We start from the raw sequence: 72,089 nt of genomic DNA, 5'->3' as shown, positions 1-72,089 counted from the left end.
TACATGCATAAGCAAGGGTCATAAAATCCACAATGCAGGTGGATCTGGAGGGTACATAACCAGCTGGGTTAGTTAGGCAGAGGTCATACAAAGTTACAATATGTTTTCTTTTCCACAGTATGGCTTCCCTTGTGTGGAGATGGTATCATTACCCGCCCCCCCCCCCCGCCACGTCACCCCATGGGAGCTGGGTCCTGACCTTATATGAAATAAGGAGGTCTAGCTGGACAAGACATCCAGCTCAGACATTCTCCAAGCCCATGTTTCCGGATCTCTTCTTGACAACCAGGCGAAGATGACAACAGTATAACCTAAGCCACCTACTCTAAGGAGAGATGGGCTCCATTCAAAAGCTACGCGGTAGAGAAAACGGGGTTTAGCAATCCCTCCCTCTTTTGGGGGAAGGAGGAAATAGCATTTGTTAAATTCTGCTATGGGCCAGAGACGGTGCTAGGCACTGCATGTGCATTATTTTACTTAAGTCTTCACAGCAACAAGGGAGGTAAGTATTGTTACCCCATCGTATGGATAGGAAAACTGAGGCTGAGAGCAGCTAAGCAATGTGTTCAAGTTCATTTCGCTAGTAGGAGACAGGTAGAGAAAATGAAGCCAGGGCTGTCAGACTACAAAGTCAAAGCTTTTCTGCAAGGCCATCCTTCCCCATCTGCCAGCCTGGGCCCACACTGCCCTGGCTCAGGAGCCTACCCCAGGGTTGGGGGCGGGGGTGGGGGGGAATAAAGGGATTGGTGGGTGAGGGTGAGGGAGGAGGGAGGAGGTCTTCCTCTGCCATCCTCCCCACCCCTCGCCCCCCCATGACGCATGCAGGCACCGGACCTTGCCCAGTGCCCTCCCGGAAGCTTAGCTGTTCTGTAATAGAAACCACGTGCTGCCAGTGTTTTGTCCTTGCTTTCTTTGAACTTCAGGGTGTCTCTACTGTGGAAGTTTCAGGCGAGGCGGGCTGGGGGAGGGCGAGGGTAGCTGGGATCCGAAGCTGGATCTCTCCAAGGAGGGCTGGCTTTCGGTGCCCCAGGCCCCGCGCCACCACCCTGGGTGGGCCTGGGTGGACAGGATGAGGCGGCATTCGGTGTAGGAAAATGCCTGGAGTGAAGCCACGTTGGCCCGGAGATTTCTTCCCAGACCGCTGGGTGGAGGGATGTGTGAGCCAGGGGAACCGAACTCTCCCAGGGTGCGGCCCCGCCCCGCCCCGCCCCGCGGCCCTGTCGCCCGACCGCAGAGGGGGAGAGGCGGCACCTGCGAGCTTTAGGAGGGAGGGAGGGGACCCTGGACGACTGCTTTCGGTTTCAGCTGCCGGCTGGCGGGAACCCTGGGGCCTGAGGGGAGTTCACTCTGGCTTTGGGAGAGGGCGAGGAAAGACCAACGGGACCCAGGGATCTGGTGTGTGGCTAGGACTGGAAAACAAGGATAGAGGGCGAGGCTGCTGTTGCTGTTGCGCTCGCAGGCACAGCAGCGCAATACCCGCTTTCTTAAGGGCACGGCTCTTGATTTCCATTCAGAGAGAACCGCAGAGTAGAAGCTGGGGAGGGTCTGGAGGGCAGGCACTGAGAGCCACGATGGTATATCCTTATAGAAGCACTGAATTTATATTGACTGCGTGTGACCTGCAATTAGTGATTGACTTAGGGAGAAGCCTGGTGAAGCTAACATTTTAGGCGTATGCACCAGTATGGCCCCACTGGTTGTGTTAGGCTAGCTTTCATTCTGATTGGCCAGTGCCCAGGATATTTTCACTTGCACCGTGCGGCCTGCCCTTCTGGCAAATCAGCTCTGTGACCCCCTCCCACCTCCTAGGAGGCACCCTGTCGTCGGTCAGTGCAGCCTCGCTGAGGACAGCAGCCCAGGGTTGAATTCCAAGGGGAGAGCCCTGTGCCTCTCTCAGGCCAGATGCTGGGGAGGCAGAAGTCCCTCAAAGCCCGTCCAAGAGGACCAGGATGGAGGCAAGGGTCGCGAGGACTCAGATCCTGAAAGGACAAGAATTGGGACAAGGGTTCTGGGCTTAGGCAAGGAGAGGGGGGCCTTGGCATGGCAGGAAGACCCTCTAGGGTGCACCAGAAGGCCCTAGTCTGAGAATGCGCTGGCTGGGGGCTGAGCAAAACTCTGCCCCGGAATGTCTCCCCTGAGTGGCCAGAAATTCCCGAAAGATCTCTTGGGAGTGTTTGATGAGTCACATATGTCAGCAAAGCTGAGAGGCAGCACGCGGTTAGACACCTGAGCTCTGCGGGGGACTGCCTGGGCATGACCTTCATTCTGCCGCTTTCTAATTGGAGCATCTTAAATACGGGGCTCCAGCACTCCATGCCTGATTTCCTCATCTGAAAGGGTAACCACTCCACAGGATTGTTTTGAGGATTAAGATTGTGATAAATGTTAGCTTCTGTTATTGCTTTAAATTAGTCAGATTGTTCTCTTCCTAATGCATGGTTAAGTCCACAGAAAGTGGGAGATGAAGCCTTTTATGGGAAGGTGGTAAAGAAAAGAAGTGGAAGGTGGAAGAGGTAGGCATTGACTGATTAATTAGTGCAGGGTCCCGGGGGAAGGGGATGGACGTGGGGCCCGCTATGGGGGTGTCTTTGGACAGCCAGGGGCAGCATAAGGGAATGCCCTGAGGGAGGGGGAAGTGTGCTTACAAATGAGGGGCTCTAAGGGAGCTGTGAGTCAGGTCTCACAGGCCTCCCCCTCCTCCCTGACGTCGGAAGGCGTCTGGGAGCTGCTGCTGGTGTTGCTCCCTCGCTTGGCTCGTCACTGCCCAGCCTCACCTGGCTGTCACCCTGCCTTGCAGAGTCCTCTGGGTGAGAGTGAGAGAGAAAAGAGTAGAGTGGGCTTCTCAATTGCCCCTTCCTCCCACCAGTTCCCTGGGCTGTACAACAGCCCAGCCACTTCTCCCCTCTAGCCCCTTTAGCATTCTGCTGGCTCTGTTTGAGAAGCCGCTTGCCCTTCTTGAGGGCAACAAATTGTCAAACACACAAGATACATTTCTCTTTGTGCTCTGGTTCCAGACCCTCCACCGTGGCTGCCTCTCTGAAGCAAATGGCATCTTTGCCATACATCCTTCAAAGAAACTATGTGAAGAAAGTCCTTCACACAATGTGTTTCTTTCTCCTCTGTCTCCTCTGCTTTGGTCATGATCTTTCTGGGGGCAAAAGGAAACGCCACTGCCCCAATGCCCCAGACATCCACTGCCAGAGCAGGAGGAACTATGTACAGTCGTTAGAGTTGTGAGCCAGAAGTTTCTGGTTTTCCTCCCTTTTATCACATGGCATGGCTGTTCTGTTTGACTCCTTATGGGGCCACATGATCAGTTTTGGCCATTGAGTTCTGAGAAGTGACACACAGGAATATCTGATAGTTTGAGATCCTCTAGAATTCTTTTGGTCTCTCTAGCACAGCATCAGCAACGTTTGAGGTGATGGCTCCTCCACTGGCCTGGTTCCTCTAGTGCCCCTGCCTACCCGTGATAGACATATAGCCTGAAGAATAAATGACTCTTTGTTATGTTAAGCCACTGAAATTTGGGGGTTTATTTGTTACCACAGTGTAACCAAGCCAATCCTGACTGATACAATCGTACATTATTTTTTCCACACCTTTGTGAAGCTGCTCATGAGGACTTCTGCCAGTGCTGTTGGAATGGGAAAGGAAGTGAAACATGTGGTAGGACCTTGAAGATCTGTGATAATTTCCTCCATGGCTCACTTTTTTCGTAAACTCAGATTTTACTGCCTTGTGGAAAGGCACCAGGCTTGGAAGGAGCTGATCAGCTTTGAAGTCCAGGTTGTGCCTCTGATTCACTAAGAAACTTTTCCGAAGCCATATCACTTCCCAGAGCCTTACAAAAGAGAGAGAACATCAGCCTGGCCTACTGCTTCATGAGCTATTTGTAATCCAGTGAAATAGGGATGTGAAAGTGCTTTGTAAAGTATAAAATATTGTGTATATTAGCCATGAATATATTGGCTCTATAATCTCTGAAGAATTTTCCAGCTCAAAAAGTCTCTGTGGCTGCATAAGAGTTTATTCAAGAGAACAAATCCAACCTTTACACTGGACACCCGTATCATAGATGGAGAAAGGGTTGCCTGACCTGAGAAATAGTTCTGACTACAGGCTGGAAACCACACCAGACATACAACTTGAGGAGTCTGGGGACCTTCTGCCTAATTCAAACGGATGCAGTTTTGAGGCTTCTCTTGGGTGCCACCTCTGCTGGGGTGCTCATGTGTCCCATCTTTTAGACTTGGGGACTTAACTGCCAGAGTTAAGAAACCCCTGCTGAACAAGTTGGGCACTTAGTTGAGAGTCCAGAAAGCCCAGGCCTTAGGACTAGGGCTAGTATCACTTGAGAATGAGGGCTACTCTAGACCCTCCCTACGAAACCTGACCTCAGCTGCATCAAGCTGAGCCACTAACTAAGAACGAAACTCACCTCTATTTAAAGGAAGACGATGTAATCAGCAATGTCCAGCATGGAGTAAAAAATGGCTAGACATACAAAAGTATAAGTGAATATGACCTATAACCAGGGGGAAAAAGCAGTCAATACAAAAAGACACAAAAGTGATACAAATGTTGGAATTAGCTGTCAAAGATTGCAATATAGCTGTTAGAGGATTTAGGGCATACATGGCATAGTGAGTGAATAGATGAGGAAACTCAGAAAAATAGAAAATAAAAGAAGAAAGAAAATTCTAGATTTGTAAAAGTTGTATGTTGGAGTCCTAACCCCCAATACTTCAGAATATGACTGTATTTGGAAATGGGGTTGGGAGACACCTTTCAAGAGGTAATTAAAGCAAAATGCGGTCAAATGGGGGGGCTGTAACTTCATATGACTGATGTCCTCATAAGAAGAGGAAATTTGGACAGAGACTCAGAGGGAAGAGGACGTGAAGAGATACATGGAGAAGATGGCCATCTCCAAGCCAAGGAGAGTGGCTCTCAGAAGTAACCAGCCCTACTGGCCCCTTGATCTCGGATTGCTAGCCTCTAAGATTGTGAGACAATAAATTTCTGTTGTTTAAGCCACCCAGTCTGTGGGATTTTGTTATGGCAGCACAAGAAACGAATTCAGATCTCAAGAGTCACAGTGATTTCTTCTGGGTTTTTAAATGCAAATAAAGTGCCTAAACATCAGAGGCATCTCTTTATCTGCATCATGTAAGTGTTCTGAGTCAAGTTGATATTTTTAATAAGTTAAGACATTTTGCCTTCCTCTTTTGATCATCTGCTTGTGATCATCTGGTTTCAATTACACTGGCTTTTTTTAATCATGAAAACAAAGTGGGGGCAGAAGTCTGCCTCATTTGTCTGCACAGGTCCAGGAGCACCATTCACATTGAGTGTGACAGGCGTGTCATCCCTGGAGGTGGGTAGCGCTGTGGCCCTCTTGCTGAGAACTGAAGCATTGTTGAGATCTGCTAGGAACTGTGAGAAACAAGAAGGTAGGCAAAACATGGTTCTCTTCTTCAAGGAGTTTATAGTATTATTGTAACCACAGGACCAGGAACAGAATTTGCCACCCCAAAATATGCCTCTCTGGCATAAGGATTATTTTGAGCTGATGATTAAGAAACAGCAGACACAGGAAAAGCTCTGAAAACCTAGTGGATGTTACCTTTTTGTAAGGGAAATTATACATTTATAAAGAAATCTCCACAGGACGTCTCCCAGGAAAAGGGGATGATCTTACCTCTAGAAACTTTTATCAGTGCAGAAGGCAGTGATTTAAATCTGCATAACTATATCCTCATTTACTGTGTTTTTGCTGGTAATCTCCCATAACTGACCCCTTCTTAAGAAGAGAATGTTAAAGCTGGTTTTCAGGGGCAGCAAGCCAGCCGGGAGCATGTGCAGAAGAGAAAATTTTGGCCTACCAATTGAAACCCATCCTGTCAGTGCTTCTGCATACCAGCTGCCTCCCTGATCCCTTAAACTTTACCCTAAACCTTGGATGGGTGAGACTGATTTGAGAGCCTTGCCTCTGTTTCCTTGCCAGTCAATCTTGCAATAAGGCCTTTTCTTTTCTCAAAAGAGGTGCCATAATCATTGGGTTCTTATGCACATCAGGCCGTGAACCTTTAGCCAGTAACAGTATATGAAAGAAAAATGAGTCCACATTTAATATGAGAGAGAACATAATAAGAAAATATACGTGCAGAATACTTTTACAATTTAGAAAGCACTTTGGATCCATTTCTGTATTTGATTTCTGTAACACAGGCAAAGCAGGGACTGTTATCTTCATTTTACAAATAAGAAATTCAGGACAAAAATGTTTAGTAACTTGCCTAATGTTGTAAGTGGCAGAACTGGGGCTAAAATTTAGGTGCTTGATACAAAGACAAACCAGAGAGGAGGGTGGAGGTTAAACTCTAAAACTCAACAGAAAGGCTGGTGAGCTGAGCATCAGATAGGGTGTTCTGAGCCTGTGGATCTGATCCACATGGACAAAAGTGTGGAGGGAGAAAACCCATAAAATGGTCACAGAAGGGATGGACAGAGAAGAAATGGGGACTGTAAGGGCTGAGTCATGTTTATTTTGTACTTAATTCCAGGCTGTTGTTCATGATGAGTGGAATAACATAATCTTGAAGGCTGGAACACTGTTTAATTCTTGTCTTCCCAGAACTTAACCTGATTCCTGGCACTTTAATCAAAAATGCACTAGAAATGTTTATTGTAAAAACAACGAAGGCCTGGTTCCAGGATGATCTGGCAGCTGCACGGAGGCTGGTTTGGGTGTTGAGGACCAGGTGGGGAGGGGCCCTGGGAAAGGGGTCTCCAGTCAGAGAATTGGTTTTTGTTTGCACTGTAAGAAGACAGTATATTTTGACCAGGGAGCTGCCTGCAGTCAGCTGGAGAAAATGAAATGAAACCAAACTATTTTTTGCAGACCTTGGGTCAGAGCTGTCTCATTTTAAAGTTGCATGATAAAAGAAAGGAAGGAAGGGAGGGAGGAGGCAGGGTGTGATACTGGCACTGATATCAGATCTCCTGTTATTGGTTAAAACCGAAGCACTCATCCCCTTTCCCTGCTCACTCCTCAGCTTCCTGGCGCCAGAATCCACCATCCACCACGGAAGCAGACAACCAAGGACATCCACCTGTAGCGAGGAGGATCTGGCCATCCTCCTCGCTACAAGCAGCCTCACAAGGCCAAACACAGGCTGGTGGGAAAGCACCCAGCAGCGAGGCTGCAGGCTCCCCTTCACTACAAGCAGCTGCATTCCTTGCTACCTTTCAAACCCCTTGCCTCCCATCTTTTGGGGAGATGAGACAAACATGTCTTCTGGTTGATGTCACCCAAAATAAAAACTCTTTCCTTGCCATAAGCCTGGCGTTCCAGTTTTTATTTAGCCCCTCTTGTGTAGGGGGTAAAGAACCTGTCTATGTGCCCAGTAACAGGAGGGAGGGAGGCAAGAAGGCAGAGACAGAGGGAGGAAGAATGGGAGGGAGGGAAAGGTCAGTAGAAATTCTTACGGCCTTTTATCTGTCATCCTTGCCTTGTTGACTGTAAACACAGCTGAGCCCTAACTAAAGGGGAATTTCTCATGTTTCTTCCTCCCTCCTCAGCAGTAATCTCTCCTCCCACATCAGGAATTTCATTCCAGGCTATTTTCACTCTACCCCTCATGAAAACAGAAAAATAGTTTATAGCCACTTGTTTATATTTGTTGTTCCATGTCTCAACTTAAATACCCTTTCCTCAGGAAAGCCCACCACATTTGGCTGGTTGGGCTCTGACCCCATGTTCCCATCACCCCGCCCACTCAATATCGCAGTGCTCTGTTCTACCGATGGTGCATTTAAATTCCTATTCACTTGGTCTGCTCTGTGAGAGCCCATCTTGTCCACCACTGTGGAGGGCTTGGCACAGAAGGTTTTTATCCATAGTTGGTGAGTTAACGCTTCCTCTCTTACCTAAAATGGTGTCTTAGCCAGGTGTTTACATCTTCCGTCTCCTACTCCTCGTTGTATAAGGAGAGGTACTTTACTATACGTAAGCACATTTCTGATAATCAGGCCACAAATGTGGCCTGCCACAAAATGTGGTGGGAGAGCTTTCCATTAGTGAGTGGGCCCTGGGGACAGTGGCTTAGGCACCACAGGTCACACGTCAGTCACTTCACGTTGTTGCACATCCGGCCTTGCCCTTTGCAGATGACTCCGGTGGGAAAGGTCAGAAGCAACGACACAAAGTGCTGCTGCCCTTCCACCCATCCTCCACACTACACAGAATTTTTTAGGAAAGGGAAGAAGGGGATACTTCAGCTGGTAATCTTGGGAACCCTTTTATTTTCTCCTTTACTAATCTTTTATTTTATTTTCTAATTTTTTTGCTGTGGTAAAATACAGATAACATAAAATTTACCATCTTAACCATTTTACGTGTACAGTTCAGTGGCATTAAGTACATTCACGTTGTTGTACAACCATCACCACCAACCATCCACAGAACTATGTTTCACCTTGCAAAACTGAAACTCTGTCCTCGTTGAACACTAACTCCCCATTCTCCCCTCCCCTCAGCCCCTGGCAACCCTCATTCTGCTTTCATACTTATGTTCTATGTGCCTATGAATTTGATTGCTCTGGGAACCTCATATAAATGAAATCACACAGTATTTGTCCTTTTGTGACTGGCTTAGTTCACTTAGCATAATGCCCTCAAGGTCCATCCATGTTGTAGCATGTGTCAGAATTTTCTTCCTTTTTAAGTCTGAATATTATTCCATTGTATGTATAGACCGCATTTTGTCCATTCATCCTTTGAAGGACACTTGGAGTGCTTCCACCTTTTGGTTACAGTGAATAACGCTGCTATGAGCATGGGTGTACACGTATCTTTTTTTTTTTGAAAAAATAATTTTACTTTTTAACAAAAGCTATGTGTGTTCATGTGTACACATATCTTTTTGAGACCTTATTTGCAGTTCTTTTGGGTATATATCTGGAAATTGGATTGCTGGATCATATGATAATTCTATATTTAATTTTTTGAGGAACGACCATATTGTTTCCCACAGCGGCTGCACCATTTTCCATTCCCACCAATGGTGCACAAGAGTTCCAATTTCTCCACATTCTCACTTGGGAACCTTTTTGAAAAGGCTTTGTGCTTTGTTCATTTTTTCAGTGATCAGGAGTCCTTCCAGACTGGCTCAGGCTGCCTATCAGCAACTCTCCCTCCACGTTACCTCTCACCCTCTCTTCTACTTCCAGCAAGGCAGTTCCTCTCTGCTGCCACCCCAAACCTACCCCAGAGCCTGCAATCCTCTCCCTTTGGCCAAAACGCCGAGACAACGAGGCCAGTGCTATTTTCTTTATCTGACATCTTGGAGCACCGCTGTAAGTTTCCTCTAGCCTGTCTTCCAACGACCCCAGGCTCTGTCAGTTCTGAGAGGTGCCTCTGTGTGCCAAGGGGGATTTCGTGTTCTGTGTCACAGGCTGGCAGACACTGTTCAAAAACATCCCACTGTTTGTTTTATCCAAAACAACTGACCTCCCTCGGAAGAGTGTCTGTAAGTAAAGTGAAAGTAGGGCTTCCTGCCCCTGCCTTCCATGCAAATGCCTGTGGGTTTAAGGCATAAAAGTTAGTTGCTCTTTTTCTGAAAATCCATTAGTGCACAGGCAGCTCCCTCCTTGTATAAACGGTTTGGCCATTTTATTATAGCACAAAATTTTTGGACCAAGTTTCATTTTCTCTTTGAGATGGAAGAAAACATACCAAGAAGAAATCCTCTTAGCTCTTCAAAATTACTCAAATGTCAGATGTGAAACTGCTGACAGGTTCAAAGATGTAGGCTAAATTCTTTGCCAATGAAAGGGGAAACTCTTCGCTGTCAACTATATAGCAGTTCGTGAATAGATTCAGGGTAACCAATAATATATAAAAATACAACCAATTACTAATTGGTTACTAATTTATTATTTGAAATCAACTTGACTGTCATTTTAAACCAGCTATGGGATATGGGAAACAAATATTCTTGAACTTCAACTCCTTTTTGACCTGTGGTTTACAACCCAATAAACACCTCCCTGAAGGTCCAGGTAATCAGTGGGAGCTAATCTCAGGGTACCTGGGGACCTGATATGCTTCCAGGACTTGCGATGCCAGCAGCAGAGCCTGTGGGTAGGGGCCACTTATCTTGGGCCTAAAAGTTAAACTGTTGAAATTATTTCCTTATGAGTTTATATGTAGAGTCACATGGATAGATACACTGAAAAGATGGACAGAAAATACTTTAATTATAAAATTTAAGGTCATGTCTCATAAAAGAAACTACATAATGATGTTTTATAAATCTTATGGTTAATCCTTGGGGATAGCACAACTATACTGCATTGTAGTTCTAAAAGTATTCATTTGTTAGATAAAAAAAATTTTAAAACTATAGTGGTTGGCATTTCTTTTTCTTCTTCTTTCTTTTAGTGAAGGGGAACATGGGGTAAAGGGAGATTTTTTTCTCTTTCTTTTTTTTTAAAGATTGGCACCTGAGCTAACATCTGTTGCCGATACTTTTTTCTTCTTCTCCCCAAACTCCCCGAGTACATAGTTGTATATTCTAGTTGTAGGTCCCTCTGGTTGTGCTATGTGGGACTCCACCTCAGCATGGCCTGATGAGTGGTGCCCTGTCCGTGTCCAGGATGCAAACTGGTGAAACCCTGGGCCACCCAAGCAGAGCATGTGAACTTAACCACTTGGCCACAGGGACGGCCCCTCTTCATTTTTTTTTATTATACCAGGGAACTCAGAAGATGATATTGGCCTGGGCTTGTCTGAACCTCTGTGAGGCCCCACCTCTTGGACAAAGGGCTTTGATGCCGCTATCGTAGGTATTACGTGGGGAAGCAGCACAGGCCTGAGTGGCTGGCCTACTATCTGGACCCCGGGCTCTCTCCTTTTTTGTTCCAGATGGAAAATGAACTTACATATGAAAAGTTCAGTGAGTGGACAAAGTCAGGTGCATGGACAACAAAGAAAACTTCAGTATGGGGTCTGTTCTTGGCAATTTGGGAACTATTGATACCTTTGACAAAGACAAGGCTGACTTTTCTGGAATGTCATCCAAGAGAGAGCTGTCTCTGCCCAAGTTCGTGCACAGGTCCTTCGTGGAGGTCACTCAGGAAGGCACAGAGGCGGCTTCTGTGATGCTGGTGGTCAAGGTGGAAAATGCACAAGCCCCCTTAGTAGGGTTTAACACAGATCACTCATTCCTTTTCTTTATTTAGCCACTTCCTCCAGCTGCTTTGCCCTATTCTTCTCTTTCCTATCACAATATGCATGTAGTTGACCTCAGCCAAACAGCAGGGAGACCCCCCCAGTAAAGGAGCTCATTCGAAATCATGGGCTCAGAACTTAATGATATGTGCACTTTCACTTTACGTTGAAATTTCCAAACAATTCTAGGATGCTCTGCGGTACATTAGAAACTAGAATAGGAGTGGAATGTTAATTTGAGTTTAGAAAGAAAATGGCTATTCTAGATTTGGAGGAGCAAATGGCTGTTTACAGACTGTTCTCAAATTTTCCCTCCATAGGGTCCATCTCCAATCCCCTGGGTGTCCCTCTGTCAGCACTCACACCTTGATCCTTATGAAGTCCTCCAGTGTGCTTCCAGCCACTGACCCTTTCATCTCTGTAGTAACAACTCCTGGTCCTCTGCTCTCAGGATAAAGACCCCAGATAAAGATGACTCTGTTGTTTAATCCTTTTAAACAGCTTGAAAATGCATTCAAAGCATATTGGCAGCAGAAGGAAAAGAGAGAGAGATGATGTGGGAAAACAAAAGGGCCAATGTAGGTGTTTTTGAGAATGCCCTTACATAACAGAACAGTAAGAGCTAAGCTTCCTGACACGTTGGTTCACTTGGCTGGTCTGTGGTTCTCTCCTCAGGAGCATCCGTTATCATCTGTTCCATGTGTATGTCCTTATTGAACAGGCTGGCACACAGTGTGGTCATGGCGTGGTGAGTTCTTCAGAAGGAAGCCCTTGGTCAAGACATCTGGTTGGTGTCCGTTATCTGTTCTGGTTCCCTTTAAGGCACAGCATCTTCAAACACAAAATAAGAAATTTTAGACTATTTGGACTCCCACATAAGCACAATAGACTGCAGGTTCTAAGAAGAAATTACAAAGTAGTTTTATCCAGGGAGGGGAACTGTTTGATTTCTGTAGAGTAAGGTTCAGATTCACTTTTACAACCGAACAGGAAATTTTGTGAGTTTTTGGGAAATGTAAAAAAATTTGAATGTTTGCCTCTCACACAAACTTTCCAAGTTCAACATTAGCTCCAAGTGTAGTCACTCACAAGGTTACTAAGCAGCCTCTGTAATCAGGCAGACTGAAGATGAAGAAATGAAACTGTGGGGCATTTGAGGGGGTTTCACTTGGGGAATTGTGACTAGACATTTCTTGCCTGGTATCAGGATCAAAGAGTTTCTGGGGCTCTGCACACCTCTCTCGATTAAAAGTAATGTTACTAATTGAACAATTAAGCAAATGGGGTGGATGGTGGGAGTGGGTTTCTCACTGTTGGAGTGGGAGAGTTACAGTGGAGAGACCTGACAGACACAACCTCAGCCAGGTGACCAAGGCCAACATTAGCAGTGATAAATCATGTTATAGTATGTACCCTAGATGTGAAACGATGACTATGGCACTTTACCTCTATGATCTTCCTCCCAAATGTCCATTACCACAGTCTAACCAAGAGAAAAATACCAGACATCCCAATTGAGAAGTTGTTCTACAAAATAGCTGACTAGCACTACTCCAAACTGTCAAGGTCATCAAAAACAAGGAAAGTCAGAGAAACCGTCACAACCAAGAGGAACCTAAAGAGACATGAGGACTAAATGTAATGTGGTGTCCTGCTGGGGTCCTGCAGCAGAAAAAGGACCTTGGGGAAAAACTAAGAAAATCCAAATAAATTATGAACTTTAGTTAATGATGTATCAATATTGATTCATTAGTTGTGACAAATATACCATATTAATGTAAGATATTAACGATAGGGGAAACTGTATTATCTTTGCAACTTTTCTGTATATCTAGATCTATTCTGAAGTAAAAAGTTAATTAAAAAAGGAGAGACTTAGGAGACATATCAACTAAAAACAGAGTGATATTAGTTCTAGCCAGTTCAATAAGGCAAGGAAAAAGAAATAAAAGACAAACAGACTGGAGACAAAGAAATAAAATTCTTATTTGCAGATGACATGATTGTCCATTAAAAATTCTGAAGGAATCTCCAAAAGAAAAGCTTTCCTTGAACTAATAGGTGAATTCAGTAATGTCACAAGATACAAAGTCAACATGCAGAAATCAGTTACATTTTTATGTGGCAACAATAAATTTGTGGAGACCAAAATTAAAAATATAATATGATTTATAATTACTCTAAAGAAAATGAAGTGTTTAGGCATACATGTAATAAAACACATATAGAATCTGTATGTTGAAAATTGGAAAATGCTGATGAAAGAAATTAAAGAAGATCTAAATAAGTGGAGAGACATACCATGTTCATGAATTGGAAAACTGATCATAGTGAAGAGTCAGTTCTTCCCAATTATCTATAGATTTAGCACAATTCCTATCAAAGTCTCAGCAAAGTTTTTTTGTAGACATGGAAAAGCTTACTTTAACATTTATATGGAAAGGCAGAGGACATACAATAGCTAATACAATTTTGAAAAAGAGGAATAAAGTGGGAAGAATTACTCTACTCATTGTTAAGGCTTACGGTCTAGCTACAGTAATCAAGACAGTGTGGTATTGGTGGAGGGATAGATACGTGGATCAATGACATCGAATAGAGAACTCAGAAATAGACCCATATAATTATGCCAACCGATCTTTGACTTACACGCAGAAGCAATTTAATGGAGGAAGATAGCCTTTTCAACAGATGGTGCTGAGCAGGTGGACAGACACAGGCACAACAAATGAACCTGGACTAACCTCTCACATCTTATACAGATAGAAACTCAGAATGGATCATGGACTTACATATAAAATGTAAAAGTATAAAACTTTTAGAACAATAAAGGAAAATTCTTCAGGACCTAGAATTAGATGAAGAGTTCTTAGACGACACTAATCTCTAAAAGGAAAAATTGGCAAATTGGACTTCATCAAAATTAAAAACTTTTTCTTTGCAAAAGAATCTATGAAGAGAATGAAAAGACAAGCTACAGAATAGGATAAAATATTTGCAAACTATATATCTGACAAAGGACTTGTACCTAGGATGTATAAAGAACTCTCAAAACCCAATAGCAAAACAAAAAATCCAATTAGAAAATGGGCGAAAGTCATGATCCAGCATTACCCTGGGAAGATTTACAGATGGCAAATAAATCAGAGAAATGCAAATTAAAACTGCTAAGTGATATCACTCCTGTGATGAGAAAGACAACTTTTTGAAAAATAACCTGTTTCTCTGAGTTGCTGCCAGGGCATTTTACAGAGTGATAACCCTGCTCACATACAAAGTCTGGGCATTTAGATAAAGATTTGAGGTAGTGATTCTATTTATATAACGTTCTTGAAAGGACAAAATTATAGGTATGGAGACCAGATTGGTCGTTGCCAAGGGTTAGAAGTGGGGAGGCAGTTTGGTGTGGCCATAAAGGGAGAGCAAGAGAGGGCTTTGTGGTGAAGGAATAGTTCTGTATCTTGATTGTGACGAGTACACACTCTACACATGTGATACAATTGCCTAGAACCAGACACTGTTGGGGAAATAGAATTAAAGACAAAATCTTCTGCTAACTCCAAAACCTCTCCACAAAGGTAGAAGAGAAAGAAAAAACAGGTTTTTTTAAATCAGATGTGCATCGCAGGCAATCTGCTAGGAGTATGCAGAGACAGAAAAGACTCTCAGTGTTTCATAGAACCAGCAGCTATAGCCCATTACACACATGTCCTCAAGATAACAATAACTCAAGTAGGAGGAGCTGACAACACACATTTATTATTGCTGTTTTAGTGCTGTTGAGTTGATTCCAACTCCCAGCGACCCTGTGTCCAGCAAAGCGGAACCTGCCTCGTGTTTTTGCGCCATCTGCTCACCTTCCTGTGCTGTATCCGACAATGCTCTGCTGCTTTTCACAGGCTTTTCATGGCTGATTTTTTTGGAAGTGGGTGGCCAGGTCCTTCCTCCTAGTCTGTCTTAGTCTGGAAGCTCTGCTGAAACCTGTCCACTATGGGAGACCCTGCTGGTATTTGAAATGCTGGTGGCATAGCTTTCAGTCTCACAGCAATACACAGCCACCACAGTAGGGCAACCAACATATGGGTGGTATGGTTCCCTGACCAGAAATGAACCTGGGCCTTGGTGGCGTGAGGGCCAAATCTTAACTACTAGACCAGCAGGGCTGGCTTTATTACACGTAGCTCATTCCAAACTCACCTGGTGGTTGACATGACTATCTGTGTTAGCTAATCAGCTTTATCTCTTCTCTTTATAACAGAAGGTAGTTTTGCAACTTAGGAGGAAGCACCCACTGAAGTTAGGTTCCTACCTTCCTACAGAAACTGAGAGACAAGGTGCTGTCTTCCTCAATTTTTATTTCAAAGAGATGGTTCTCAGGTCCTTGAGAAAGACAGTCTTTGGTTGTAAAGCTGTCAAGAGATTATTTAGGTTTTAAAAAGGTTTACAGACATCTCAAAGGGACAGTGAAAGAATTTACAACTATAAATTTTCTAGAGAAAATGCTCTCAAAGAAAAGCAGAGGTGAGGGGTGGGAGAAGTCTCTTTCCATCTGTCAATGCAAATAATCCATAACCAATCTATAAATCAAAATTGGGGTGAGTTTATTATGAACTAGATCTGAGGACTAGCCCAGGGCCTTCTTTCCCAAGGAAGGAAGGGCACCAAAGAAGTGGGGTGTACAGGGTGGTTATATACCATCAAAGAGCACTATCACGTATTATTGGAATGTCCCTTTTACCACAGTCATGAGATTGCTCTGCCGGCACAGTGATTGATGGACGCAGCAGGTAGCAGGTCTGTGGTCTCGAGCTGGGTGGTCACAGCAGGTCAGCAATCAATACCTAGCCTAGGGAGAGATGCTTATCCTTAAGGAAATGCCACTGTGGGGGAAGCTGCATGCTTATCTTAAGGGTATTTGTCCTTGTCTGTGGGACATAGTAAATGCTTAAAACAGATACACAATGCGTGCTCAACAGCCACGTCAGACCCTTTTGGAAAAACAAGGTCAGGCCAAATTAGGTTTACACCAGATGGATTTCTCAGGTACTCCAATATATCGTACTGTTTGCCATTTATTTATCACATTTTTGCACCATGCAAAACTAACATTTTTTTCTATCTGTATTTATCCTTACAACAACAGCAACAACAACACACACATACACATGTACAAACACACACACACTGTAATGTGAGCCGTGACAGTTGTCTTTTTTCATTTTTGTGATGCTGGTACCGGACTTAAGTTTTGATTGCTGAGGCATCCAGGTCAAAGAGGCATGCACTTCGAAGATGGCTATCTCAAATAAATACATCGCCAGCCAGAGAACTAGAGAAAGAGCTAGGCCACTCCCCCAGGTGAGGCTCCTTTGTTTTAGATATCGTGGTTGATTTCAATAACTGACCATTTGGGCTACTTGTTTTTTCTCTTCCCACAGTTTAAATTCCCACTTTTATGTTTTAAATTCAGCAATTAAGAGTAAGCCCATGAAACCCTAGGCCCCCACCCTAGACCCCAATAAAAGCAGAACCCTGGGCCTGTGTATGCTCTCGTTCTCTCTCCCCCAACAACTTTGCTGTGTGGCCCCAGGTGTGCTGTGTAATTTCCAGGTCCTGAAAGTTATTATTTTTTCAAAGTTTCCTGAGATTATTGCTGAAGAGTGTCTTGCAGTCATAATCAGAACCATGAGGGCTGGTCCAGCCACAACATTGGTTATTGATAGGCTGAGACCAACACAAAACACACACACACATATGAGTGTGTATAAAACTGGTGAGACCTGAATAAATCCCGTGGATTGTACCAATATCAATTTCCTGGCTTTTCTATTATACTTGAGTTATGCAAGATGGTAGCAGGGTACCAAGGGAAAGCCTGGTGAAGAGTGAGTAGGACATTCCTGTGCAATTTTTTTTATAACTTCTTATGAGTCTGTAATCCCTTCAAAATAAAAAGCTTTTAAACACATGGTTTTAGGGGGTGCAAGATCTTTGAAAACTAGTACTAGGTACTTGAACGTGCCTAATATACACATAGAGAGACTAAATATTATTAATAGATAATATAACCTTAATTTATTAATGTAATCATATATTATTACATATGAATTATTAATTATATATAAGTACTTATGCTATATAAAGTCTAACTTAAATATCAATCTTCAACATAGGAAATATAAGAACTCAAGAAATATGATTATTGGGGCTAAGAAAATAAGTGCTGATAACTTCTCACATTTTAAATCCTACAGTGTACTTTGCTAATAGGGTGTCTGACTCAGAACTTATTTTAGAACTAATTCTAATAAACTCAAAAAATCAAAATGCCAAGTGTACTTAATCCCCAGGTCCTTCATCCACATATGCTATTTCTGTTTTCATCCCACAACAACCTAGAGACAGAACTCAGTACCATAACAGATTACCTTAAAAGAATGCATTCATATGTACCCATCATAGGAGCACCTAAATACATACAACAAATATTAATAGAACTAAGGGGAGAAATAGACAACAATATAATAATAGTATGGGACTTTAATACCTCACTTTCATCAATGGATAGATCATACAAACAGAAAATCAATAAGGAAACATTGGCCTTAAGTGACACATTAAACTAGATGGATTCAACAGATATACACAGGACATTCCACACAAAACAACAGAATACACATTTTTCTCAAGTGCACATGGAACATTCTCTAGAATAGACCATATGTTATGCCACAAAAAAAGTCTTAATAAGTTCAAGAAGATTGAAATTGTATCAAGCATCTTTTCCAACCACAATGGTATGAAACTAGAAATCAATTATGAACAGAAAATTGGAGTGGCTGAGTGGTTAAGTTCTCATGTTCCACTTCAGCGGCCTGCAGTTTTGCTGGTTTGGATCCCAGATGCAGACATGGCACTCCTCATCAGGCCATGCTGAGGTGATGTCCCACATAGCACAACCAGAAGGACCTACAACTAGAATGTACAACTATGTACTGGGGGGCTTTGGTGGAGAGGTGGGGGCCTCTACAGTGGGGCACTTGGGTATGCTCCAGGGGGTTGAGAAGTGTGCATGGACCAAGTCTGTGTTGACAGTGTGTGTGGTCCTGTGGTGGGGGGGTGAGGCTTCTCAGTGGTAGAAGACCTGTGCTTCACAAATAGCCATTAAAAGGATCAGCCCCACCTTCCAAAGCCTGAAACAATTGAGTGCTCCCATGTCTAGGGCCAGGCCCACTCAGCTGCACTCCTAAGAGAACTGACAACAGCCTTGTAGGCCTGAGGCCTATTAGCAACTGTAAGCCTCAGAGCCTAGCAACCAGCTACACTGGGTACCAACCCAATTAACAGGAAAACTGCAACAAGAGTGTGCTGCTAGACCTTGTAGCCAATGGTGCTGAGGCTGCCCAAACTGGATTTACAAACACCTGGCCAGGGAAGGAAAGACTAGATTCCCTGGATATCTGCATTGAAAGAAACCCTGCCACAGCAGAAGGACACAAGTAGCCCACAAAAGGGTTGCTCCTGGATATTTTGGACTGGTAATGAGAGAGAAGGACACTGCTGGGCCTGAAAAGTCATCTCTTGCATAAGGCCACTTCTCCAAGATCAGGAGACATGGTTGATTCACCTAATACATAGAAATAAGCAGAGAGAAAGAGGCATAATGAGGAGACAAAGGAATACATTCCAAGCAAGGGAACAGGACAAAACCCCAGAAAAAGGGCTAAGTGAAACAGAAATAAGCAATCTATCTGATAAAGCATTCAAACAAAATCTCAAAAGGATGCTCACAGATATTAGGAGAAGACTGGATGAACACAGTGAGCTCATCAACAAAGAACTGGAAAATATAGAAAAGAACCAATCAGAAATGAAGAATACAATACTGGAAATGAAAAATTCACTAGAGGGACTCGATAGCAGAGTAGAGGATACAGAACGGATCAGTGAACTAGATGAAAGACTAGAGGAAATCACCCAAGCAGAATAGAAAAGAGACAAAAGAACTAGACAGAATAAGAACAATCTAAGGGAACTCTGGGACAATATCAAGCACACTAACATTCATATTATAGGTGTCCCAGAAGGAGAAGAGAGAGACAAAGGGGAAGAAAATTTATTTGAAGAAATAATAGATGAAAATTTTCCTAATCTAAGGAAGGAAACAGACATTCAAGTACAAGAAGCACAGAGAGCTCCAAAAAAGATAAGCCCAAAGAGGCCACACCAAGACTCATTATAATTAAAATGTCGAAAATTAAAGATAAAGAGAGAATCCTAAAAGCAGTAAGAGAAAGGCAACAAGTGACACACAAATGAAAGCCCATAAGGCTATCAGCAGAATTCTCAGCCAAAACCCTACAGGTGAGAAGAGAATGGCATGATGTATTTAAAGTGCTAAAAGGAAAAAACCTACAGCCAAGAATACTCTATCCATCAAAGTTGTCATTGAGAATGGAAGAAGAGATAAAGAGCTTCTCAGACAAGTAAAAATTAAAGGAGTTTACCACCAAGAAACCAGTTCTGTGAGAAATGCAGAAGGGATTTATTTAAGCAGAAAAGCGATGACCACAAATAGGGATTAAAAATTATCAAAAAAAATAACCCCCCCAGGGGCTGGCCCCGTGGCCGAGTGGTTAAGTTCGCCTGCTCCACTGCAGGCGGCCCAGTGTTTCGTTGGTTTGAATCCTGGGTGCAGACATGGCACTGCTCATCAAACCACGCTGAAGCAGCATCCCACATGCCACAACTAGAAGGACCCACAATGAAGAATATACACCTATGTACTGGGGGGCTTTGGGGAGAAAAAGGAAAAAATAAAATCTTAAAAAAAAATAACCGCCCCCCAAAAAACAGGCAATAAAATCACTGGTAAAGTTAAAAATTTAGTAAATGTAGTAGATCAACCACCGGTGAAGATAAGATGAAGGTTAAAAAACAAAAGTACTAAAATTACCTATTTCAATGATAAGATGGTAATGGATAGACACACACAAAACAAGAGATCGGATATGATTTCAAAAACATAAAATGTGGGAGGAGGGGAGTGAAAAAGTAGAGCTTTTAGAAAGAGGTTAAGCTAAAGAGTCTATCAACTTGATATAGACTGTTATATACATAGAATACTATATAGGATCCTCATGGTAATTACAAACCAGAAACCTATAATAAGTAAGCATATAAGTAAGACAAAAGAAACATATTACTAAAGAAAGTCATCAAACCACAAGGGAAGAGAGCAAGAGAAAAAGAAAGGAACAGAGAGGAACTACTAAAACACCCAGAAAAAAATGTAAAAAAATGGCAATAAATACATATTTATCAATAGCTACTTTAAACGTCAATGGACTAAATGTTCCAATCAAAAGGCATAGAGTGGCCAATTGGATAAAAAAAAAAAAAGCCATACATATGCTGCATAAAAGAGACACACTTTAGACCTAAAGACTCATAAACTGAAAGTGAAAGGATGGAAAAAGATATTCCATGCAAATGGCAAAGAAAAGAAAGCAGGGGTAGCAATACTTATATCAGACAAATTAGACTTTAAAACAAAAACTGTAACAAGAGACAGAGAAGGACACTACATAATGATAAAGGGAACAATCCAATAAGAAGGTATAACACTTGTAAATATCTATGCAACCAACATAGAAGCACTTAAATATATAAAGCAGTTATTAACAGAGATAAAAGGAGAAGTAGACAGTAACAGAATAATAGTAGGGGACTTTAACACTCCACTTACACCAATGGATAAAAAATCCAAACAGAAGATCAATAAGGAAACATTGGCCTTAAATGGCACATTTGACCAGATGGACTTAGTGGAGATATATAGAATATCCCATCCAAAAACCACAGAATATACATTCTTTTCAAATGCACATGGAACATTCTCCATGATTGATTACATATTAGGCCACAAAACAAGTCTCAATAAGTTTAAGAAGATTCAAATAAAACCATGCATCTTTTCTGACCACAGAGGTATGAAACTAGAAATCAACTACAGGAGGAAAACCAGAAAAGCCACACAAATGTGGAGATTAAATAAAATGCTACTGAACAAAGATTGGGTCAATGAAGAAATCAAAGGAGAAATAAAAAAATACCTGGAGACAAATGAAAATGAAAATATGACATACCAAAATCTATGGGATACAGCAAAGGTGGTTTTAAAAGGGAAACTTATAGCAATTCAGGCCTACCTCAACAAAGAAGAAAAATCCAAAATAAACAACCTAACAGCACATCTAAGGGTACTGGAAAAAGAAGAACAAACAAATCCCAAAATCAGCAGAAGGAAGGTAATAATAAAAATCAGAGCAGAAATAGACAAAATAGAGACTGAAAAAAAAAGAAAAAATTAATAAACCAAGAGCTGGTTCTTTGAAAAGATAAGCAAAATTACCAAACCCTTAGCTACACTCATGAAGGAAAAAGAGAGAAGGCTCAAATAAATAAAATCAGAAATGAAAGAGGAGAAATTACAATGGACACCTCAGAAATACAAAAAATAAGAGAATACTATGAAAAGCTATATGCCAACAAATTGTATAATCTAGAAGAAATGGATAAATTCTTAGAAACATACAACCTTCCACAAGTGGACCAAGAAGAAGTAGAGAATTTGAATAGACCAATAACCAGTAAGGAGATTGAAACAGCAATCAAAAACCTCCCAAAAAATAAAAGTCCAGGACCAGATGGGGTCCCTGGTGAATTCTACCAAACATTCAAAGAAGACTTAACACCTATCCTTCTCAAACTCTTCCAAAATATTGAAGAGGTGGGGAGGCTTCCTAACTCGTTCTATGAAGCCAACATTATCCTGATACCAAAACCAGACAAGGACAACACAAAAAAAGAAAATTACAGGCCAATGTCACAGGTGAACATTGATGCAAAAATCCTCAACAAAATACTAGCAAATTGAATACAACAATACATTAAAAAGATCATACATCATGATCAAGTGGGTTTCATTCCAGAGATGCAGGGATGGTTCAACATCCCCAAATCTATCCACGTGATACACCACATTAACAAAATGAAGAATAAAAATCACATGATCATCTGAATAGATGCAGAGAAAGCATTTGAAAAGATATAGCGTCCATTTATGATAAAACCTCTAAATAAAATGGGTACAGAAGGAAAATCGCTCAACATAATAAAGGCCATATATGACAAACCCACAGCAAACATCATTCTCAATGGAGAAAAACTGAAAGCTGTCCCTCTAAGAACAGGAACCAGAGAAGGAGGCCCACTGTCACCACTCTTATTTAACATAGTATTGGAAGTCCTAGCCAGAGCAATCAGACAGAAAAACGAAACAAAAGGGATCCATATTCGAAAAGAAGAAGTGAAACTGTCACTCTTTGCAGATGACATGATTTTATATATAGAAAATCCTAAAGAATCCACTAAAAAACTTTTAGAAATAATAAATGAATACAGTCAAGTCACAGGATACAAAATCAACATACAAAAATCAGTTGCCTTTCTATACACTAACAATGAAGTAGCAGAAAGAGAAATTAAGAATACAATCCCAGTTACAATTGCAACAAAAAGAATAAAATACCCAGGAATAAACTTAACCAAAGAGGTGAAAGACCTGTATACCAAAAACTATAAAACATTGCTGAAAGAAATTGAAGAAGACACAAAGAAATGGAAAGATATTCCGTGCTCTTGGATTGGAAGAATTAGCAGAGTTAAAATGTCCACACTTCCTAAAGCAATCTACAGATGCAATGCAACCCCTATCAAAGTTCCAACAACATTTTTCACAGAAATAGAACAAAGAATCCTAAAATTTATATGGAACAAGAAAAGACCCTGAATAGCCAAAGGATTCCTGAGAAACAAGAACAAATCTGGATGTATCACATTCCCTGATTTCAAAATATACTACAAAGCCATAGTAACCAAAACAGCATGGTACTGGCACAAAAACAGACACACAGATCAATGGAACAGAATCAAGAGCCCAGAAATAAACCCACACATTTATGAACAGCTAATATTTGACAACAGAGCCAAGAACATACAATGGAGAAAGGAGAGTCTCTTCAATAAATGATGTTGGGAAAATTGGACAGCCACATGCAAAAGAATGAAAGTAGACCATTACCTTACATCATGCACAGAAGTCTTTAATCCAAATGGATTAAAGACTTGAATGTAAGACCCTAAACCATGAAACTTCTAGAAGAAAACATAGGCAGTACGCTCCTTGACATCAATCTGAACAGCATATTTTCAAGTAGCATATCTGACCAGGCAAGGGAAAGAAAAGAGAAAATGAACAAATGGGACTACATCAAAGGAAACCATCAACAAAACAAAAAAACTACCTAACAATTGGGAAAAATTATTTGCAAACCATATATCAGATAAGGGGTTAATATCCAAAACATTCAAAGAACTCATACATCTCAACAACAAAAAACCCCCAACAACCCAATTAAAAAGTGGGCAAAAGATCTGAACAGAGATTTCTCCAAAGAAGATATACGGATGGCCAATAGGCATATGAAATGATGCTCAACATCATTAGCTATCAGGGAAATGCAAATCAAGACTACAATGAGGTATCACCTCACCCCGGTCAGAATGGCTGTAATTAACAAGACAGGAAATAACAAGTGTTGGAGAGGATGTGGAGAGAAGGGAACCCTCCTACACTGCTGGTGGGAGTGCCAACTGGTGCAGCCACTATGGAAAGCAGTATGGAGTATCCTCAGAAACTTAAGGATAGATCTACCATATGATCCAGCTATCCCACTGCTGGGTATTTATCCAAAGAACTTGAAAACACAAAGGCATAAAGATACATGCACCCTTATGTTCATTGCAGTATTATTCACAATAGCCAAGACCTGGAAGCAACCCAGGTGCCCATCAAGGACGAATGGATAAAGAAGATGTGGTATATATACACAATGGGATACTACTCAGCCATAAGAAATGATGAAATCTGGCCATTTGTGACAACATGGATAGATCTTGAGGGTATTATGTGAAGTGAAATAAGTCAGAGGGAGAAAGTCAAATACTATATGATCTCACTCATAAGTAGAAGATGAAAACAATGACAAAGAAACACATAGTAACAGTGATTGGATTGGTTACCATAGGGGAAAGGGGGAGGGGCGAGGGTAAAAGGGGTGATTAGGCTCACATGTGAGGGGATGGACTAAAATTAGTTTTTGGGTCGTGAACATGATGTAATCTACACAGAATTCGAAATATATTACAATGTGTATCTGGAAAAAAAGAAAACAGATTGGCAACAGATGTTAGCCCAGGTGCCAATCTTAAAAAAAAAAATAAAGTTTATTTTTTAAAAAAAGAAAATTGGAAAATTAACAAATATGCGAAGATTAAATAACATGGTATTGAACAACCAATAGGTCAAAGAAGAAATCTAAAGAGAATAAAAAAACACCTTGAGGCAAATGAAAATGGAAATACAACATACCAAAAATTATGGAATGCAGCAAAAGCAGTTCTAAGAGGGAAGTTCATAACAATAAATGCCTACTTCAGGAAAGAAGAAAAATCTCAAATAAACAACCTAACAACACCTCAAGGAACTAGGAAGAGAAGAACAAATGAAGTGCAAATTTAGAAGGAAGGAAATAACAAAGATCAGAGCAAAAATAGAGACTAAAAAGACAATAGAAAAGATCAATGAAACTAACAGCTAGTTCTTTGAAAAGATAAACAAAATTGGCAAGCCTTTAGCTAGATTCGCCAAGAAAAAAGAGAACTCAAATAAATAAAATTAGAAATGGAAAAGGAGACATTATAACTAATACCACGGAAATCAAAAGATGATAATAGACTACTATGAACAACTATATGCCAACAAATTTGACAACTTGGGAGAAATGGATAAATTCCTAGAAACATACAACTTACCAAGACTGAATCATAAAGAAATAGAAAATCTGAACAGATCAATTACTAGTAAGGAGATTGAATCAGTAATAAAAATCTCCCAACAAACAAAATCCAGGACCAGATGGCTTCACTGGTGCATTCTACCAAAAACATTTAAAGAAGAATGATTATCAATCCTTCTTAAACTCTTTCAAAAAAGAGAAGAGGAGAGAACACTTCCAAACTCATTTTACAAGGCCAGCACTACCCTCATACCAAAACCAGATGAGGATACCACAAGAAAAGTAAATTAAAGGCCAATATGCCTGATGACCATACGTGCAAAAATCCTCAACAAAATATTAACAGACCGAATTCAACAGTACATTAAAAGGATTGTACATCATAATCAAGTGGGATTTATTCCAGGGATGCAAGAATGGTTCAATATCTATGTATAAATCAATATGACATACCACATTAACAAAATGAAGGATAAAAATCATATGATTCTCTCAATAGATGCAGGAAAAGCATTTGACAAAATTTAACATCGCTTTATGATGAAAACTCTCAAAAAAGTGGATATAGAGGAAACATACCTCACCATAATAAAACCATATAGGACAACTCCACGGCTACCATCATATTCAATGGAGAAAAGTGGAAAGCTTTTCCTCTAAGATCAGGAACAAGACAAGGATGCCCACTCTCACCACTTCTATTTAACACAGTATTGGAAGTCCTAGCTAGAGCAATTAAGCAAGAAAAAGAAATAAAAGATATCCAAACAGAAAGGAAAAACTGTCAGTATTATCAGAAGATATGATTTCACATATAGTGAACCCTAAAGATTCTACTGAAAAAGTGTTAGAACTAATAAATTCAGTAAATTTGCAAGATACAATATCGATATGCAAGAATCTGTTGCATTTCTATACACTAATAATGAGCTATGAGAAGGAGGAATTAAGAAAAAAATCCCATTGCATCAAAAAAAAAATAAAATACTGGGGCCAGCCTGGTGGCGCAGCAGTTAAGTTTGCACATTTCGTTTCGGATGCCTGGGGTTTGCTGATTCAGATCCCGGGTGCGGACCTGCACACTGCTTGTCAAGCCATGCTGTGGCAGGTGTCCCACATATAAAGTAGAGGAAGATAGGCACAGATGTTAGCTCAGGGTCAGTCTTCCTCAGAAAAAAGAGGAGGATTGGTGTCAGTTGTTAGCACAGGGCTAATCTTCCTCAAAATAAAATAAAATAAAATAAAATAAAATAATTAATTAATTAATTTAATTAATTACCTAGGAAGAAATTTAACCATGGAGGTAAAAGACTTGTATACTGATAACTATATGACATTGATAAAGAAATTGAAGAAGACACAAATAAATGGAAAGATACTCCATGCTCAAGGATTGGAAGGATTAATATTGCTAAATTGTCTATAATACCCAAAGCAATATGCAGATTCAATAAAATCCCTATCAAAATTCCAATGGCATTTTTCACAGAAATGGAACAAGTAATCCTAAAATATGTATGGAATCACAAAAGATCTTGAATCACCAAAGCAATCTTGAGAAAGAACAAAGCTGGAGGGATCATGCTCCCTGATTTCAAACTACATTACAAAGCTATAGTAATCAAAAAAGTGTGGTATTGGCATAAAAACAGACACACCTATCAATGGAATAGAATAGAAAGCCAAGAAATAAACCCACACATATATGGTCAATTAATTTCTAACAAAGGAGCCAAGAATATACAACGTGGAAAGGAGAGTCTATTCAATAAATGGTATTGGGAAAACTGAATCATGAAGCCACATGGAAAACAGCCACATGCAAAAGAATGAAATGGGACAACTATCTTACACCATACACAAAAATCAACTAAAAATGGACGAAAGACTTGAACATACAACTTGAAACCATAAAACTCCCAGAAGAAAATGTAGGTGGTAAGCTCCTTGACATTGGTCTTGGTGATACTTTTTGAATATGACATCAAAAGTTAAGGCAACAAAAGCAGAAATAAATGAGTGGGACTACATCAAACTAAAAAGCTTCTGCACAGCAAAGGAAACCATCAACAGAATGAGAAGACAACCTATGAAATGAGAGAAAATATTTGCAAATCATCTATCTGATAAAGATTAATATCAAAAATATACGAAGAACTTACACAACTTAATACCAAAAACACAACCAATTCAATTAAAAAATACGCAGAGGACTTGAATAGACATTTTTCCAAAGAAAGCATACAGATGGCCAACAGGTAAATGAAAAGGTGCTCAATATCAGTCATCATCAGGGAAATGCAAATCAAAACTACAATGAGATAGCACCTCATGCCTGTTAGAATGGCTATTATCAGAAAGACTGGAAACAGTAAGTGTTGGTGAAGATGTAGAGAAAAGGGAAACTCTGTGCACTGTAGATGGGGATGTAAATTGCTGCAGCCACTATGGAAAACAGTGTGGAGGGTCCTCAAACAATTAAAAATAAAACTACCACATGATCCAGCAATCCCACTTCTGGATATTTATCTGAAGAAAACAAAACGCTAACTCGAAAAGATATATGCAGCCCTATGTTCACTGCAGCATTATTTACAATAGTCAAGACTTGGAAATAACCTAGGTGTTCATGGATGGATGAACAGAGAAAATGTGCATATATATATATGCACAATGGAATATTATTCAGCCATAAAAAGAAGGAAATTCTGCCATTTGTGACAACATGGATTGATATTGAGGGCATCATGCTGAGTGAAATAAGTCACAGAGGAAGACAGATGCTGTATGATCTCACTAATATGTGGAATCTAAAAACACAAACAAACAAAAACCAGGTTCATAGACACAGAGAACAGATTGGTTGTTACCAGAGTTGAGGGTTGGGGGTGGGGTGAGCATAATGCATCAAGGTGGCCAAAAGATGCAAAGTTCCAGTTATAAAATAAACAAACCGTGATATGTAGTGTACAGCATGGGGAATATAGTTACCAATTCTGTATCGCATATTTGAATGTTGCCAAGAGAATAGATCTTAAAAGTTCTCATTACAAGAAAAAAATTTCTAACTTGTCAAAATCAGTGCCCATTTAAGATATATTACAATTAATATTCAAACCACATCACGTATCTGTGTTCATGTCTACTCACTCAACATAACTTAATGCCATTCACAAATATCTTTTGAGAAGATTATTCTTGGTTAAATATGATATGCCATAATTTTTCTGTGTAAAAAAAGTGATTGGAAATAAATTACAGGGTTATATATTTTAAATAATTATTTAGTTTTTGCACCTTAATAATGATATATACAAAAAACTATGCCAAACCCACTGAACTATGCTGAGATGCTACAGAGCTATAGCAATTCTAACTTAATAAACCCACAACTCTGTGTTAAAATGAAAGCGCCAGCATGAAAATCCTCAGCGCAGAACTTCTTTTTCTACCTGATCTGTGGAAAATAAAAGGAACAATTTTATTCCAGAAAATGTGCTTACGTTCCAATATGTAGGAGTTGATAGGTAATTCTAAATTCTTTGCAATCTGATTTCATTTGTAAAATAATTTAAAAGTCAATGGCATTATAGTTACAGAGAACATACTATCACAAACATATTCTTCATATGGATAATACTTTTATTTATTTTTTGTTTGTAACTTATTTGAGGATATTTTTCCTCCATGTATTTTCACATAGGTATCATTTATTTTCTATATCTTTGAACTTCTTATTAAAGTATAAATTACATGCAGAAAATAATACAATTCATAAATATAGAGTCCAGTGAATTTTCACTAATTGAGTCATATAAAAAATACCCAGATCAAGAAATGAAACATTAGCTATACCACAGAACTTCCCTTTCCATAATCATCACTTCTCTCTTCAGGGTCATACCGATTTTCAACATTGTAAATTAGCTTAATGTGTTTTTGAACTTTATGTACATCTAATCCTACTCTTTACACAAATTTATGTTTGGCTTTTCCTCTAACATGTTATGCAAGAGATTCCTCTATATTTTTGAGTTCAGTTGTAGTTGATTCTCATTGCAGCATACTACGCCATTGTGTGAATACACCACAGCATATTTATCCATTCCACTCTTGCTAGACATCGGCATCATTTCCATTTTGGGTATATTATGAACAGGGATGTTATCAACACTTTCTGAGTGAAGCCATGAGAGTGTTTCTATTGGAGACATCATCGTGATTTAAAACATCCTGTAATTACAAAGAATTTATGGTATTCCTTCTTTGTGAGAGGTGAGGATTTGCATTATCTTCACTGGTAGATTCAGAACTTGAGAATCAAGAATATGAACTAACTTGCCAGGACACATGGAGAGTACATAAAAAAGGAGTAGAGACATTACGTATTCAAAAAGTCCCCAGGAACTACAGATGTTAAGGTCTCTGGGCACTTTGAGAGGACTGATTGAAAATAGGAAGTGATAGTTGAGCTGATGTGGTGGGCAGAATTCTACGATGGCCCCCCAGATTTCAGCCCCTATATCATCCCCTCCCTTTGAGTGATGGTAGGACCTGTGACTCTGAGGGACAGGATTCCCGTGATTATGCTATTTTATCCGGCAGAGGAGAAGGAATACTTTAGAGATGCTAGTAAGAGCCCTAATAACTTTATGCTGAATTAGTCAAAAGGAAGCGTCTCCTCAACAGGGCTAATCTAATGAGCCGAGCCCTGTACAACAGGGTCTGGAGGCGGGAGACACTGCTGCTGTTGGGAGCCGTAAAACCGTCCCACTCACACAGAAGGTAAGTCCAGTACAGCTTTACTGAAAAACGGGCAGGACGGGCTGCAAGGGGGGTCAGGGGGTAGAGAGGGGGCTGAAGGAGAGGGTCAGAGGACACACCCTCAGCCAACACCTAAAATTCCATCTTAGTCTCCCCTGACTTTTAAATCCCTCATTGTCCCGACCAGCAGAAGTGTTTGTGGTTTTTTGACTTTTTCCCCCTCTCTTCTCTGGCCAGGAGCCAGCCTCTTGTCTCCTCTTCTCTCTTCTTTATTCTCTGGCTGCCTTTCCAACTTCAGATTCCGCTCTGCTCTCTTAGGCAGACTATCCAGCCTGCCCCACATGTGACATCCACACATCACAGGCTCACCTCAGCACAGCCAGAGTCCTTTCCTGACACGACCCGCCTCCTCTGAAATCACCTCCTTCTGCTTCTTGACATCGCCCTTTGAGGATTTCAACCCATTCCCACCTCTGATCCCAAGTGTCAACCTTCAGCAACAGAAAGCAGTTTAAGAGACAAAGCATTTATTTGGGGTGAAAGAATTGCAGTTTGGGGAGCACAGATTCAGGTAGAAACCCAAATAGTGTCCTGCTAAGGAGTAAAAGTCGGGGGCTTTTAAAGGCCAAGAAGGGAGGTTTGTATTATGAAGAATTTTAATTGGAGTTAGAGGCGGAAGCTAGTCTTGGATTAACACTGATTGACTATTGATTCTGTCTTCAGAAAGTCTGCAGTCAACAATCTTTGTTTGTTCTCTGCTGACTCTGAGGTTCAAGAAAGCAAGGCAGTTTCTCTGGAAAGGCAGCTCTGACTCCATTTTGAAATGGCTCTGCTCCAGGCAATTCTGACACAAGCAACTCAACAAAGTGTCTTACTCTACCTCCCAGGGAGATTTAAAAGATTACCTGAGCTAAGTTACGAAAGCACCCAGGATGCTGTGGACACAGAGCACATCCTCAGCTAATGCAGGCTTCTGGGAATGGGTAGTGTTGTCAAGGAGGTTCTACTTGGGAATTAAACATGTCAGCTTCATTACAGAGGATTGGCACCACACTGTGTGAAATGATTTGTACCCTGATACAAATACATGGTGGCAGAGCTGTGAGACTATGATTTATCCAGACAGAATTTACATGCTGTGTTATTGTGTATTGTTATTAGCCAAGTGGGCAACTTTGGGCAAGAGTCTCTGAACTTCCGTGTTTCCTAGATGCCTGTCAAAAGAAATGGGCGGAACTGGATGATGGCTAAGGACCTCTGTAATTCTAAAATGGACTTTCAAATCTATGCTTTCATGGGTTCTAAACCCCTCCAGCTGAGAGCCCCAGGCTGACCTAGGCGGTTAATACCTGAGAGAGCTGAGTTACTTGTGAATGCAGGATGGTGCAATTAACACTGTGCTTGGGTTTTGTCCTGAGTTCCTAGAATAAAGCTTCAAAAGCCTGTGGAATTTTCTGAGATAGGAGTGTCTTTGGTTACTCATAAGAAGCCCGTTTCAATCACATTTGAGTCTATGCTAATGAAGTGACTCACAGGGCCTCCAAAAACTCAATATTCCCAGTGTGATTATGAAGTTCTCAGTATTAATAGACAGACAATACATTCATAAACAGGATAATTTCTGACGGTGACAGAACCTACGAAGCAAACAAAGAGTAACTTGAGATGAGAGCAGAGGCCCAGTGGCCAGGGAAGGTCTCAGGGAAGACGTGGCATTGAGCAGAGACCAGAACTAGGAGTCAGTCATTCCAGGAAGAGGCAGTACAGGCAGGAAGACCCTGAAGAAAGTAGGCCTTCTAATCTGAGATACTGAAAGAAGGCACAAGAAAGGAGGAGCAAAGTAGAAGGAGGTGAGGTCAGAGGAAACCTTGACTTACTGTTTACATGCATATTTGTAAGAGGAAATTAATTTTATGGAAATTTCAGCTGCCCTAGTAAGGGGAACTGAGCTCGCTGAAGAAGAAAAACTACATGAGTGCTCCTGGCATTCAGAAAGCTCAGCAGAAAGTCAGTATTTTTTTTAAAATGAGGAAACTCCGCCCTCTAGAGGATAAAGCTATGTTACACAGCTGAAACTGATAACCTGCTCAATACAAGGTTGACTTAAGAGAAGCCACATCTGTAGAAAAGAAACCATATTGTAACTTTGAATGACCTCTGACTAACTAATCCAGCTGGATTTGCACCCTCCAGGAGATCCACCTGCTCTGTAGATTTTAGGGCCCCCGCTTGTGCATGTACCTCCCAGCTGTGATGAAACAACTTCGTTCTTTTGAGTTCCTTAGGAATGTGATGACCCCCAGGCAGAGAGTCTATGCTGATAGCCATCATCAATGACAACTGAAAGAGCTGGTGTGGTGACTCCCAGTCTGTGACAACCAGAGGGTCAACATTCCTAACCCTCCCCTATAACCCACTGGCCTGTATAACTGCTTCAAGATTCTGTGTCCGCCTTAAGATGGCTCTTTAGGACGTAGTCCCCCCATCTTCCAATTTGCTAGCTTATCACTTAATTTAATGCCCTTTCTCTGCCACCATCTTGCCTCTTGATGACTGGATTGTGTCTTGTGGTGAGCAGATTGTGCCCTTTGCACGCTAACAAAATTTTAGTGCTAGATTTGTTCCATTATTTGGAAACAAATAAAGGGACTAGAAGAAACTCTGAGAGGTTATTTTATCTGTTTCTGTGACCTCAATCATTTAAGCTGCCAAACATATGAGAAAGTAACTGATCTGGAATTTCCTAGGAGTGTATGGTCACCTGCAACCAGAGCCCAGGGTCCCAAATTATTCATGGTCATGAAATTACTGTGTCTCACCTAAAACTCACAGACCATTTATAGAAAACATTATTTTTAGAGTGGTTTCAAGTCATTTTTCTTGCTGTTTTAGCAAGTTAAAAACAAGTTATTAAAAACAAGTTTGAGAAGTTTGGAAGACGGGGTCTTGGAGGACCCTGAACTCACCTCATCCCATGAACACAACAAACCTACAATTACCTGTAGAACGATTTCCTCTGAGAGAGATCTGGACACAGGATAAAAAGAACCTCCACAACAAGGGACAACACGGACAGGAGAGGAAGAGGCAGAAATGCAGCCCCACTGTGGAAAGAACCACACCCCAGCTGCCACGCTTCACCGTTGGGAGTGATCTCAAAGGCACGGAGCTTTTCCCGGAGGGGCCGGCAATCTGAGCGCCACAGTAGGCATCCCAGCCCTTAGAGTCAGCACGACTGAGGTGAGATCCCATAATACTTGATTTTGCTGACTTTGAAAACCAGTGGCGAATACCCCCAGAAAAACCATAGAACTTCAGAGAAAGGAAAACCTGCTCTTAAAAGGCCCACACACAGATTCACTCAATTTATAAACCAACACAAAAACACCAGGTAGAAAAGTGCATAGTCCATTGGCAAAAGAGACTCACTTACTAAGCTCAGAGTTCATCTTGGAGAGACAGGAGGTGGATAGGCCTACCCTCCCAGGGACCAAGACACTAGTGGCAGCCATTATTGTGACCTAGTTCAGTCCTATTGACAGACATGTTAACAGCTGCCATTGTACTCCTTCCTCTAGGCTGTTAGCACAGGGGTTTGCCCCACCTACTAGAGCACCGATTTAATCAAGTGCAGCCAGGTGTCGATGAAAATAATACATAACCAATCTATAAATGAAAATTTGGGAGAGTTTATTCTGAGCTGAAATCTGAGGACCATGGCCTGGGGCCTTTCTTCCCGAAGGAAGAAAGGGCACCGAAGAAGTGGGGTGCACAGAGTGGTTATATACCCCCAAACAGGATGTTTCACATATGATTGAAATGTCCCTTTTACAATACTCGTGAGAATGCTCTGTCAGCACAGCGATTGATGGAAACAGCAGGTAGGTCTGCTGTCTCCGTGAACACAGCAGGGTGGCAGGTCTGTTGTCTCAAGCTGGGTGGTCACAGGTGAGCTGGGTGGTCAAAGGTGAGTGCAGCAATCAGTTCCTAGCCTAAGGAAAGATGCTTATGCTTAAGGAAATGCCAATGTGGGGGGAAGTTGCACCTTTATCTTAAGGCCATTTGTTCTTGCCATAGGAAATGTTTAAAGCAGATATACAATGCATGCTCGATGGCCATGTCGGGCCCTTTTGGAAAAACAGTGAGGCCAAATTAGGTTTACACCAAATGGCTTCCTCATCATATACTCCAATATATCCTATTGCTTGCCATTTTTATTTGTCACAGGGCAGGCAGCCTGCTCCAGGGACTGGCCCTGCCCACCAGCAAGCCTGTGGCGAACTTGTGCGCCCATGTAGGCATGGTGTGTGGGACCTCTGTGGTGGGGGGAGTGGGTTCCTCTTGGCAGGGCATGCATGTGAGCCATCATGGCAGAGTGTATCGGCCCACATGTGGTGGGGCATGTGGACCTGCAGCAGCCTTGTGCCCCTGGCCATGGCAAACATCCACACAGGGGACCTGCCTCACCTTCCAATGCCTGAAGGGATTGTGTGCTGCTGTACCTAGGACAGGCTCCACCCGTCTGCACTGCTGAGGCAGCTGTATACCGCAGGGCAGCATAGCCAGGCCTGGCCAGAGGCCTGCCCTGATCAAAAGAGAGCTGCACAGGAGGCCTGCATCAACTCTGAGCCCCTGAGCCTAGCAACCAGCTACACTGCAGGCCTCACTCACTTAATGGCAAAACAGCAGTATCTGTGTGATATTAGACCTCACAGCCAGCTGTGACGGGGCTTGCCCCCACTTCCCCAGTAAAGGAACCATAGCAACCACACATGGCTGAGCCTTACAAACAGCCAGTTGGCCTGGGGGCCAGCCTAGCCTACCAGTATGCCCACAGCAATTACAACCCCATGATAACATAAGGGCACATGCAGCCCACACAAGAGACACTCCTGGAGCATTTGGCATGGGTGATGAGAAGGGAGCACATTGCTGGGACCCATAAGGCATCTCTTACATAAGGCCACATTCCAAGATTGAGAGACTTGGCTGATCTACCTAACAAATAAATATAAGCACAGATAAGTAGGCAAAATGAGGAGACAAAAGAATGTGTTCCAAATAAAAGAACAGAACAAATCCTCAGAAAAAGGACTAAATGAAACAGAGATAAACAATCTATCTGATAAAGAGTACAAGCTGGGGCCAGCCCCATGGCCGAGTGGTTAAGTTCTCATGGTCCGCTTTGGTGGCTCAGGGTTTCACTGGTTCAGATCCTGGGCGCAGACATGGCACCACTCATTAGGCCATGCTGGGGCAGTGTCCCATATACCACAACTAGAAGGACCCACAACTAAAATAAACAACCATGTACTGGGGGGTTTTGGGGGAGAAAAAGCAGAAAAAAAAGATGATTGGCAATAGTTGTTAGCTCAGGTGCCAATCTTTAAAAAAATAAAAAGCGAGAGTACAAGCTAATAGTCATAAAGATGCTCACTGATCTGGAGAGAGGAAGAGATTAACCCAGTGAGAACTTCAACAAGGAACTGGAAAATATAAAAAAGAACCAATCAGAATTGAAGAATACAATAATGTAAATGAAAAATTCAACAGAGGGAATCAACAGCAGAGCAGATGACACAGAAGAATGGATCACCGATCTAAATGAAAAAAGTAGAGGAAATTACCCAAGCTGAACAGAAAAAAGAGAAAAGAATGAAAAAGAATGAAGACAGTATGAGGGATATCTAGGACAACAGCAAGCATCCTAACATCCACAATATAGGTATCCCAGAAGGAAAAGAGGGACAAAGGGGAAGAGAACCTATTAGAAGAAATAATAGCTGAAAACTTCCCTAACTTGGATAAAGAAACAGACATTCAGGTACAGGAAGCATGCAGAGCACCAAACAAGATGAACCCAAAGAGGCCCACACCAAGACACATTACAATTAAAATGTCAAGAATTAAAGATAGCAAGAGAATCCTAAAAGAGAAAAGCAACCAATTCTATACAAAGGAAATCCCATAAGCCTATAGCTGACTTCTAAGCAGAACTACTGAGTCAATGATGAAATCAAGAAATACCTGGAGACAAATGAAAATGAAAATACGACATACCAAAATTTATGAGATACAGCAAAAGTGATACTAAGAAGGAAGTTTATAGCAATACAGGCTACCTCAAGAAACAATAAAAATCTCAAATAAACAATCTAACAGTGCACCTAAAGGAACTGGAAAAAGAAGAACAAACAGAGCCAAAATCAGTAGAAGGAAGGAAATAATAAACATCAGAGTGGAAATAAATGAAATAGAGACTAAAAAACAATAGGGAAAAATCAATGAAACTAAGAGCTGGTTCTTTGAAATGGTAAACAAAATGGACAAACCTTTAGTTAGAATCACCAAGAAAAAAAGAGAGAAGGCTCAAATAAATAAAATCAGAAACAAAAGAGGATAAATTGCAAAGGACCCAAAGAAATACAAAGGATTATAAGAGAATACTATGAAAAGCTATATGCCAACAAATTAGATAATCTAGAAGAAATGGATAAATTCTTAGAATCATACAACCTTCCAAAACTGAATCAAGAAAAAACAGAGAATCTGAATAGACCAGTCACTAGTAATGAGGTCGATATGGTAATCAAAACCTCCCAAAATCCAAAAGTCCAGGACCAGATGGCTTCCCTGGTGAATTCTACCAAACATTCAAAGAAGACTTAATACTTATCCTTCTCAAACTCTTCCAAAAAATTGAGGAGGAGGGTGCTGGTTCCTAATGCATTAGCCTGACACCAAAACCAGACAAAGACAACGCAAAAAAAGAAATTATGGGCCAACATCACTGATGAACATAGTTCCAAAAATCCTTAACAAAAAACTAGCAAATCAAATACAACAATGCATTAAAGGATCATATACTATGATCAAGCAGGATTTATTCCAGGGATGCAGGGATGGTTCAACATCCACAAATCAACCAACATGATACACCACATTAACAAAATGAAGAATGAAAATCACATGATCATCTCAATAGATGCAGAGAAAGCATTTGACAAGATACAGCATCCATTTATGATTAAAACTCTGAATAAAATGGGTATAGAAGAAAGCACCTCAACACAATAAAGGCCATATATGACAAACCCACAGCTAACGTCACACTGTGATAACATACAGTGAAAAACTGAAAGCTATCCCTCTAAGAACAGGAACAAGTCAAGGATGCACACTTTCACCACTCCTTTTTAATATAGTATTGGAAGTCTTAGCCAGAGCAATCAGGCAAGAAAAAGAATTAAAAGGGATACAAATTGGAAAGGAAGAAGTAAAACTGTCACTATTTGCAGATGACATGATTTTATACGTAAAAAAGCTAAAAAATCCATCAAAAAACTATTAGAAATAATGAATACAGTAAAGTTGCATGGCACAAAACTCAACGTACAAAAATCAATTGCATTTCTATACAGTAATAATGAAATAGAAGAAAGAAATTAAGAACACAATCCTATTTACAATAGCAACAAAAAGAATAAAATATCTAGGAATAAATTTAAGTAAAGAGGTGAAAGACCTGTACACTGAAAAGAATAAAGCACTGTTGAAAGAAATCAAAGAAGACACAAAGAAACGCAAAGATATCCTGTGCTTATGGATTGGAGGAATTAGCATAGTTAAGATGCCCATACTTCCTAAAGCAGTCTATAGATTCAGTGCAATCCCTATCAACATCCAAATGACATTTTTCACAGAAATAGAACAAAGAGTTCTAAAATTTGTATGGAGCGACAAAAGACCTTTAATAGATGATACATCCTGAGAAAAAAGAACAAAGCTGGAGTTATCACACTCCCTGATTTCAAAATATACTACAAAGCTCTAGTAATGAAAACAGCATGGTACTGACACAGACTGGAACACAGATGAATGGAACAGAATCAAGAGCCCAGAAATAAACCCACACATCTGTGGACAGCTAATTTTTGAGACATGAGCCAAGAACATTAAATGGAGAAAAGAAAGTCTCTTCGATAAATGATCTTGGGGAAACTGGACAGCCACGTGCAAAAGAATGAAATCAGACAATTATCTTACACCATAAAACAAAAATTAGCTCAAAATGGATTAAAGTCTTGAATGTAAGACCTGAATCCATAAAACTCCCAGAAGAAAACATAGGTAGTGCACTCTTTGGCATCGGTCTTAGCAGTATCTTTTTGAATGTCATGTCTTCCCAGGCAAAAGATACAAAATAAAAAAAACAAATAGGACTACATCAAACTGAAAAGCTTCTGCACAGCAAAGGAAACCATCAGCAAAACAAAAGGACAATCTAACAATTGGGAGAACATATTTGCAAATCATAAATCTGATAAGAGATTAATATCCAAAATATATAAAGAACTCATACAACTCAACAAAAATCAAACAACTCAATTAAAAAATGGGCAAAGGATCTGAACAGCCATTTTTCCAAAGAAGATCTATAGATGGCCAACAGGCACATGGAAAGATGTTCACATCACAAATTATTAGGGAAATGCAAATCAAAACTACAATGAGATATCCCCTCGCACCTGTCAGAATGGCTATAATTAAAAAGACGAAATAGCAAGTGTGGAGAGGATGTGGGGAAAAGGGAACTCTCATACTTGGCTGGTGGGAATGTAAACTGGTGCAGACACTATGGGAAACAGTGTGGAGATTACTCAAAAAATTAAGAATAGAACTCCATATCATCCAGCTATTCCACTTCTGGGTATTTACCCAAAGAACATGAAAACACTAATTAAAAAAGACATTATACATCCCTATGTCCATTGCAGCATTATTCACAATAGCCAAGACTTGGAAACAACCTAAGTGCCTATCAAGGGACAAATGGATAAAGAAGATATGGTATATATACACAATGGAATACCACTCAGCCATAAAAAAGATGAAATCTTGCTATTTTTGACAGCATGGATGGACCTTGAGGGTATTATGTTAAGTGAAATATGTCTGATGGAGAAAGTCAAATACCATATGATTTCACTCATAAGTGAAAGATAAAATCAACAACAACAAACAAACACATAGGTACAGAGATTAGGTTGGTGGTTATGAGAGGGGAAGGGGGTGGATGGAGAAAGACCTAAAAAGGCACATGTGTGTGGTGATGGATGGTAATTAGTCTTTGGGTGGTGAATGTGATGTAGTCTACAAAGAAGTCGAAATATAATGATGTACACCTGAAATTTACATAATGTTATAAACCAATTATACCTCAATTAAAAAAATAAATGCTTTAGAAATAAGTTTAACAGTTATTTCTTTGGTAAATATCAAGTTATTTTCACATTTCTCTTTCGATTATAGTAAGTACAGCTCTTGACATACAAAAATTATTTTTTAAAGTTAAAATGTTTCCATGCTCATAGAATACTGTAATTTTTGTTTATGTCTCAAGAGATTGATTATCTAGAATAAAACATCTAGAGAGCACAATAACATGGAAATAACTTACTCATAAGAATCACATTTAACATATTTACGAAACAGTATTGTGAGACCTATAATTTCACCAAGCTTCAAGTAGATTAAAGTACAACAATTCACTTATTTACAGTTTCTTAAACTGAATGGCAAGACGAGCTAATCCATAATTACTTTTGAAGAGGGGAAAATAAATAAAGATTTTTGTGGGGGTTCTGGACGATCAGTAATCATCTTTTTTTTTTTTCCGAGAATTAAAGTGTTTTATTTCTTTCTGAGAAAAACTTCTCAAGAGTGACTTGAACAGCACTTTTCTAGTAGAATTGTTACATACTGAGAGAGCATCATTTCTGTGCATTGGCAAAGCATCGTGTTTGGATCACTTTCAACATTTTATCCTCTGTGCTTTCAATGTCGTAAAATATATCAGAGAGTTTCTTTAATGTGACGTCCTCTGGGACATCCTCATTCTTTTTTGTCACAACCACTTTCCTCATTCAAGTTCACATTCTGCACGTTCCTCTGGCTGTGTATCTAGAGTCTCTGGAAAGGCGGCAGTGTCAACATTCCCACAGTGGCCTATTTTTTTTATACCTTCATTTGAGTTTTACTGCATTTCCATCTTTATTATTTTTTCTTTGCTGCACCTTCATCTTTGCCAGCCAATTCTCTCTTTCAATTGCCCATTTTTAAAAATTTTTTATTGAGTTAATAAGTTACAATCTTGTGAAATTTCGATTGTACATTATTGTTTGTCAGTCGTGTTGTAGGTGCACCCCTTCACCCTTTGTGCCCACTCCCCACCCCACCTTTCCCCTGGTAGCCACTAATCTGTTCTCTTTGTCTACATTTTTAAATTCCTCATATGAGTGGAGTCATACAGAGATTGTCCTTCTCTATCTGGCTTATTTCACTTAACATAATTCCCTCAAGATCCATCCGTGTTGTTGCAAATGGGACAATTTTGTTGTTTTTACGGCTGAGTAGTATTCCATTGTATATATACCACATCTTCTTTATCCAACCATCTGTTGATGGGCACTTAGGTTGCTTCCACATCTTGGCTATTGTAAATAATGCTGCAATGAACATTGGGGTGCATAGGACTTTTGGAATTGCTGACTTCAAGCTCTTTGGATAGATACCCAGTTGTGGGATAGCTGGATCCTATGGTAGTTCTATTTTTAATTTTTTGAGGAATCTCCATACTGTTTTCCATAGTGGCGGCACCAGTTTGCACGCCCACCAGCAGTGGATGAGGGTTCCTTTTTCTCCACAACCTCTCCAACATTTGTTACTATTTGTTTTGGTTACGTTCATCATTCTAATGGGTGTAAGGTGATATCTTAGTGTAGTTTTGATTTGCATTCCCCTGATGATCAGCGATGATGAACATCTTTTCATGTGCCTATTGGCCATCCGTATATCTTTGGAGAAATGTCTGTTCATGTCTCCAGCTCATTTTTTGATGGGGTTGTTTGATTTTTTGTTGTTGAGTTGTGTGAGTTCTTTATGTATTATGGATATTAAGCCTTTGTCGGATGCACGACTTGCAAATATTTTTTCCCAATCGGTGGGTTGTTTTTTGTTTCAATCCTGTTTTCCTTTGCCTCGAAGAAGCTCTTTAGTCTGATGAGGTCCCATTTGTTTATTCTTTCTGTTGTTTCCCTTCTCTGAGAAGACATGGTGTTGGAAAAGATCCTTTTAATACTGATGTCAAAAAGTGTACTGCTTACATTTTCTTCTAGAAGCCTTATGGTTTCAGGTCTCACCTGTAGGTCTTTGATCCATTTTGAGTTTATTTTGGTGAATGGTGAGAAAGAGTGGTCAATTTTCATTCTTTGCATGTGGCTTTCCAGTTTTCCCAGCACCATTTGTTGAAAAGACTTTCTTTTCTCCATGGTAGGCCCTCAGCTCCTTTGTCAAAGATTAGCTGTGCATAGATGTGTGGTTTTATTTCTGGGCTTTCAATTCTGTTCCATTGATCTGTGCACCTGTTTTTGTACCAGTACCATGCTGTTTTGATTACTGTAGCTTTGTAGTATGCTTTGAAGTAAGGGATTGTGATGCCTCCAGCCTTGTTCTTTTTTCTCAGGATTCCTTTAGCAATTCAGGGTCTTTTGTTGCCCCATATGAATTTTAGGATTCTTTGTTGTACTTCTGTAAAGAATGTCATTGGGATTCTGATTGGGATAGCATTGAATCTGTAGATTACTTTAGGTAGAATGGACATTTTAACTATGTTTATTCTTCCAATCCATGTACATGGAATGTCTTTCCATCTCTTTATGTTGTCATCCATTTCTTTCAGAAAAGCCCTGTAATTTTTGTTGTATAGGTCTTTCACTTCCTTAGTTAAATTCACCCTGAGGTATTTTAGTCTTTTTGTTGTGATTGCAAATGGTATACTGTTCTTGAGTTCTTTTTCTGTAGGTTCGTTATTAGAGTACTGATTTATGTAAATTGATTTTATACCCTGAAACTTTGCTGTAGTTGTTGATTACTTCTAAAAGTTTTCCAATGGATTCTTTGGGGTTTTCTATATATAATAACATGTTGTCTGCAAACAGTGATAGTTTCACTTCTTCCCTCCCTATTTGGATTCCTTTTATTCCTTTTTCTTGCCTAATTGCTTTGGCCAAAACCTCCAGTACTACGTTAAATAAGAGTGGTGATAGAGGGCATCCTTGTCTCATTCCTGTTTTCAGGGGGATGGCGCTCAGTTTTTTCCCATTGAGTATGATGTTGGCTGTGGGTTTGTCATATATGGCCTTTATTATGTTGAGGTAGTTTCCTTCTATCCCCATTTTGTTCAGAGTTTTTATCATAAATGGCTGTTGGATCTTGTCAAATGCTTTCTCTGCATCTATTGAGATGATCATGTGGTTTTTACTCCTCAGTTTGTTGATATGATGTAGCACGTTGATTGATTTGCAGATGTTGAAACATCCCTGTGTCCCTAGTATGAATCCCACTTGATCATGATGTATCATACTTTTGATGAATTGCTGAATTCGGGTTGCCAAAATTTTGTTGAGAATTTTTACATCTATGTTCATCAGTGATATTGGCCTGTAGTTCTCCTTTTTTGCGGTGTCCTTGTCACGCTTTGGTATCAGCGTGATGTTGGCCCCATAGAATGTGTTAGGAAGTGTTCCATCCCCCCTAATTTTTTGGAATAGCTTGAAAAGGATAGGTATTAAATCCTCTCTGAAAGTTTGTTAGAATTCCCCAGGAAAGCCATTTTGTCCTGGGGTTTTATTCTTTGGGATGCTTTTGATTACTGTTTCAATCTCCTTCCTTGTGATTGATCTGTTCAAATTGTCTGCTTCTTCTTGAGTGAACTTTGGGAGATTGTAGGAGTCCAAGAATTTATCCATTTTGTTGGCATATAGTTTTTCATAGTATTCTCTTATAATCCGTTGTATTTCTGTGGAGTCTGTCGTTATTTCTCCTCTTTCATTTCTGATTGTATTTAGTTGAGCCTTCTCCTCTTTTTCTTTGTAAGTCTGGCTAGAGGGTTGTCAATTTTATTTATCTTCTCAAAGAACCAGCTCTTTGTTTCATTGATCCTTTCTACTGCCTTTTTCGTTTCAATAGCGTTTATTTCTGCTCTGATTTTTATTATTTCTCTCCTTCTGCTGACTTTGGGCTTTGTTTGTTCTTCTTTCTCTAATTTGGTTAGGTGTAGTTTAAGACTGCTTATTTGGGATTTTTCTTGTTTGTTAAGATGTGTCTGTATTGCGATGAATTTTCCTCTTAATAGAGCTTTTGCTGTATCCCATATGAGTTGATACGGCATGTTAACATTTTCATTTCTTTCCAGGTTTTTTTTGATTCCTTCTTTAATTTCTTCAATGATCCATTGCTTGTTCAATAGCATATTGTTTAGTCTCCACATCCTTGTGCCTTTCTCAGCTTTTTTCTTGTAATTAATTTCTAGCTTTATAGCATTATGATCGGAGAAAATGCTTGTTATTATGTCAATTTTTTTAAATTTGTAGAGGCTTGCCTTATTTCCCAACATATGGTCTATCCTTGAGAATGCTCCATGCACACTTGAGAAGAATGTGTATTCTGCTGTTTTTGGATGGAGTGTTCTATATATGTCTATTAAGTCCAACTGTTTTAGCTTTTCATTTAGCTCCATTGTTTCTTTGTTGATTTTCTGTCTGGATGATCTGTTCATTGATGTGAGTGGGGTGTTGAGGTCCCCTACTATTATTGTGTTATTTTTGATATCTTCTTTTAGGTTTGTTAATAGTTGCTTTATGAACTTTGGTGCTCCTGTGTTGGGTGCATAGATATTTATAAGCGTTATTTCTTCTTCATGAAGTGTCCCTTTGATCATTATATATTGGCCCTCTATGTCTCTCTTTACCTGCCTTATTTTGAACTCTGTTTTGTCTGATATAAGTATTGCAACACCTGCTTTCTTTTATTTGCTATTAGCTTGAAGTATTGTCTTCCACCCCTTCATTCTGAGCCTGTGTTTGTCCTTGGGGCTGAGGTGTATTTCCTGGAAGCAACAAATTGTTCTTTAATCCATTTTGCCACTCTGTGTCTTTTTATTGGAGAGTTCAGTCCATTCACATCGAGGGTGAGTATTGATGCATGAGGGCTTAATGCTGTCATTCTGTTGTTCGTTATGCAGTTTTTGTGCATTACCTTTGTTTCTCGTCCTGTGTGTTTTAGCCTACCCATTGACTTCTGCAGTTTCTTATGCTGGGTTTCTTAGCTTTTTCCTTATTTATGTTTTGTGTCTCTGTTCTGTTTTTCAGTTTAGTGGCTACCCTCAAGTTTGTATTCAGAATCTTGTGTATAATGTAGTCCATTTTCTGGTGGTCTCTTACTTCCTTAGCCTAGACTGATTCAGCCCCACTCCTCTTCCCCTCCGAAATTATTATTTTCATCTCTTATTCCAACTCGTGTTGTGAGTTTGTGGTTAGAGTGATAAGATTGTCTTTGCTTTGGTGATTTACTTCCCTTTATCCTAATGCTATAGTTGAATATTTGTTATCTTATTCTGATTCTATCTGTCTCCCTACCCTGTGTTTTGTGACCCCTTTCTCCCTTTTTTTCTTTTTTCAGGTATGAGAGCCTTCTTGAGGATTTCTTATAGTGGAGGACTTTTGGCTACAGAGTCCCTTATCTTTTGTTTGTCTGGAAAAGATTTAATGTCTCCCTCATATCTGAAGGATATTTTTGCTGGATAGAGTATTCTTGGCTAAAGATTTTTATCCTTTAAAGTTTTGAATATGTCATTCCGATCTCTCCTAGCTTGTACAGTTTCTGTAGAGAAATCCGCTGAAAGTCTGATACGGGTTCCTTTATAAAGTTCCTTTGTAGGTTATTTTCTTCTGCCTTACTGCCCTGAGTATTCTTTCTTTGTCATTCTTTTTTGCCATTTTTACTACTATATGCCTTGCAGTAGGTCTTTTTACATTGACAAATCTAGGGGATCTGAAAGTTTCCTCAACACACATTTCTCCCTCAATCCCTAGATTTGGGAAGTTCTCTTCTATCATTTCTCTGAGCACACTTTCTGCTCCATTTTCCTTTTCCACGCCCTCAGGGATTCTGATAATTCTTAAGTTGGATTTTCTCATTGAGTCAGCTATTTCTCAGAGATTGTCTTCAGTTTTTTTAATTCTTAGTTCTGTTTCTTCCTCTGTCTGGAGCCGTTCAGCCTATCTTTGATTATGCTAATTTGCTCCTTTATGGTGTCGACACATGCATTCAGAGAATCCATATTCTGTTTTATCTGATCCATTGTGTTTCTCATCTCTAATATTTCTGATTGATTCTTCTTTATAGTTTCAATCTCTTTTGTGAAGTAACTCCAGATCTTGTTGACTTGTTTCTCTATATTTCCCTTTACCTCACTGAGTTTTTTGATAATAGCTACTCTGAACTCATTTTCACTTAGTTTACTTATTTCCAAGTCCTCATGACATACTTCTGTGTTTTTATTGTTTTCCTTTTGGACTAGAGCTTTTATAAATTGCTGGATGGTAGAGAAACGGTTTTTACACATAATGCTATTATTCGGTTGCAGTTACAGCCTGTCGCCACCAGATGGGGGTCGAGAGCCTTGCGTTCTGAGCCCTTGACCTTCAGCTGTGATGGCGGCACGCAGTGCGGGTTGAGGGAGGAGGGGCACTTTCTCTTGTGTGCAGACCTGGATTCCAATCAGCTCTCCCTCTCTGGTTTCCCAGGGCCCTGCCTTGATGGGTCCCCCGGATCTGAAAGCTTTCCCCCATTAGAGGGTTTCCGCTGAGCAGGCAGTGGGAGTCATGGATGATCCCTGGACACGCGGCCCCTCCCCTGCTGCTTCCCTCACCTGCAGCAGCCACCCCAGCCTCTAGGGGAGGGAGCGAAGTTCTCTCTAATCCAGCTCCTCTGAGGGGGGCTCCAGCCTCTCCGCCCTCTATCATTTGGCTGCTGTGGGTCTCTGATGATCTCTGTGTTATTAGGATTTTTGGGTTGGAATTTAGTTGTTCATTTCGGTTGTAGTTTGGTGGGGAGAGAGTCCCAGCTGAGCTCACTCTGCCATGTCGCTGATGTCACTCTTCAGTAATCATCTTTTTGGAAGGTTGAGACAGGTCCAAGAGAAACTCACTTCTTCTCTCAGGATTCAGGGGCAGGAGGAGTCATTCAGGTCCAGGTGCAGGGTCATGAGGAAACTCCTTAGACGACTGATACTTAGTATTGTAGGATGAGCCGGGCAAGGAAGACTTGGTGGGAAGTAATGTTGGCAGTGTTCACACGTTGTTCCCAGATGAGAGGGATGAAGAGGAGTTTTTCTGCTCGGGAAGAGGCCCCTTAGACCCACCAGCAGTGAGACCTCTGACTGGAAGGAAGGAGGGTGCACATGGCGTTGAATCTTTGTGTGCACTGGGGGGAGCTCTCCTTTCAAACAAAGGCTGGCCTGCTGGGGAGGAACCTGCTAGGAGTGCTCGAGGTCACATGCATTCTCTTTGGAAAAAGCACTTGTGATTTGATGGAATTTGACTCACCTTCAGTGATTGTCTCCTTCCAGCAATTCACATTGTTTTAAGTGTCTGATTTTCACTTTTTTCAGTTCCTTTTCTGGAAAGGCTATCTTGCTCTGGAGCACAGAGTTGGGGGTGCTCAGCTTTTCATATGGTGACATGGTACTTAGATGACTCTTGCTCGGGGCTGGCAGTCTTTAAAGACCATCTAGGTCTCCAAACTCTTATAAGAATGCTAAATTTGTTAATTAGTTTGTATTTATTTTCAATTAATGTGGCAAGTGCATGGCACGCTGTTTCTCCCTCCTTAAACCTGGCTTTTATCCAACTGGAAACTTCTGAACAAAGTCAAGAAAACTGTAAAAATTTCAGTTACTACTGCCCAGGACTACCAACTCCGGCTGAGGGCTCAGAGGAGAGGGTCTGGCCTCATGCCTTCAGGCAGCCCTCCACAGCCTCGCAAAGCCCCTCCAGATCTAGCCTCATTGCCCCCTCCAGCACTGCCTCCTCACAGGCCTCCATTGCCAGGGCTGCATCTGCCACAGAGCATTCCAGCCAAGGACCAAGCCTTAGATATACTGGAGGAGGTCATCGAGAGGACATGACTCTCAGTGGGACCCCAGCAACAGGGAGTCCATACACTCTCCCCTTTCCTTGGAATGTGTGTTCTGCCCCCCATTCCCTCAGGGGGAGGCGTTTTCTAGGATATAGCGTTGAGAGCATAAGGTGTTGTTGAGACCATCTGGACTGAATACGTGACTGAACCCCAACAAGGCCTCTGTACAAACTCTGAGGATTCTGGTGGGCAGGCGAGGAGATCTACCCGTCTTGCGGCCACCCAAGACAAGCCTCATATGTAAGTTCCCTTGAGTATTAAAACTACCACCTACCAATCTGGAGTGGTCCACCTCTTTCTTCCATCTCCCTTTGCCCTCTGCGTACAGGGGCCAGTTTCGAATTTCACCCAAGGAACTCCTGAGTTTGCGAACCAACAGCATAGCACAAGAGATAAATCTTATGTGACAGCTGTCAAGGGAGGAAGGAATGGTATAAAAAACTCACTTGCTCACACTCCTGCTCAGTACTTCTTTATCTCTCGCTCATATATTTTACTCATTATTCAACTTAACTTTGTATTTATAAATACAGCAACTTGTCAGGCATTTTGAACTATATTAGTTTGTTAGATCACTTGACATTACTTTATTTGGTTTATTGTGAAATATATCGCATAGATCATAAGGACAACTGAACAGCTAATTTGAAAACATGCACCCACGTGACCCAGGTCAAGAAACTGAATGCTGCCGTACACGAGGAGCTGCCCTCCCTTCCCGGGACAGCCCCTTCCTCCCTCCACAGGTAACCACTCTTCTGACTTTTGCAATAATTTCCTCCCTTTTCTCTATTGTTTTACCCTCTGCTGCATCCCTGAGCAGCACAGTTTGCTTTAGCCTTGTTTTGAAATTTATGTAAATGAAATAATGTTGAAATGTGTCTTTTGAATTTAGCTTCTTTTGTTCAACTTATGTTGTGGGATTTCATCCATGTTGTGAATGCAGCAATGATCTGTCCATTTTTATGGCTACATAGTATTCCATTGGACAGATATATCACAATTTATGTCTCCTTTCTACTGTTGTTGGTCTGTGGGGCTCACCCATAAAGCTACATCCAACATTTTTGTAAATGTCTTTTGATGTAAATGCGAACACATTTCTCTAGGAGAAGAAGTGCTGGGTCAACATTGTTAAATAACATTGCACTATTTTCCAAAGTAGTTGTACCAGTTTATAATCCCCTCCAGGACTGAGAGAATTCTGGTGGCTCTACATCCTAGCCAACACTTGGAATTGTCAGAATTTTTTTTTTAAGAAATGAATTTTATTTTATTGTATTTTTTTATTGCAGTAACTGTCAGAATTTTTAACTTTTGCCAATGTGAGTGTAAGGTATCTCAATATGTTTTAAATGTGTATTTAACACCTTTTATTCATTTATAAGCCATGTGGATTTCCTCTTTTAAAGTGTTTATGCAAATTGTTTGCCCATTTTTCTAATGTATTTTTAATGTGATTTATAGAAGTTATACACACTTGCTTGCACATGTACACACACACACACACACTAAATAACAATCTCTGTTCATTATATGCTTTTCAAGTCTCTTTCAGTTGTGTGGCTTGTCTTTTTAACTATTAATGGTGTCTTTGTAACAGACAAAAATTCTTATTTTTAAAGCAGTCAGATTTATTAATCACTTCCTTTATAGTAAGTGCTTTTTTTGTATTCTTTAAAAACTTCTTCCCTACCCTGAACTCAGGGAAAATTCTCCTATGTTTTCTTCTAAAAGTTTATTTAAGTTTTATTTTTCACATTTCTTTTTATAGATCTTAAATATCCATGGAATTGATTTTTTGGTACAGTGTGAGGTAAAAATTTGTTTTATTTTCTCTCTCCCTTTCTTTAATTTTTTGCATATACAGTAGATATTCAATTGTCTCCACCACTTATTAAGTATTCTACCATCTCCCCATTGATGCCTTGCCATTTCTGTCATATATCAAGTTTCAGTACATGCAAAGGTCTGTTTCCAGACTCTTCATTCTACTTCATTGACCTATTGTCTATCCCTGCACTAATACCCTGCTGTTTTATTATTACAGCTTTATAAATTTTGGTATTCAGTAGCACATGTCCTCTTGCCTTTTCTTATTCAAGAATGTTCTGATCACTTGCATCACCACACAAATTTTACAATCAGCCTACCTAGCTTCACACACACACACACACACACACACACACACACTTATCCTTCCTCTGGAATATTTGTTAGGATTGCGGTTGATAAAAAAAAAATCAGAGAAAAGCAGTTATCTTTACAATACTGAGTTCCACTCAGTGAATGTGATATATTTCTTCATTTAGTTAGATTTTTAAAAATTTCTGTTAATAATGTTAAAATTTTTTTCTATATAGAGGTTTTACATATGTTTTGCGTGATATACTTCCAGGTACTTGATTTTTTGATGCTATTTTAGGTGGTATCTTTCTTTTAATTTCATTTTCTGTTTGTTGCTAGTCAATAGAAATACTGATATTTAGTCATTATCTTGCTAAACATGATATTGAACCTGAAGTGAATTTGCTCACCCGTTGCACAGCAAGCCAATCTCTGACACCGGGTGTGGTAGAAGAAAGTAGGAATTTTACTTTTGCACAGTGCTGAGCAAGGAGAGAGGGCAGCTAACACTGAAATCCCAAACTCCCTGAAAAGCTAAAACAAAGGATTTTTATTTGGGGTTTTAGGTAGGGGAGGGGGAGCACATGGCCTTGCTGGTTGGAGCTTTCCCACCAGCCTGTCTCTGGCCTTGAGACACCTGCAGGGAGGAGGGAGCCCATGACCTTGTTGATCAGCAACTTTCCCACCAGCCTGCATCTCTTTGTGGGGAGGAGATAATGAATCCAGGTGCTTGTCCTTGGTGGTCTCTGTCTCCATGGAGGATAATGGATTCTGGAGCCAGGAAGCCAGGGAGTAAGCAGGGAAAGAGTATTTTGGTTTTAACCCCATATATGCTGGGTTTAATGTAGGGAAACTGATATCAGGGTCGGTATCAATTCTCCCTTATTTTATGCCCCTCCGTCAATCTTGAGGGATTTGGGGCGGTAACCAATCTAGCTACTTCTTGCTGAAATAGGGCGCAGGTTGTTTCATCTCATTGAATCAGTCTTTTAATAAGGTGGTGATGCTGATGGGTTCCTGAAGTTAGGCCTGTATCATGTGAGGAAGTAACCAGGTATTTAATAAGAAGTTTTTCTAGAGAAACAAAAAGAGAAAAACAAGGTTAATGGTTGGAGCAAATTATAAAGCAGTTTCTGAGCCCAGTGGGCAGCCAATCAAGATTCTTAGAAGTCAGGGTTGAATCATCTTTTGCAGTTTGAAATGTCTCTGATGGTGTCATCAGGCACTCAGGTAACTTCTTGAGTGGCTTATACAGCAGTAGACATGAATCTCTCAAGTTTATATTAAGTCCTTTAGCTTCAGTCTGTAAAGCTTCAAGAAAAAGGGCAGATTTAGTTTTCAATGACTCCAAATGAAAATGATGAGGAAGAAACCCTGAAAATGTTAGTTTGGAGATTTGTAGTCAGATATTTCAGGAGATTAAAAGAATTCAGGATCCAGTCTAATTAACAGATGTAACAAAAATCTTAAAGACAATTGACAAAACCAAAATTTAATAGCTACAAATGAGTATTATAGTTTCTATTGAAACATAATTTTTCTCTTTAAAGTCACCCTCAATTTCACTAGACATAGCCAAATTAAGACTAACTGGTTTGTAAAATAAGTCTAGTTTTAATAAATTTGGCATAATTATTTACATAAGTACAGGAAGAATAGTAATTGATTATATAGGCATTTTAAAATCTGCTTTGCTGAAACCTTATAAGGAATCTCAAGTTTAACTTTAAAGGCCTCTCAAAAAAAGCCAAGCAAAGGACCTGTCATCAGATTCCACCTGCAGTACCTACAGATTTGGGTGAGTCCCTCTCTTCATGAGGTTCCCCAAAATATTGAGGTTCCTTGTGTCTATCAGAGGGAACGACATTCTTTGCTAAACCTTACCAGGTCATTGAACCCATAAGCAAGGTACCAGGCCAATATTTCCAAGTGGCTTTATTCCAGAATGTCAACCTTCGTTCTTCAAAAGCTGTCTTGTTATATTCAAGCTCGTGTGTTTTTTCAAATATGATGTTCCAGTCAAAGCCTTGGTAACATAACCAATGTTTTTAATTGCATCCTCTTATAAGAAGAACGAATTCTTATTGGACTTATGCAAACAACCATATTGTCATGAGAATAAGAATATTTACTCATCAGGAGTTTTTATGTTTTGGAAGACTCAGGGAGAAAAAGATGAACGTTTCAATTTTGTTTACATTTGCTATAAATCATAGTTCCTTAAGAGAATAGAGAAAACAGTTTTCTTAAAACTGGGAAAAAACCAAAAATCAGCAATCAAAAAGCCATAAAAATTATAATCATCCCTACTGGTTTATTTAGTCCTGTATAATTGGTTCTTGATCTTAATCGTGTTATCAGTTTGTGCGGTCATCAGTTTTCCTGTTAGAGTCCTGTAATTTTTACCCACTTTAGTTTATAATCTCAAAGTTTATTGGAAACCTGCATTCTAGACTGTCAGAGTCTTTTTTATGAATTTCTCTGAATATGAAACATATTCGTAAAAACATCACAGTAAAACAGCAACTGTCTGTAAATAACAAAGCATTTTAAAATGGTAATTGACAAAGGCATTTGACCATCTCTGTGATATATAACATTTTGAGATAATAACCAGAATTATGGTTGACAATCAGAACAGATCAGATAATTTTAAAAATATTTATATTAATAACACTCATTTACATAATACCATTTAAGAAAGTTTATCATTATTTATTTGACAATGCCTCTCATGTAATTTAACATACAAAATAAGCCTTATTAGTTTAGCATTTTTCTTATAGAAAGAGAGCAAATTTTTCTGAGAAGTCCCAGGGTTCCTCTGAAAATCTCTAGAGAAACTCTCTCTCTTCTTCCAGGTCAAAAGAAAGCTTTTATTCAGGACTTGAACATTTGTGTGTGGGGGGAAGCTTGTCAAAAATATTAAAAGCTTTAAAACATTTGTTCAGATAGGAAACAAATCTCACTGCGAAACCATGTTCAGGTATCTATTTGAAGTGACAACAGAAACAGTCAGGGGGAAACAGAGTTAAAATAGTCCAAAAAACCTTTTTATAATCTTTTTATCAAGAGTAGATTAAAAGTTTAGGAAAATTATCCTTTTAAGAAAAAGGAGACTAAATTTTAGTTTTGTACCAGTTTACTTTTGACATATAAATTTATTTACTTAATTGGATTTACTTTAATCTTAGCCAACTTGACCATACATAAATCTCTTTAGGGCTTTACTTTTACAAACCTTTGGTTACTCTTTTACATTCCGAATTTGTCCCAGTACTTTAGGACAAATTTATGTTTCTCAACTCAAGAAACAAAAATATTTCTATTCTTTATACCTTTTTACTGAAAACATATATTTTACTTTCTTTGTATACAGACTTTTTAGAAACATGTGTTTTTGTGGGGGGGGCCAGCTCCATGGCCGAGTGGTTAAGTTCGCGCGCTCCGCTGCGGCGGCCCAGGGTTTGGATCCTGGGCATGGACATGGCACCACTCGTCAGGCCACGTTGAGGCGGCGTCCCACATCCCACAACTAGAAGGACCTGCAACTAGGATATACAACTATGTACGGGGGGTTTGGGGAGATAAAGCAGAAAAAAAAAGAAGGAGAAGAAGATTGGCAACAGTTGTTAAAAAAAACTTTAAAAAATATGTGTTTTTTCATAGAAAATTCTTTAGCATACATAAAACATGTTTCTCAATAAACCTAAGCATTTTTTAGTTTCTTTGATATAAGAAAACAAAGGCAGACAAATATATGCTTAGTAGTTAACCTTTAATATTTTATCTTATGTGGAAATGACCTAGATATCCAATAAACTGTTATTATTTAACTTAACTTAGTAAAGCTATAAAGTTTAAGTCTCTAAAAAGGCTTTGGAAGCTGTTTTTTAAGTATGCAGACTATAAAACATAATAATTGTACTTAAAACTCTTACTCGGTTTTAACAATTACTCTTAAAAACTTCATGTGACATTATAGCAGTTAACTATCATCTTTAGTTGTTTTAAGTACATACATCATAATACGTATAATTATTGTTAAAAAGTTTCTCCAAAAACTTTTATTTTTTTATATTTATTTAGTTTACCTATTCTTAATAATTATATTCAGATCGTCTACAAAAACCTCATGAAACATTAAACAAAATTAGCTATTATACTGAGTTATTAGTTTTGCCAATAAATTTTGTAACAGACATGACATGAGCTCACTTGACCAGTGAACCCAGGCTGTATGTCTGCATCATAGCCAATGCTGAAAACTCTGAGGACGTGACTATTTTAAATCAAACCAGTAAACTTAAACAGGCTTTCATTCATCAAAGATTATTTTATATCATGTTAAATAACTTTGTCTCTTAGAAGTTTTGACATATTAATCAAAGACTACATTTTATTATGAGAGATTTTGAATCTTCTCTTTTCTGACATAGACGTTTCTCAGAATGGTCATTATAATTTTAAGTCATCTCAAATGCCTACTTATTTTCACTTGTTCAATTTTAGATCAGGAATTTTGGGGGAGTTGAAGCAAAGCTCAGCCTGCAGGAAGCTCAGCAAGAGAGTAGACAAAAGCAGCAGATTTGGGTTCGGCTGCTGGCATGTTTAATTATTTAATTATTTTCTCTTAAAGAGGCAGTAAAGTATTTCTGATTTTATTTAGAAGCCTCAAAAGATTAAAACAGGCTTTCTGTTGTTGCAGCTGGCTTTTCCAATTGCATACATCAGTCTGGGTGAACTGAAATTGGCCTGTTTAAGTATATCAATTTTTACAAAACTTTATCTTAGTTTTACTAATCCATACTTTTAATTATAACTTACATTAGAATTCCATTAACAAGTTTTGGTATTACAACATTGTGTAGGGGAAGCATTCCCAGTTAGACATAACACTTATTCCTAAAGAAACATTCAGGCAAAGTTGACATAACCTCTTCATATAATATTAGCTTAAACACTTTAATCTTTATAGTCTCATTAATTGTAGTAGCCTAACTGTTGCCTCAAACAATTGCTGGTCAGGTTTCTCACTCTGATTTTTATCTCCTGACCTTTTAAATTTTTCAAACTCGGATGAATAGAACAGGTTTGTCTGATGTCTTTTAATGTTGGGGGGCTAGTAGGGGGGTCCCTTTAGCCCGTCCAACCTTAGGCAGTGTTTTAGTAAAACCTTTGTTTTAACTTTATTCATGTCTGTTCCATTTATCCCATTTTCCTTTTAATAACTAGCTAAAGATTTCCATCCTGTTGGGATGAGTCCTGTGACTCTTCCCTTTCTGATTTCTCCTTGTTACCTTAATGTTTTCATTAGCATCTGTAAGCTAAAATGTTTCTCAACTTAAGGATCCATTGTGTGGCCATTTTTTTCTCCAGAGTCTAAAGAATATTGTGGCCATGTGGTGTTACAAAAGAAAATCATCCCTCTTCAGACATTGGCTTATAGCTGTAGGTTGACCATCAACCAAAGATTTTCCCCAAGGGGCTCTTAGGTGGAATAGATGTGGTACCTCCCAAGTTAACACTTTTAAAAGGAAAGACAAATAGACAAACAACAACAAATACCAAACAAGTGTGCTTTCCCAAAAACCCTTGGCCACAAATGAAGCCAAAACAAAGACCAAAACCAAAACCCAGAGTGCTTCCAGTCCCAGCTTAGTCTGTGTCCTACACCCAGGGGGCACCCAACAAATGAAGATTCGCTACACAGATCTTCCCAAATGAGCAAGGACAAGGGACCTCAGTGGGCACTCCGGGGGACTTAGCAAAATCTGGCTGAGCTGTAGTGACTTCAAAACAAAATGGAGGCCAGAGGGCTGCTGGGTACCATTATTTCTGGCTGGTCCTGTTGGAAAAGGTTAACACAAAGACAAAAACAAAACCTACCAGCTACTTACAAGAGACGTCTTCCTAAGTCCTAAACCTAGTTTCTTCTGCCACCAAAGCAAAAGGGCCATGGGCCAATGACATCTGGTTAGCAGCCAGTGGCTTGGGGCTGCCCCTGAGACAAGGGGCTCAGGCAGCTGGAGGACAACTTCCAAGAGAGGCCTTTAGCCAGAGGCTGGTGTGCCACAGGCGAGACGTCCACCTGGGACACCATCCCATCTGGGTCGCCAAATTGATACTGAACCTGAAGTGAGTTTGCTCACCCGTTGTGCAGCAAGCCAAGCTCTGACACCAGGGGTAGTGGAAGAAAGTAGGAATTTTATTATTGCACAGCGCTGACCAAGGAGAAAGGGCAGCTAATGCTGAAATCGCAAACTCCCTGAAAAGCTAAAACGAAGGATTTTTATTTGGGGTTTTAGGTTGGGGAGGGGGAGCATATGGCCTTGCTGGTCGGAGCTTTCCCACCAGCCTGTCTTTGGCCTTGAGACACTTGCAGAGAAGAGGGAGCCCGTGACCTTGCTGGTCAGCAACTTTCCCTCCAGCCTGCATCTCTTTGTGGGGAGGAGATAATGAATCCAGGTGCTTGTCCTTGGTGGTCTCTGTCTCCATGGAGGATAGTGGATTCTGGAGCCAGGAAGCCAGAGAGTAAGCAGGGAAAGAGTATTTTGGCTTTAACTCCATGTATGCTTGGTTCAATGTAGGGAAACTGATACCAGGGTCGGTATCAAACATGCTTATTAAATCTAAATATAGAGTTGAATAAAATGATTAGTGCACTTATCCTAATGGCTGTATATAGAACAATCTCCCTAATGGATTTAGGATATATCTTTTCTTCTGGAACACAGGGAGTATTTACAAAAATTGACCATATTCTGGGCCCTTAAGAAAGTCTCAAAACATTTCCGAAGCCTGAAATAATATAGAGATCCTATTCTCTAAACCACAATACAATTAACCTAGAGGTCAATAACATAAAGACAATTAGTTCTCAAACACCTGTTGCTGCTGCTTTGAGACTGTCTCCTTACCGTGCGTTTTACAGATCTAGCTGTAGATCTTTGGAAAACGTGTCCTCTATCTTCTTTATTCCACACCTTGAAGCAGCAAGAGAGCTGAAGGGAAAGTCTGCCCACCTGGATTCAGGATTTGTGGGGGAGCAGGAAGGACACAGGGCTCACTAGCTTATCTGGGTCCCTCAGGCACAAGCCAGTGACCAAAATTTGGGGAGTGGACATGCTGGATGACAGTAGGGGCCCCAACCAACTTCAAGCTGATTAATCCTGTTGCGAGAGTGGCAAAGAGGGGAGATAGGAAATAAAAGAATTGCTAACATTTAACACTTTCTGTTGCTACTTTTTAATCATTTTTGATAAAGTATAACATACATGCAGAGAAGTAAATAAATTATGTGTATAACTCAATGCATTATCACAAAATTAATACACTGTGTAACTGTCCATGTCAAGAAATGGCATGCTACCAGCACAGGAACCCCTCACCCATGCCATTCCCACTCACAACCCTTGTGTTAAAAAAAAATGATTTGGGGGCATGCCTGGTGGCATAGTGGTTAAGTTTGCACACTCCGCTTTGGTGGCTCAGGGTTTGCCAGTTTGGATGTGGACCTAGTACCTCTCGTCAAGCCATGCTATGGTGGCATCCCACATAAAATAGAGGCAGACTGGCAACAGATGTTAGCTCAGGGCCAATCTTCCTCTAACAAAAAGAGAAAGATTGGCAACAGATGTTAGCTCAGGGCCAATCTTCCTCTCTCTCTCTCTCACACACACACACACACACACACACAAAATGATTTGTTCTAGTCAGGTATGGTAAAACAGCTGACATGGAAATAACTGTCACGAAGGAAGAAGTTTATACTCACAGACCCCTAGACATAGGAGGTGTATGACACCACGCCATGTGGGACCTGGGAGGCACCCAGGCCAGACAGGAGGCAGAAGGGCAGAGGGCAGAGCATGGCCCAGAGCCTTTAGTGGGGTTCTTGCAGGAAGAAATGGGCGAGGCAGGGTAGGTACACAATGTGAGCTTAGGATTGGATGGTTTAAATAATTTCGGTGGGCTCTGGGCTATATAGGTGGTCTCTAGCTGTCTAGTACCTGGTGCTGGGGTGATCCCGGGCAGGGGGAATGTTGGCTTGGGGTGTGAGACTTTGATAAAGAAGGTAGTTGAGGTGTGGTCACTGAATTCGTAGGTTTGTATATCAAGCAGGAGAGTCATTTGCTATCTCTAGGAATTAGCTGGTCCTGGGAGGGGCAGTCTCTCCACAATCAAGACCTCAGGTGCCAGAGCATCAAGAATACAGAAAATAAGAAAATATAGCCAACACAATTTCCTTTCCTCCCCAAAGAGAACCTCTCTCCCGACTTCAAGCGGCACGGATTAGTTCCGCCTGGTTCTGAACGTTCTGTAATCAGAAGGATACAGCTTCTACTCTTTTGCGTCTACATTCTTTCATTCAACAGCATGTTTGTGAGATCCAGCCATGTTGTTGTGTATTGCTGTAGCTTGTTCATTTCTCTTGTCATATATTAATCTATCGTATTAATTTATCTGTTCTTCTGTTGATGGGCATTTAGGTGGTTTCCACTTTGGATCTAACACAAGTAATGTTGTTATGAACATTCTGGTAGATATTTCCAAGTGCACACACCAACAGACATTTCTGTTGGGTAATTCCCGGGGCGTGGAGTTGCTCGATCATAATTGGGGTACGCACGTGTTTGAGTTTAGTCAATACACCAAACACTGTACAAACTGCCATCATGAGTGTGTGGCCTCCGACGCAGCTGCTCACACTTTAAAGCCACAGGTAGAACATTCCAGTGTTATTCAACAGAATAGTTAATTTGCCTCGACCTTAGACAGTACATGGATTGCTCGATGATCGATGTATAAAGGTCAATTTTGTTTGAACCTTCTACAGTATATGCATTGATTTAGGAAATGGTTTCATTTTATATCGTAGCTAGATTACTAATTCCAGATGAGCATAAAGGCAAAATGTCAGGAGAAAAACAAATTTGGAACACTTTTTTCTTTGCTTTATGTGTCTCAGACTTTAACAACTCCTCAGTCAAGCCACTCACTCTTGACTTTCTCACACTGATGTCTTAGGAGCTCATGAGTGGTTCTCTGGTTCTATGAGGAATGGTGGAGCTGTTACCAGATTTGATCAAACCACTTCAACTTAACTATGACGGGCTCTCAACAAATCTCTGCTTCTTTGCTGTAAAACTGTGGAGCATTCTGCAATCTCTTGCTGTTTTTTTTTTAAAACTATGGAGAGTATTTTGGGTACTCATTATTATGACCTTCTTTGCCTCTTTTCATTATAAACAAGTTCTCAAAGTAAAAAAAAAAAACTACAAACCCCTTCACACTAATATGGATAATATTAGTATTATCTATACTAATAAAACAACAGAATTTTTCCTTTGTCCATTTTTCATGTTGAGATTTGCAAGAAAGCAGGGGAGAAGTATTATGAGTGCAGAATTATTTCATACCCTCCAGCACTATACATTTTGGTGAAATTACATTCCTAGGCATTTAAAGGGGGAACCAAACAAATGAAAAATCCCACAGAAATAGTTATTGCCCTTACTATTGCATCATAGTCATTCTGTTTTAGTATTCAGTACAGGGAAGAAAACTGGTGAGTCTAAATTTTAGCACTGCTGTTGTCAGTGCCTTTGAATGGATTCTGACCCTGTGGACAGCAGAGCGGAGCCCTGCCTGGTCTTTCTGAGCCATCCTCTTGCCTTCTGGTGCTCTATCAGAAGAGGCTCCACTGCTGCTCACAGAGTTTTCATGGCCAGTTTTTTCAGAAGTGGGTGGCCAGGTCCTTCTTCCTAGTCTGTTTTAATCTGGAAGCTCCACTGAAACCTGTCCATCATGTGGGACCCTGCTGGTATTTGAAATCCCGGTGGCACAGCTTTCAGCATCACAGCGACACACAGCTGCCGAGGTATGACAACCGACTGATGACTGACGGGTGCTGTGTTTTCCTGACCAGGAAATGAACCCAGGCTGTGGTGGTGGGAGTGGGAAATCTTAACCAATAGACCACCAGGGCTAGCTAAATCTTATTTATTTTACTAAATTTTAGTATAATGGGTTAGAAATTCTTTATTCACACAGATGTGAGTTATCATGGTGTGTGGTATGTGAGTTGACCCAGCCTGGTGTGCTCATCACCTGTGAGGGGAGGACTGGGGCTGAATTCACTTTGGGACCTAAGAGGAGGTCGTTTGGAACAGATTCTGTTTTATCTTACCCTGAGGCCTCTCCTTTCCCCTATGTAAGAGGTCTCAAATTTGCTTTCCCCCACCAAAATAATAATAACAACAATAATAACCCCAGAGTTGGGAGTATATATATATACAGGTAGGATTCAAAAGGGGCTAGTTAGCCCTCTAAGAGGCAACACAGTACGTCATCTCAGTCATTCACGTCTCGGTAAGACACAGCCCAGCAGGTCCTAGCCAGAGACCCGAGTTTGCCTGGAACTCGGAAGGGTGCTGATACCCTGAGGAGGGCCCTGCGTGCAGCCGAGGCTCACCCGGTTCTACCTGGCTGAGCCCGGAAGCCCAGACTCCCAGGAAGTCACCTCGGGGAAGGGCCAGCGCCTGCCCGCCGCCCGGGGCCCGCCTGGCGACACGCCCCTTCCGCAGCTATAAGCGCCTGGGCCGGCGCTCCATCCCTGACCTCGCGCCCCGCCGCCGGGACCGTCAGCCGCGCGCCGGTAAGGCTGGGCCGGGGCGCCATGGACGCCGGGGCGGGCGGGACAGGCCAGCCGGGGCTCCGATCCGCGAGCGCCCCGGTCCAGCGCCGCCCCGGGGGGTTGGTGGCGGGGAGGTCACCGCAGCCCCGCCCGTCCGCCGGGACTGCTCCCTGCGGCCCCCCTGCGCCCAGGCACCACTCCCGCCGTCCGCCCCGCCCCTGGGGACCCCGGGTCTCCCGCCCCGCGTCGGGGTGCACGGCCAGGCCGGCCTGCGAGGACGGAGGTCGGGGCGTGGCGGCTGCACTGCAGAACCGAAGCACGAGATCAAAACGTTGTTCTTTGTCGCTCAACTCCCCTCCTGAGCAGTTTGTGCCTCCTTCCAGGCAGCCCCGGGCAGAGCCCGCTTCTCCTTTCTGCGGCTGGAAGGGAAAGGAGGCCGACGCCACCCTGGAGATTCTTTATCAACGACAGTAATTCATTATTTACAGGCTAGGCCTCCGGCACAACTGTTCTTCTTCCTTGCCTGTAGGTGGGGAAACTGAGGCTCTGAGAGTAGAAGTCAGGATGGGTCAGTGGGTGGCTGAGCTGAGAGTGGGAGTGACAGCGAGGATACTTGTCACCCTCTCCGTCGGTGGGTTGCCCCACCTGACCCCCGGACCTGTGCTGGGTTTTCGAGCTCTCGCAGCCCACACCAGCTATGAGATTTGAGCCGCTCAGCCTCTCTGAACATTAGCGGCTGCATCTCGGTGATGAGGATGATTACATCTACTTTGCTGTGATGTATCGCAGGCAGCTGTGGTTTTCCAATAGAAACTTTCTTATTTCAGGTAAATGTGAGCAATGGCTTCACTGCCCAAATGAATCAGAGACTTGAACCACAGGGTCAGAAATGTGTCTGCTCCCAAACGTAGTAGGAAAGGCCCAGTGCTGGCTGCTGTGCCAAGGTGGGCTGGCCCGGCCCTCCTCAGACTCCCTTGTCTGCAAGGTCAGAGCCCTTCAGGATACCCTGGGTCCTGATCCTATGTCCCTGCTGCATCCTTGGTCAGTCGTCCCTTGTGCACATGGAGAAGCGTTCTTATTTTCCTGAAAAAGAAAAGAGAGAGAGAGAGGAAGTACGAGTTCTGGGCGTTTCAGAGTGGCTGGCACAATTTGAGGAAGAGGTGGGGAAACGTAGTTGCTTAATTTGCTGGTGTGGGCAGTGGGCAGCTCGGGCCTCCGTTCTGTGTTGCAGCCTTCGCCATGGAGCAGCTGAGCACAGCCAACACCCACTTTGCGGTGGACTTGTTCCGCGCTTTGAATGAGAGCGATCCTACTGCAAACATCTTCATCTCTCCCTTAAGCATTTCCTCAGCGCTGGCCATGATCTTTCTGGGGACCAGAGGCAACACAGCGGCACAGGTGTCCAAGGTCAGCAGAAACAGTCTGCTCTCCCTGCTGTCTCCCCACTGTCGTAAAGTCTGCACTAAAAAGTGGTGCCTTTGAGCTCTTAAGATGGTGTTTTTAAAACTGCATTTCTGTGTTCAGCAACTATCCATTATGAGATCAGACTTTCAGAAAAAGCCCCAAGAACAATCCATTTGTACGCAGGCTTCCATTGACCATCAAGTCATTACTAAGCACCTGCCGGAGCCCAGGCACTGGTTTTGTTTGGTTGAGGATACAGCAATGAAGATGGCTGACGAAACCCAGCAGTGTGCCACTTCTAGTCCAGGGGGCGAATCATGGGCTTTCCTGTAAGCCACAGCACCTCTTCCTGGACTAGGATTTTCCAGTTTCTGCTTTGCATGTGGTGACCTGCTACTCATAAATAATACCTGTTATGTAACGTTACTTTTAAGCATAATGACACAAAGGAAACGCATCACACTGGAGAAGCTGGTGGCCTCGCCTTTTAGAGGGGACAAGGCGACAGTGTGATTCCGTATTCCTGTGGCCTAACCCTGTGCCTGGCACCAGGCGTGGCTCTGTGGGCTGTGACATGGCATGCTGTGTGAGCAGGGGGCCCTGCAGGGAGAGAAGAGTGAGGCACAGCGGCTGCAGGGGTAAGACTGAGCCCTTCGTGATGGGCAGGTCCTTCTTAACAGCAGGGGAAGAAGCGATGATGCCCAGCCTTCCTCCTGTCCTCAGTGGGTGTGGAGGGCACTTCTCTGATAGATATTGGTTAATTCTGAGGGGGCCTCTGGCTTTCTTTGGCATCCAGGGGAAAGAAGTGCCAGCAGTGAAGGTCTTTCCAACATAGCCGTCACAGACCACACACACTGCCCCTGGAGCTAGGGAAGATCCAGCTCTGGTTCAAGTTTATGAACCTATCCCAGCTGCAAAGCTTCTATTACTGTCATTTATGGAAAACCACTGTCTTCATCACTGCACATGCCAAAGCATTTTAAAGTTTTTAGAAATCCACCTTTTTTTTTTTTTACTCCTAGTACTAATTGTCAACTGCTGCTTGTAGGATAATATCAGCTTCTCTTTTGAGGCTTTCCAGGGACTTTTTGACCTCAGCAAAGAATAGTTTTAAGGTTCCCCCCGCCCAATTCCCATTAAAGCAGATCGATTGCAGCAATTATGCAAACACTCCATATCTTGGGGAGTAATTGGACTTTGTACACTGTGCAGGTTTGTGTCTTAAAGGCAAGGAACCAGCCCAGGCCTCATAAGACCATGCAGGGACTCTTGGTTTGTAACTGATACATGGGGAACTAAAACTTTTGCCGGATCTTAAGTTTAAAGAAGTTGTTTTTAAATAAGTGAATACCTGATGCTAATAGTCTAATTTAAAAGAAGCCTCAATCGGTAATTCCTGCATAGGTGATGATTCTTATTTTTACTGTTTATTTCTGAGAACTTTCAGTAAAATTATATTTGATACAGAATATATATGTGAACATACCGTTTACGATTTTCCTTGGGATAAAAGCAGACTTGTATAAATATTTAGTTTATTACCACTCATATTTGTGGAACTATAATTATAACAAAAAGTGATATAAAAACAGTTTCTAACGTTGCAATTATTGTTTCACAAAGCCATAAATTTTGGATTATCTATCATTTTTTCTCCAGTGAAAATTAATAAAGCATTGGGTTGAGGATCTTCAATAATTAGTAATAAAAACACATTAATTTAATTCAATGGAAGCCAGTGCCAAAGAATCACTTTATAATTTCAAAATAAACGGTTATAAAAAGGATATTTTCTTTATTTTAGGCACTTTATTTTGATACTGTTGAGGATATTCATTCAAGATTTCAGAGTCTGAATGCTGATATCAACAAACCTGGAGCTCCCTATATTCTGAAACTCGCTAATAGATTATATGGAGAGAAAACCTATAATTTCCTCGCTGTAAGTCCTTTTCTCTTTGTGTTCTAAAAGTCACTGGACAGTGCAGATTTTTTTCAGCCCAATCAACTCACCGAAGTCAGTTTTAGTTTTTGTAAGCGTTCAGAAAAATGATACAGAATGAAAACATATGCAGATAGCGTTCCCATTAATTGGTGTGGTTTCATTTTATAGTCTTCACAGTGAACAGACTGACCTGGCTGTTTTACTAAAGTAACAGTGACTTGCATAATTCACTTCCAAGTACAGTTGAGTACAGTATTTGCTTATTTATGAAAATATTAGTCAAATGTTAGAAAAGAATTGGTAAATATTTTATAACACCGAAACTACTGAACTATATGGTTAAAAATGACTAAGATGGTAAATTTAATGTTATGTGTTTTTAACCATAATAAAAAAGTATATAAGGGTTAGAATTTTTTTGTTACAGTGAAATTTATGCCTTTAGGACAATTTATGTTGCTTTTAAGGATTTTAGAAAATCATTTTTGTATGTAGTAGGAGTTATTCATGACATTTCCTTTTTTAAAAATAGGATTTCTTAGCTTCAACTCAGAAAATGTATGGTGCTGAATTGGCCAGTGTGGATTTTCAGCAAGCCCCTGAAGATGCAAGAAAGGAGATAAATGAATGGGTCAAAGGACAGACAGAGGGTGAGACGCTGGGCAGAATGTCATCACTGCACACTGGTTGCTCTGTGGCTCCTCCCACCTCCCCCGCCTGCATCTGACTCCCTCCTCGTTTTCCTCTCTCCTCACCCTGGTCCTGGGGATGAACTCTGCACTGCCCAGTGTCGGACAGCTTTCAGATGGACAAATTCCTCAAAGTGGAAACTTAAACACGATCGAACTGAGGCAGCTAAATATTTTTCCCCCATAAATTCCCAAAATAACATTTTTAATGAAAACTAACATTAAATATAGAATAAAAGGAATAAAAATTTTGAGGAAAGTCCAGCTGGCCCAAATTATTTAGTACACGTATGAAAGGAATATCCTAATACTTGTGAATCAGTGTTCACAAATGGCTCTGGTCATAAAATGACCAGCATCCTGTCTAAGAACTCAGGGATGGTAGGCGGGACTGACTCTCTGACCTGGTCCTGGAGTGAGTCGGGGCCCCTACAGAACACCTGTCTTCCGTAGGATGAATTGTCCATGGCCATGCTGTGGGCACGGGCGGAGTCTGTGTTTCAGTGGAGTAACTCTCTTTCCTTTTGGATGTTTGTTAACGTCTTTTTTGTGAAAGTAGGCTTCCACTTGCAGGATTTGAAGAAGTTGTTTACTTTTTAGTGACTAAAAACATTTTCATGAAGGAGTATCTTTTTTTCCTGAAAAAGAATGGCCATTCACAAAATAAGGCTCATTGTTTATCACACTCTTCAGAAAAGGAGAATTTTGTTGTTTTTAGCCCTTTAGTTGGTTTATTTAAAGTAGCTGGTAGGGCTTTCCTAACTTAGTACCATGTTAAAGGAAAATTAAATAGAATTGCATTTCAGTGCTAATCAAATATCAGTTTAAATTTGGAATTCTAATATGTGGATTTTTAAAACAGCTTACTTTATCTTTTTAGGGAAAATTCCGGAACTGTTGGTCAAGGGTATGGTTGATAACATGACTAAACTTGTGCTGGTGAATGCCATCTACTTCAAGGGAAACTGGCAGGAGAAATTCATGAAAGAGGCCACGAGAGACGCGCCATTCCGATTGAATAAGGTGAGGTGATGTAGCTGTCTAAACTTACTCATGGCTCTAGGACAATGCAGATAATCATGGGAGTGATTTTCTTTTAACTGTTCAGAAAGACACAAAAACAGTGAAAATGATGTATCAGAAGAAGAAATTTCCATACAACTACATCGAGGACCTCAAGTGCCGTGTGCTGGAGCTGCCTTACCAAGGCAAAGAGCTCAGCATGATCATCCTGCTGCCAGACGACATTGAGGATGAGTCCACGGGCCTGGAGAAGGTGAGGCCCCTCCCTTCATCTTCCTGTGTCCTTTCAGTGGGTCGATTCTGCCTTGTGTGTATGTTGAGTGGTAGGTGCTTGTTATGCGTTTACTGGTGTCACTTGACTTTCCTTTCCTGTTCTTTGTCGTTACTTCATAAATTAGCCATTAACATTTACTACTCCAAAGCCCTAAGTTCACATTTTCAGCTCCTGTCAGTGCACAGTTGTGGTGGGAACATCTAAAGATCTGTACTAAATGCAATATTAGTCAATAGCAGCTCATGGAAATTCTCTTAAATGAACTTTAGAGGAAAGTGCAGTAAAATGAGGATTGTTTTATTAAAACAAATTTTTTAAAATTAAAAACTCACAACATTATAGTATATAGTTTCATCATGTACTGTAAAGTCCTGTTGTTACACTGCTCATTCTTACCACAATTCATATAAATTGTGAATTAAATTTCCAGTAGCTGCATGATAGAAAAAGCCTCAGGTGACATGGTAAGCCTGTTTCCTAATACGGACTTTGTGTGAGGTTCTATCACATGTCATTTAAAGGCTATGGCATCTCCTGTTAGGGCTAGGACTAGGCAACACTGTGGAGACAGTTTTTGCTTCAGTGTCTCTAGCCTGCTGTGTGTTTTTTCTCTACCCCATCTGTAACCAAACTTGCTATCAGGAAGGGGTCTAATGTTAGCCGTTTGCATGTATGGAGTTTGTGATAAAATCAGTGTGGTCCTTCTTTCAGTTGCATTTCCATATTCATCTTGTCTCTGATTATAAAAAGAAAGTCTCTAGCCTCAGGAAAGGAATTATCAGTATCCAGAAAAAGTGGAGTGATGGTTCTGTTCTGGTCCAACAGTGGGAATGATAACAGCTGACATTTATATAGCGCTTACCATGTGCCAAGCACTTTATATATATCAACTCATTTAATGCTCACAGAAATGCTATAATAATGTATGTCATTACCCCCATTTTAGATGAGGAACTAAGTCCTTTTCTATTTTTACCTACAAGCTAAATTTATTAGAGATTACTTCAGCTCTGTGAGGTTCTCAGATAACCACAGTGATCACTGGGGTTCAGAATAAATAGAATAGAATAAATACAAGAAAGCTTTAAAATTTTCCCTTGCACCACTCAAACACTTAGGGTGATAACAGCCATCATAACCTATCACAGCAATCCAGTGTGGTAGAGGCTGATAAGTCCTGGATAGGTGGATGGATGGGTGAGTAGGCGAGTGTATGGGTGGGTGAGTGGGTGGATGGGTAGGTGTATGGATGGATAGTTGATGGACCAATGTCTGAAGTTCCTATACTTGGGCCCTTGATGGCTTGGAACATAGCTCTGTTCTGTTATCACCAATTGCCAGAAAGAAATGATATCCTCCAAATGGAATCTGTTTTGGTACAACACGTAAAGGAAACTAATTAGCAACTGATATTATGGGTCCATTCATTTAAATAACACTTTATTACTTTACTTATATAAAATTGCTTTCATCTCTTCTTTTTGCCCATTCTAACTCCAGATTGAGAAACAGTTGACTTTGGAAAAACTGCGTGAGTGGACCAAACCTGAGAATCTGTATCTCGCTGAAGTCAATGTCCACTTGCCCAGGTTCAAGCTGGAAGAGAGCTACGATCTCACCTCCCATCTAGCCCGCCTAGGTGTACAAGACCTCTTTAACAGGGGCAAAGCTGATCTGTCTGGCATGTCAGGGGCCAGAGATCTTTTCGTATCGAAAATTATCCACAAATCCTTTGTGGACCTGAATGAGGAGGGTACAGAGGCTGCGGCAGCCACAGCAGGCACGATCATGCTTGCCATGCTGATGCCAGAGGAAAATTTCAATGCCGACCATCCATTCATTTTCTTCATTCGGCACAATCCCTCAGCTAACATCCTGTTCTTAGGCAGATTTTCTTCCCCTTAGAGAAGGTGGAAGTACAAGGTGAAGCTTAGAGCTTTATTACCTGCTAGTATTATTACCATTACTTTTAATAGTGACAGTTTTCATATATCTTTACCAATAAAACTACTATCCAAAAACAAATCTTTAATTTCCTTTGTAAGTTCAGCTCTATTGGCTGTTGCACCCCTTAACTTTGGCGTGGGTAGCTATTTTCCTTTTTTATGTTGAAAAAATCTAGTTATTGCTTTTGGATGCATCAAGTTAAAAAATAAAAAGACTAAATCAAATTTATAGATTCTTGATAATGCAGTAAGCTATGAAACTACTATACTCTCCTGATAGTGGTGGGAAACATTATAGTACTGTAATTTATTTTACAGATAGACTTTTGGAAGCCATAATAGAGAGACGCTCTGATTGTTGAAGGAAGGCTTAAAAACAGATATTCAATTGAAATATAGTAAAGCACCCCAATTAAGGCCTGGGTTGTGCAGACAAACTCGTCTTGGCCGTTGTTTCTAACCCTTTGTTCCACAGGGTTAGTGTCCTAGGGCAGCACTCCAATTTCAAACTGTTAGCCACCTGGTGATACCCCGCCTTCTCTTTTTTGTTCTCCTTTATCCTACCTGACATGTATTTTGTGTAGGATCACATGGGGTCAGAAAGTAGGTGTTCTATCATAAAAGATACCAAGAAACGACAAAAAGGAAAATGCGGTAGGAGAGACTGTTAAGCAAAGGGGCACAAAGATCTCACTGTTACCCAGCTTCTTGCGTTTTCTGATGAAGGCTCTTGCCTTCCATTGTCTGGTAAGGTTGTTACACCAGTGCTATGGCTTTATGCAATGTTGTGGTGGGAGATGGGGGGGTTCTTTTATTAATATAAACCTTTGTCAAATGTTTGAATGGGGCTGAAAATGCTGCATTTTCTTGCTCCCACAAAGCTGGTATGCTGGTTAATAAAGTTTCCTAAGATTCTGCAAGCCAGACTCATGTGAGACTCTGTCTTCTTCTTTCTTTCTGATCTCAGACTACATGAGGGGGTTCTTGGCCTGACAATACTGACATCTATAACAGTAGTGAGTGAGACCATAGAATAAAAACAAAATGCTAGCAAATCTCCTGTCGGCAAGCTTTTCTTCCTTCCTTTTTTCTTAAAATATTTTCTAGTACTACCATATTCCAGGTTCTCTAAGCTATAGGAAAAATAAGGAAAGCAGTAGTCACTGCATTCTGTCACTGCATCTCTTCTCTTTGGGCTCCTCATCCTAACATCTACCCTGTGATTTAGAGTAAATTGTGCTAATTGAGTAGAAACTGCGTTGCAGGGCCCCAAGTGCCTGTGTTGAAATCCTTCTTTTTTTTTGAGGAAGATTAGTCCTGAGCTAACATCTACCACCAAACCTCCTCTTTTTGCTGAGGAAGATTGGCCCTGAGCTAACATCTGTGCCCATCTTTCTCTATTTTATAAGTGGGATGCCTGCCACAGCATGCCTTGATGAATGGTGCATAGGTCTGCGCCAGGATCTGAACCAGTGAACCCGGGGCTGCTGAAGCGGAGCATGCACAAACTTAACCACTAAGCCCCTGGGCCGGCCCCTCAAATCCTTCTGTTTACATGTGAGGGAACAGGCCCATAGACTGTAAGTAAATTGTCGAAGGTCAAAACAACTGGTTAATTCCAAGGCAGAGACTATAATCTAATTCATATTTTATATGGAGGACATCTAATTATTATGATGGTGAACTAGGTAACTCAAGCCTCTTAAGACAACTAAAAAAACCAATCATACAAAATAAGCATCAGCTCAAAGGCAAGGAAAGCTGACATGATCGTGAAGAATTAATGGACCAAGATCTGGGGGAAATTGATGAATGTGGAAATTAGGGCCACTTTTGCCCCAGTGGCATTTCCTAGTCTAAAACAGGTAAAAGAAGTGAAGTGGAGATTTTGACAATGTTCCAGGGTAGATAGACAGAGTTTGGGCCTCTTGCCTCTTAAGAGTGGGGACCCCATTACACTTCTTGTGTTTTTGTTTGGCACCCTAAGAGCTACACCCTGTAAGGATGAGTGAACCAGCTCGGAATGCGGTCCTGCTATAAGTCACTGCACAGCCCAGAAAATCCCAGTCCCTGGAATTGGATTACGTTCTTCCTGGTTTGCTACTATCTAGAGCCAACAAAAATCATCTCTGGGGGAAGATGACCCATAAACCTCAAATTATTTTTATAATCAGCTTTAAAATACAATATCTAGCATATAGTCAAAGATAACTGGATGGGTGAGATGCTGTGACAACATGAATTAAAACCAGCACAGAAAGCAGACAATAGAAACAGAAGAACAGGGGCTCCGAATACCGGAATCATCACACACAAATTGTAAAACAACATTGTTTCCTATGATCGAGATGACAAAAGACCATTTCAGCAGATGTCTGCAAGCTTAAACGAGACACTGCATCTTTGAATAAAAATTAAATAGAAATTCTAGAGCTCAAAAATACAATAATAAATGAAAATTTAAATAGATAAGATTTATCAGTAAATTAGAGATAGTAATAAAGAAAGTTGTGAATTGTCAGGTCAGAAGAAATTATCCATAATTTTTTCCAGAAAGACAAATATAATAAATAAAGCTCAGAAAGACAAAGGGATGAAAAATACAAAAGGAAGGATAAGAAATTCAAGGGAGTCAGTAAGAAGATGCTTAACAGGAAAAGAGAAGACAAGAGACAGTATGGGGCAGAGTAATATTTAAAGAGCTACCAATCAAAATGTGTATTCTAAAACTGATCAAAGACATTAATTCATAGATACTAGAAACCCTACCCAAACCCTAAGCAGGATACTACAAAGAAATCCATCTCTAGAGACACCCTGGTGAGACTGTAGAAGTCCAAAGACTAACAGATGATCATAAAAGAAATTAGATGAAAACAAAGAAAGAAAAAAGACAGAGTACCCTCAACGGAGCAGCAGTTAGAAGGACGATACATATGTCAACAGAAATTCTGAAAGCCGGAAGATCATAGACTGATTCTTTAAATATGCTGGGAAAAACAAAGCAAAAACCTGCCAACCTAGAATTATTCCACACTCAGGAAAAATACCCCTCAAGATATTTTCAGGAAAAGAAAAACTGTGAGAGTTCTTCAGCAGCAGACTTATAAAAAGATTCTAGAGGATATTCTTTCTGCAGAAGAAATGTCAGAGTTGTAAGAAAGAGTACAGAGCAAGGAAAAATTGTAAATATGGTAAATTTAAATAAATATTAGCCATATAGAACAATAGTAATAATGTCTACAGAATTTCAGATATATACAGAATTAAAGTAAATGATAGCATAGAAGTTGGGGAAGGAAATGAGAATAAAATTTCTGTCTTTTTTTTTTAAAGATTGGCACCTGAGCTAACAACTGTTGTCAATCTTCTTTTTTTCCCCCCTTTTTTTCCCGAAGGCCCCCCAGTACATAGTTGTACATTCCAGTTGTGAGTGCCTCTGATTGTGCTATATGGGAGGCTGCTTTAGCTTAGCTTGACAAGTGAGCGGTGCCATGTCCACACCCAGGATCCAAACCAGCGAAACCCCAGGCCCCCGAAGTGGAGCGCGTGAACTCAACCACTCAGCCATGGGGCCGGCCCCCCTGAAATCTTTACATTGTCTGGGAAGAGAATAAAAGTAGCATCACAGTTACATTAGACTTTGATAAGTCAAGGATTCATGTTGTACTGTCTAAGGTGAACGCGAGAAGAAGGGTAAAATGGTTACAACTTTCAACATAAACAAAAGAGGAAAAAGGAATAACAAAAAACACACACTCAATCCGAAAGGTGGAAAGAGAAAAAGATACATAGAACAGCCATGACAAATAGCAAGATGGTATGTCAAACTCCAAATATTTAAGTAATTACTTAAAATATAAATTGACTAAATATTCCAGCTAAAAGACAAGGATGGTTAGACTGGATTGAAAAAATTTCATGTGGTGTTTACAGGAAATATATCTATAGCATAAAAATAGAGTTTGAAAGGAAAAGAATAGAAGAGATTTCATGCAAATACTAACCATAAAAGTAGATGTGGCTAGAAATATTAGGCAAAGTAGATTTTCCTATTTCAAAGATAAAGACAGACGCTTCATAATGAAAAATAGATTCAGCTCACTAGGAAAATATAACAATTCTAAATTTGCACATACCTGATAACAAGCCCTCAAAAACACTGTTGACTGACAATAAAGAAGATCTGGATAAATGGAGAGCTATTCCATGGTTATGATTCAGCGTTTTAAACATGTCAATTGATCTACAGGTCAATGCAATCCTAATAAAAAACCAAGCAGTTTTTTGTTTTGTTTTGTTTTTGGTAAAACATGACAAGTGGTTCTAGTATTTACACAACAAGAACATCCAAGACAATCTTGAAGAACAATCAGGTGAGAGGACGTATTTAATAGAATCAAGACTTATTCTAAAGTTGCGGAAATGAGTGGATTTTGGTACAAGGATGGTCAGAAATGGAAGAGAACAGAGAGCCAAGAAATCACAGCCCCACACAGTATGAACCCTGCTTGGTGATGGGTCACCATCACGCCAGTTTGCTCCAAACAGTCTGTTTATGCTTTTTGTCTTATTTCAGTTTTTAGCAATGCCCTCTTTTACTCTCAAAATTTAATTGATTTGGATAATAAATCATGTGGTCATCATATTTATGCCACGTGTGACACTTCAAAGTTGGGAGTGAAAGGAGGGCATTTTCAATAAATTATCCTGGGACATTTGGGAACACATATGGAAAAAAGCATAAAGTTGATTCCTGCCTTAAACCTAAACAAAAATTATACCAGATGGACTGTAGACTTACGTATGAAAGCCAAACAATAAAGCTGTTAGAAGATTGTACAAGAATCTATCTTCCTGAACTTGTGGGGAGAGTGATTTCTTAACAGGACACACACACACACACACCTCTTTTGTTAGATTTATTCCTAGGCATCTGGATGATTTTTTTTTTTTGAGGAAGATTAGCCCTGAGCTAACATCTGCCGCCAATCCTCCTCTTTTTGCTGAGGAAGACTGGCCCTGAGCTAACATCTGTGCCCATCTTCCTCTACTTTATATGTGGGACGCCTACCAC

General features: G+C 40.6%; 2 protein-coding genes and 1 long non-coding RNA gene across 7 annotated transcripts in view; all 3 read left to right on the top strand.

Annotated features, from left to right (window-relative positions):
- Positions 1-468, top strand: part of SERPINB9 (serpin family B member 9) — an 18,888-nt gene extending 18,420 nt beyond the window's left edge. Inside the window, exon 9 of the mRNA XM_023624362.2 lies at positions 1-468. This exon is cut by the window's left edge and continues 3,249 nt beyond it. The gene's annotated coding sequence lies outside the window, so the exon portion shown is untranslated.
- A 3,144-nt stretch (positions 469-3,612) lies between these two features.
- On the top strand, positions 3,613-7,346 carry LOC138919583 (uncharacterized). The gene is made up of 2 exons (XR_011429836.1): positions 3,613-5,456; positions 7,062-7,346. It is a non-coding gene; the product is annotated as an uncharacterized lncRNA (long non-coding RNA).
- A 22,202-nt stretch (positions 7,347-29,548) lies between these two features.
- SERPINB1 (serpin family B member 1) lies at positions 29,549-67,938 on the top strand. Of its 5 annotated transcripts, XM_070243958.1 has the most exons (10): positions 29,589-29,946; positions 47,585-47,711; positions 48,740-48,781; positions 60,115-60,256; positions 60,963-61,138; positions 62,940-63,077; positions 63,613-63,730; positions 64,650-64,792; positions 64,878-65,045; positions 66,567-67,932. In XM_070243958.1, the coding sequence occupies exons 2-10, from the start codon at positions 47,619-47,621 to the stop codon at positions 66,969-66,971; spliced, it is 1,425 nt and encodes a 474-aa protein (XP_070100059.1). In that variant the 5' UTR covers positions 29,589-29,946; positions 47,585-47,618; the 3' UTR covers positions 66,972-67,932.
- The last annotated feature ends 4,151 nt before the right edge of the window (positions 67,939-72,089 follow it).

This window comes from Equus caballus, chromosome 20 (assembly GCF_041296265.1).
Source record: "Equus caballus isolate H_3958 breed thoroughbred chromosome 20, TB-T2T, whole genome shotgun sequence".
In the NCBI taxonomy this organism is placed as follows: Eukaryota; Metazoa; Chordata; class Mammalia; order Perissodactyla; family Equidae; genus Equus; species Equus caballus.
This window is presented reverse-complemented; position numbering and strand designations above follow the sequence as displayed.

Coding starts and splice junctions, on each gene's coding strand:
- SERPINB1 (XM_070243958.1), top strand. CDS start 47,619: ATGCACCCACGTGACCCAGGTCAAGAAACTGAATGCTGCCGTACACGA. Junction 47,712..48,739: donor GCCCCTTCCTCCCTCCACAG/GTAACCACTCTT, acceptor TTCTTTTTATAG/ATCTTAAATATCCATGGAAT. Junction 60,257..60,962: donor ACTGTTCTTCTTCCTTGCCT/GTAGGTGGGGAA, acceptor TCTGTGTTGCAG/CCTTCGCCATGGAGCAGCTG.